Source organism: Gavia stellata, chromosome 3 (assembly GCF_030936135.1).
Source record: "Gavia stellata isolate bGavSte3 chromosome 3, bGavSte3.hap2, whole genome shotgun sequence".
NCBI lineage: Eukaryota > Metazoa > Chordata > Aves > Gaviiformes > Gaviidae > Gavia > Gavia stellata.
The window spans coordinates 41,336,942-41,409,030 of record NC_082596.1 but is presented as its reverse complement, the minus strand read 5'-3'; the positions used below and the strand labels follow the sequence as shown (position 1 = coordinate 41,409,030).

The following is a 72,089-nucleotide window of genomic DNA, read 5'->3' as shown; positions in this document are numbered from 1 at the left end:
TACTGCACTATTTTTGACTCTAACAGCGAAGGGATATTAGTTACTACCTAATCAGCCGCTTGCTTTCCAAGACACATTGACAAGGCCCATGAAAGTAAGCTGTGCAGACTTCTCAGTCCTGGAGAGTAGACTGTGCTGAGGGTGAATTTCTGTCCTCGGGGTGATCCCCAAGAGGGAGGCAGAGAGGACGGGAAAGAGGGGCATCAGGAACCACCGGGAGGTGGTGCCAGGCGGGATCGGCAGCATCCAGTCGTCACTTGCACTGCAGTCCTCAGGTGGGGTGGTGGCTTCTCTGCACCACCGAGATTACAGACGAAACAAAACAAGGAAAAGTGCCTGGTGCAGAAAATAGGGGAGGTGGGCGCCAGGCTTTCTTCAGAGGAGAGGACTGTTGGCGGGTGAGATCACAGCCTTGAGGTGGGTGACAGGCTTAGGAACAGGACAAAGTTCAGGGTCTCTGCCTGAGGCCGCTGCCAGGCCCGTCCCTGCCCCGAGGGAGGTGCCTGATGCCTGGAGAGGCCCTGCCCTGGTGCCGCTGGCTGCTCCCAGCTGAGGTGATGGGAGAGGACAGGCTGCCAGGCCCTGCCCCGCCGCCCCAGGGAGCCCCCAGTCCTCATGGTGCCCTGCTGCACTACCATGTCCACACCCTGAAGGACCCAGGAGGGATGGGGGCAAGGTAGGGAGAATGGTCGGTGAAGCTGGGTGTGGTTAGCCCAGAGGAAAAGCTTTCTAAGGAGACAGGGAAGGCTCACAGGGGAGGCTCTCTAAAGCAGGCTGTTACAAATACCCATCAGCCTCCCCTTGCTGGGATAGGACTAGACAGTGCAGCTCAGCATCCCAGCAACAGGCTCATGTACAGCAACGGGAGACCTCCTCCGGGAGCAAATGCTCCTGTCAAGCCTGCTTGAAGGTGCCCCATTGGACTTCACCCAGGTAAGGCCTATAGAGGGGAGGATGAACTATTGTTCTGGCTACCCCTTTACAGCTCTCCTTCAGTGATCCAGGACGGATCAAGCACTGTCATTAAGTCCTTGCAGGTCAAGACACGAGCACCTGGTTCTATGTTAAGAGAGAGGTCCTGAACGGAGTTGTGAAGAGGTGAAGCATTTGGACCATCCCTACTGATTCTCCAGTACCTGGAAAACAGAAAATAAAGAGATATTCCTTGTTTAAAAACACATATCCCGGAGATATGTGAGTCAGAAAAAGAGAACATTTGTCCTGTAGCCTGAGCTGAAGGACTAACAGGAGTGAGAAAGAGTGGAAACTTATTTCTGTCAGATGATGCCTGAATGGGCACAGAGGTAGACTATTTACTAGATTACAAAGGTGACTCAGTCACTTCCAGGAAAAAGTGTTACACTTTGGCCAAATCCAATCCTTATACCACCAGATCAAGTGTCTTATGCACTGAAGTGGGTAGAAAGGGATAAACATTTTTCCCAAGAAATGCATAAATTCTTTTATATGTCATTAATCCCTCATTTTATCATTTTATTAGAAACATCTACAAGCAAAAAGATCGTTGTCACTCCCAGTGCATCCACAAAGAGTGGATGTGTTGTGTTGGAAGTGGTCAACACCCTCTTTTGGCTCTTCACCTAAGACCCATCACCTGATTGCAGTGACAGCAAAGTTTCTGGATTTGTTTTGATTGATTTGTGTCCCTTCTGTTTTACTCTTCATCTTCTCACTCAACTGCCCCCCTAATTGTATACCTAATCTGCAGGTATACAAATGAGCAGGGACCACTTGTATCTCATAAAGTTCAGAGTTCAGCGTCAGTTCTGGCTTTCTCCTGGCAGGGCTGGAGGAGCTTTTCCTTAGGGAAAAAAAAGCAGTCTCTGGGGCCAGTGGTGCTCTTTTAGACTGCATCTCCATCTTGTGCCTGGCTGAGACATAAGCCCTGGATGTGCCAAGCCTGCTAACCCCTTGCAAGAGTGGTCTGCCTCCAATGGCCAAATGCAGATCTCAGCAGGCAAGCAGCAGGCGATGGAGTTACCCAGTGTGGCAACCATCAGCCACAGCTGTCTCTTATCCATGGCTGCTGCCTTGCCCTAAGTTACAGACACCAGCCAGATGTGGGAGGTAGCACTGGCAGCCCCCATCTCCCAGCCAGGCTGACGCTGGCAGCCACACTGCTCAGCTTGTAGCACGGCAATGGCAGAGGAGTGCTCTTGCAGACAGGTTAAGCACGGGCAGCTGCTGATGCCTGCCTCTCTGTGATAAGACCAGTGCTTGCCTAAGCTCCTCTTTCTATTCTGCTGGTGGCTATTTGGCTGCCAGCATCAGGGGAGCGGAGGGCTGCTGAGCCGAGACAAGCAGCACACTCGCTCTCTGCCCCATCTCTGCTGGCAGAAGGGAACAGGCAGTACTGTCTCCTGGCAAGGTCCAAATGAGTGACTTCTCCTCCTCAGTCCATTGGAGAGTATCTGCACTCCTGTCTCCTTGAAAGCGGTTTCGCAGAAGGGAAAGAGCAGCAGAGCCCTCTCGCACCATGCTCCAAGGGTGAGTTGCAAGTAGCAACTGAAAGGCAGCTGGGAGCAACCTCCTAGGGCAAGTGTGTCTCACCAGCCTCTCCCTACAGCACAGTATGGATCAGTGTGGTGGGCTAAATATCCTCTGAAAGGAGGGGGCTCAGGGAGTGCCAAGACTCAGGTTGAGGATGACTGTTTCTAAGCTAAGAGGTTTGCCAAGGTGCAGAGTGAAAGACCAACTCGAAGTACAAATCCCAGCCACGTGCTGCCTAAATGATGTGTTGACTATTGGCCAAACAAGATTGATTACTGGATGTTTCACGTGTTTTCTATCATGGGGCCTTGATATTAAGGAACGATGGGAGGTTATTGAACACAACGTGGATTAATGAAGGAAATTCTACTGTCTGGGTCATGCAGGGATCAGGTGAAATTACCAGAAGGACTCTTTCTGGTCTTACTTTGCTGACGTTGGTGTTATTGAGACTGTAGTTAGACAAGATGATAAACCTGTTTTAAGATGCTTATTACAAGATCAAAAACCCTGTGGCCATATGACACAAAACACTAAAACAACTTCAGTCTGTCAGTTCAAATTTGTTCCAAATATTTTGAATTCTTAGTACAACTTCAATCTGTCTTGACAGATCAGTTTTTAGCTCATCCTGCCCACTCTAATTTTATGCCGAATACACATCATCTGTTTACCCATAGTTGGGAAAAAGCCTGGCATATATCCATACCCTGTACTCTGGCTAATTCATCGGAAATATGCCCATGCCTCATTCAGATCACATTTGTACCACGGGATGATCCAGGAGCACACAGATCTTATGCTGTGGAAGCACAGCCCACGTGAGCCCTGTTGACAGAAATGGTAAGTGACAGAAAGAATCTAGGAAGAAAGTAAGAAGTATAAAAGCTGGAGGAAAGCTGATGAGCAAAAAAGAATGAGATCTGACTTAAAAAGAAAAAAAAAAAGAAGAAAAAAATCACGTGAAACAAAAGATGTGAAAACCACGCACAAAACTGCATGTAATGCAAATACAATTACACATAGTACCAGATGTAAAGCATTGAGAATACGGATTAAAGGTAATTCAAGACTAGGCTGAAGGTCAATGCAAGCTTCTTGATTTGATGAAGGAATTACTGGGTGAAAATCTGTGGTCTATTTTATGAAGACCAGGCCAAATAGAGTGAACCTTTCCGCTTTAATATTGGTTGCTCGCAAGTAATTGCAAGTCGCTTTGGTGAAGCGGTCTGGATTGCACATATGGACTTGAATATATTTTTACTACAGCTCTAAACGTAAGGCTGTACAGCTGGAACCAAACAGGAAGAATGCACCAATAAAATGGGAGGACTCTATCTGGAGGAGATGAAGAAAATGGCATTGAAATCCAATGAAAGAGAATTTAAGAGACTAAGGAGATAAAAAATACCACATGATCTCATTAAATTAGTAATTGAAAAACTCTTGAGAGTAGATTTAGGCTTGACAGATTTCTAACTCCTTTCCTTCCTTTAGCCAAATGTCCTCCTCTTACAGGTACAACTGCTTTGTTTCGGTTGACAACAGCTCAACCCCTGCATGTAGATGTCCATCACAGCTAAAATGTCAGCTGGAATTCGTTGCTGGGAAGGAGACCATGTTTTGATTTTTTTCTCTCCTTCTTCTGGCTGCTAAGGAAAGGGACAGGCATAAGGAAATTGAGGGGAACAGGAGTATCTGATCACGTGGTCTCCTGTTGCCTAACAAGCTTTCCAAAATTAGGAGATATTTGGGTTCTTCCGTCTTAGAAATTGGTGGGAAAGCAGCATCAGTTTAAAAAATGTAAAAGCAATCTCATTTATGCATAGATAGATGTGTTTCTGTATTAAAAGATTACCAAAGTAATACTTTTCTAACTGGCTAATTAGCAAGAGGAGGTGTGTATTTGAGATCACAAAGTCTCTCCTGTTTAGACACAGTAATGTAACCACACATTATCACTCTCTGCTTTTACAGGACAACTGCCAGATACTTTCTCGAAGAGCATTTCTTTTTTTTCTCTCTCTCTTTGAGAAATAAAAACAATTACTTAACAAAACAAAGGTAGAATGCAGGTTGGTCTAGAAAGGAGCTGGAGGCTAAATGAAAAGAGAAATTTAGCTGATATAACAGAAGTACTACAGAGTGTGACTAAAACTGGTTGAAATTTGAAATCTCGATAATTTAGAGTATTCTGACATAATTAAAATTTCATTCTGGTTCAGAAAAATACTAGAAATGTCAAAAAGAGCACTTTCTTTCCTTGCAGGTGATACAAAGATGCATCTTCCTAGGGCTTCACTGTCTCCTTAATTTGAGACCCCAAGATTATGCACACTGTAGGCTCTTGTCTCAAGACAAATCATCTGCCAAAAATAATTTCAGGTTTTTTGTGAATTAAAAAAAAAGACGTTACTGTGCAGAAATGCAGAGAACGACACAGTTTAACACTGATAAATGGACATGGGATTCTGCTCTAATTCAAAAACAAGTGGCAATGGCAACCTACTGGTTGCACGTCCACTTCTTAAAAATGGAAAAACGTCCTCGTCACTCTGTCCCTCAGCTTCACGAATTTGACACTTACTGTTATGGACAGTGAAAGAAAGTTTCTGCAGCTCATAACTGCAAGACACCAATCGTATCTTCCTCTGCATTTACCAAATGAAAAGGGTGTGAAATGAGCTTGTTAGCCTTTTAGTGATTAAAATCAAAGTTAATTGTAATGGAACACTAACCACAATTATGGTAATCAACTCTAAAATGAGAACGAATCCTTAATATTAGATTCAATTTTGTTAATGAGAAACTGGATTTAGGAACTGTTACTTGATTAACTAACCAAGAGATGTAAAGAAGCAGGGAAAGCCTGACCATAATACAGCACTCCAATCCTTCTGGCAAAGGTTAAGCACTATAATATCAAGTAGCACACAAAAAACAGCTCTGCTCTGCAGCCACCCACTACTAAACGCATTTGGGAAAGAACCCACACTGGCAAGGGAAGGTGTCCGATCACGAGAAGCAAGAGGGGGTTGTATCTTGGAGTAAGCAAACAAAAGCAACATGATACAGGTTTCAAGAGGCCTTGGAGGGAGGAGTCAGAGTTCAAATTGAAGGGTTCTAGGACATGGTAAATGACCCATTAATCTGCCTCTATAGCGATGCTCATTTGAAATACTGCAGGTACTGCCTTTGCATAAACCGGTAATTTTCACAAATCTTCACAAACTTCACTTATTCCCACACTGTGAACATACATAACAGGGGCCTCTAAAGCTGGGTGTCTGAACTCAAGCAATACTCGCTTTCCAGGTAACACCAAAGGCCCTGGAAGCAGGGGATTTTTTTTCCCCATCCCATTCTTGGCATTTCAGTACAGCGAGCACCTAGGAAGGCACAATCACTGTGCCTTGGGGAAATCCTGTGAGAAAAGTGTTTGTGCCAAACAGGTATGTAGACATCTGCCCATGCAGCGCACACTTAGGCTGGGCTGTCCTATTGTTCAGGAAAGATGTGTGCGTTGCTTTAACGTAATAAATTATTACCTTATCTTTATTATTACAAAGGAAGTCCTTGGGGACTATACCTGGGCTCACAGTGCTCGCAGCTCTCAGCTTTGTGTTTCCTAACAGCATCAATTGTGTTAAAATCAAAAAGATGAGCTCCATTTTGCAAGTAAGAAGCAGCAAAAACCAGTCAGACTCCCTGAAGAATTGGAGGCAAACCAGCACTGGACTCATGGTGCTCTTCAAAGCCACTGGTCGCTCTGCGGCCAGCAGTTCTAACACCACAAAGACCTCGGTTGCAACTGCAATGATGCGGGAAGAGTGGTGCCCTGAGCCATGGATGGGCCAAGCACCTGCTTGGGCCATAGGATTGACTTCATAGCCACCCTTACTTACGGGGACATCGCTACCACAGCCTAACTTGCCACTGTCTTTGTTGAGGTTACTGCTGCTTCGTGGCATCATATGAACCGCTTAACTGGAATTCGTGCCGACTCAGGTAGTGGCAATTTGGATTTGATTTCCGGAATCTATTTGTGAATTTTATCTGAGTAGATGTGATCTCGACAAATGGCTTAATCTACAGTTTTCTCTCCATTTTTAACAGAAACCAGCCTCAATTTTCAGACATGTAATTTTTCTTGCAGAATATATCTTTGCCCACAGATCCCTCCTTGAACAAGGGGCACAGGTCAGAAAAAACAGATGTCAAATTATGATACAGCGAGAGACACACGCAGATATGAATTTTCTTTGTTTGCCTTTTATGCTGGAGAGCAAACCCTGCCTGAAGCTCTATAGTATGCAGACATCTAGTGGCTGGATAATATAGTGCAATTAAACATCTTTACAGGACACCTGTAAAAATTTTGCACAGTCACATCATCATCTGAAGGCCAGATACCTTGGGTCCTGTTGAAAACAGATTCTTTGACTCTGCAAGCCCATTTGTCATTTATTACAGCCCTAGTCATAGGTATTTTGAGATGCTCTGGCCTTGTGTGTTTCCAGGATTTAATTTTAAATTGTGTGGAACTGGGGTGGTCAAAACATAAAATGCCAAGAAATCAGGAAGGTTCAAAATGCTGCAGCACACCTGCTAAATCACAGCCTGTAATTTCACACTGAGACTCATGCACTTCATAATCATTACTGGCTTCCCTGCCAAGAGCGCACAGCTCTCAGGTTTTTTTGTGTTTGTTTTTGATTTGTCTCTTGAGTAAACATCTCCTTATCTATGTGAATTACTACATGTTTCTAAGCCATGAATAAATCTTTCCACTACCTGTGGTTTGCTTTTTTTTTTCTGTTTGCTCAGCCACACATACAATTATCCAACTAAAAAGACCAAGCCTTTTTCTAATTATGATTCAAGATAATGAAATTCACATCCAACTGACCTACAGTGCATAAAGAAAAAACCCTCATATCTTCACAACATGAGGTTGAACACACATTTTCCAGAAATGCTTTATATCTGCTATTTAAAATACGGCTGACATGGTGTATCATATGCAGTTGTATGTATTTCACTGACTTATCATAGCTTTCATCTGTTTCATGCTCACTGCTGTCAGATGTTTACATGGGAGGCACTTCAGAAAGCACTGTTTGTAGTGTATATTTCTATTAAAGCCTAAGGGAGGCAAAGAGTTTATGTCTACGTACGATCAAGATGCTTTTGTCTCCACTTCAGACACAAACATCACCATAAATAATAAGCACAAGAGTTGCTTATGCGCTTGAAGCTTCAGCATTCTCAAGTGCTTCACTTTTTAAAAGAATGGAGTTTGTGTTATGACCTTATTTCTTTATTGTCTTCTGGGGGTGACGGAGGGTGAGGGGCGGGGGGGGGCGGTGGTGAAGGTAACCCAACATGGGGAACGTGGTGAACAGTCAGGGTTTGAGATAACAACTAGTGCCTAAGGATGAGCAGCCAATTCCCTTGGTGGGAGAAGGGCAGGAGAGCAGCAGACTCAGGGAACAAAGCTTGCTAGACATGGTTTCTAATCACTGATTTGGGAGCTGGCTCTGAGTTAGGCAGCTGGTTTTACCCAACCCAGAATGGACCACTTCCAACACACCGGATTTGAGATGGAAATAGAGAAGAAATATTTCCAGCCACATCCCTGCTAGAGAAAAGAACTCTTAAGGAAGTTTCTTTATGCTGTTTTTGCTTTATGCTATCTTTATACTTTCTTTTTTTTTTAGATAGTTGAGGCTTAAGTAGCTCATTGTGTACTTTATAGGGCAAGTTCTTTTCAAGTTTATCTGATATTTCCCCTTCTGATACCACATCTTCAGTTGTTTGCCTGATATTTGGGGAGGAGAAGGGCCTCTTTGGATCGAGATGGGGTCAGGCTCTGTGGAAGATCAAGCAGAAATGAAGAGCTCCCAGTGCCTCTGTACACAGCTTGGTAAGAGCACCGGTAAGAAGGATGTGAAGATACTGGACAGAAGGGCCACAAAAAATGACCCAGCACTGAAAAACAAACCTTGCAATAGAAGTCATCATCTCAGCCAATTCATCAGGGAGAAGACTGAAGAGGTGACCTGACTACTGTGTCAATGCTGGGTTTTTAAGTTTGCGGATAAGGTCATAACAAGTTCTCCTGGACAAGGACCACATGTGTTGTCAGTCAATACGAAGAGTCTCTCTCTAACATGGCTGACTGCTGAGACTTTTTCTTATGCCTGGCATCATACGGATAGCCAGTCTGTGATCAGAGAGGAATATCCCCCAGGTGATACAGGGCAGAAGGCATTTGCAAAGTGAGTGTAAAGATAAGTTCATTAATACATCTGAAGCATTCAGACAAATACTGTAAGAGAGAAGGCCCCATGAGAAAATGAATGATTATGTCTTCAGAGCAAGTCTCAAACAGCATTCAGTATAAAGGACCTGAGACTGAATAATGAATAATAGGGGAAAAGAGAAGGGACTTTGACACATGTTCACTAAGCAAAGGGAAAAATATCTGATCATACAAATACCAACAGTATAGGTTCAGTGCTGGTGAACTGATGCTAGGCACACAGTCTTCCTACTGGAATTTCTTAGCTTTAATTAGAAGTTCTAAAATGCATTTTAAATTGTCCTTGTTTTAAAAATATTTCATTTATGTATAGCATTCTAAAGATACGAATATACACACAGATGTGTGCTTACAACGACAGTTACGGTTTCATAAATAAATGTGCACATACACACTTCCAAACACATCCTGCATGGTCCAGCCTCAGGGGATGTGGTGGATGGTTCTCCAGCTGCCTGATATTTCAGCAGGAAGCATTGCTGTATAAAGGAAGAACACATCTCAAAGTTTGACTCCATGGCTGATGATGCCACCGTGAAACCCAGCCAAGGAGGAAAAGGCAGGCCAAACTTCTCCTCTTGCCAGTCCTCAACCCTAAGAGAGAGTTTTCCCCTTTTCCTCTGCAGCCATCATTAACTATGGCGTTCCCCCTTTTTCTACAAGGAAGGAAGCTTCTGCACTTTAGGAGCTGGAAGCCATCGTGCGGCGGGGCAGCTATGACGTGGTCGCCATCACAGAAACATGGTGGGACGACTCGCATAGCTGGAGTGCTGCGATGGAGGGCTATAAGCTCTTCAGGAGGGACAGGCAAGGAAGGAGAGGCGGTGGGGTGGCTCTGTACGTCAAGGAGTGCTTTGATTGTATAGAGCTGGATGATTGTCACGACGGGGTTGAATGCTTATGGGCAAGGATGAGGGGGAAGGCCAACAAGCCGGATATCCTGCTGGGGGTCTGTTATAGACCACCCGACCAGGGCGTAGAAGCTGATGAAGCGTTCTACAAGCGACTGGCAGAAGTCTCACAGTCGCAAGCCCTTGTTCTTGTGGGGGACTTCAACTTACCGGATGTCTGCTGGAAGTACAACACAGCTAAGAGGAAACAGTCCCGGAGGTTCCTCGAGTGTGTGGAAGATAACTTCCTGACGCAGCTGGTAAGCGAGCCTACAAGGGAAGGTGCCCTGCTTGACCTGCTGTTTACGAACAGAGAGGGTCTGGTGGGAGAAGTGAAGGTCGGAGGCCGTCTTGGGCTTAGCGACCATGAAATGATAGAGTTTTCAATATTTAGCCAAGTAAGGAGGCGGGTGAGCAATACTGCTACCATGGACTTCCGGAGGGCAGACTTTGCCCTGTTCAGGACACTGGTCGGGAGCGTCCCTTGGGAGACGGTCCTGAAGGGCAAAGGGGCCCAGGAAGGCTGGACCCTCTTCAAGAAGGAAATCTTGAAGGCGCAGGAGCAGGCAGTGCCCATGTGCCGTAAGAAGAGCCGGCGGGGAAGACGGCCGGCCTGGCTGAACAAGGAGCTTATGCTGAGGCTTGGGGAAAAAAAGAGAACTTACCACCTCTGGAAAAAGGGGCAGGCAAGTGAAGAAGAATACAAGGACCTCGTTAGGTCATGCAGGGAGGGAATTAGGAAGGCGAAAGCCCAGCTAGAAGTCAACCTGGCCACGGTCGTGAGGGACAACAAAAAAAGCTTCTATAAATACATTAACAACAAAAAGAGGGCCAAGGAGGATCTCCATCCTCTACTGGATGCAGCGGGGAACATTGTCACGAAGGATGAGGAAAAGGCTGAGGTACTTAATGCCTTCTTTGCCTCAGTCTTTAACAGCCACACCAGGTATCCTCAGGGTACCCGTCTCCCTGAGCTGGATGACAGGGATGGAGGGCAAAATAGGCTCCCCATGATCCAGGAGGAAGCAGTTAACGACCTGCTATGCCACCTGGACACTCATAAGTCTATGGGGCCTGATAGCATCCACCCAAGGGTGCTGAGGGAGCTGGCGGAGGAGCTTGCCAAGCCGCTCTCCATCATTTATCAACCGTCCTGGTCAACGGGGGAGGTCCCGGATGACTGGAGGCTTGCCAACGTGACGCCCATCTACAAGAAGGGTCGGAAGGAGGATCCGGGGAACTACAGGCCTGTCAGCTTGACCTCGGTGCCGGGGAAGGTTATGGAGAGGCTCATCTCGAGGGCGCTCACGGGACACGTGCAGGATACTCAAGGGATCAGGCCAAGCCAGCACGGGTTCATGAAAGGCAGGTCCTGCTTGACCAACCTGATCTCCTTCTATGACCAGGTGACCCGCCTAGTGGATGAGGGGAAGGCTGTTGATGTTGTCTACCTGGACTTCAGCAAAGCCTTTGACACTGTTCCCCACAGTATTCTCCTAGAGAAGCTGGCGGCCCGTGGTTTAGACAGGTACACTCTTCGCTGGGTAAAAAACTGGCTGGATGGCCGAGCCCAGAGAGTTGTAGTGAATGGGGTGAAATCCAGCTGGCGGCCGGTCACAAGCGGAGTCCCCCAGGGCTCAGTTTTGGGGCCGGTCTTGTTTAATGTCTTTATTGATGATCTGGATGAGGGGATAGAGTGCACCCTCAGCAAGTTTGCAGACGACACCAAGTTGGGCGGGAGTGTTGATCTGCTTGAGGGTAGGAAGGCTCTGCAGAGGGATCTGGACAGGCTGGATCGATGGGCTGAGGCCAACTGGATGAAGTTCAATAAGGCCAAGTGCCGGGTTCTACACTTTGGCCACAACAACCCCAGGCAACGCTACAGGCTTGGGGACGAGTGGCTGGAAAGCTCCCCCGCAGAAAAGGACCTGGGGGTGTTGATCGACACCCGGCTGAATATGAGCCAGCAGTGTGCCCAGGTGGCCAAGAAGGCCAACGGCATCCTGGCTTGTATCAGAAATGGTGTGGCCAGCAGGAGCAGGGAGGTGATCATGCCTCTGTACTCGGCTCTGGTGAGGCCGCACCTCGAATACTGTGTTCAGTTTTGGGCCCCTCACTACAAGAAAGACATTGAGGTGCTGGACCGTGTCCAGAGAAGGGCGACAAAGCTGGTGAGGGGTCTGGAGCACAAGTCTTATGAGGAGCAGCTGAGGGAGCTGGGGTTGTTTAGCCTGGAGAAGAGGAGGCTGAGGGGAGACCTTATCGCTCTCTACAACTACCTGAAGGGGGGTTGCACAGAGGTGGGTGTTGGTCTCTTCTCCCAAGTGACTAGCGACAGGACTAGAGGAAATGGCCTCAGGTTGCGCCAGGGGAGGTTCAGGCTGGATATTAGGAAAAAGTTCTTTACTGAGAGAGTAGTGAAACATTGGAATAGGCTGCCCAGGGAGGTAGTGGAGTCACCCTCCCTGGAGCTATTCAAGGAGCGTGTGGATGTGGCATTGTGGGATGTAGCTTGATGGACATGGTGCTGTGTGGTGTTGGGTGGGTTGTGGCTTGTTGTTGTTGTGTGGCGTGGGTTTTGTGTTTTTTTTGGTTTGTTTTGGTTTGTTTGTTGTTTTTTTTTTCCCCATGTTGGACTTGATGATCTTACAGGTCTTTTCCAACCGTACTGATTCTGTGATTCTGTGATTCTCTTCATTCTCACTGGAGTTGATGTGACAGCCATGAAAGGATTAATTTGCACAAGGCCATTACTGCACCAGTGCTGTGCCTACCAGTCAAACACAATGAAGGCGAGTCTGAGCTTACGGCAGCTGCACCCTGGCAGGTTCTGGAGAACACTGATGGGTATGACTTCTTGTGAAACTGCCTGTGAGTGGATCTCCCCCTCCTCATTGCTTCTGCAGTCTCAGCAAAATTCCACTGAAATTTCTCAGTAAAATTATTTTTTCTTCTTATTGCCCTGTTGTTAAGCACTTCTAACTCTTCAGCAACAGTAGCCTTCAATTACCCTCTGGGATTCAGGAACACCAATGAATCGACCTTTAGCAGACAGACAGGGATGCTGGCCAGGAACCACCCTTATTTCTTCTTAGACTCAGTGTCCTAGTTCACACCTATTTCTATATACAGCTACCATATTGTGCTTGTCACTGTAATGTCTGGGATCAAGCCTATCTTTTAACCCCAATTTATGCCTGATCACCTCCCAGGTGTATTTTGGGGACAGGCCTAGTATTCATTATTGCTCCACCTATGCCTTGATTTTCACACAAAGGCAACCTGGGAGCCAGGGCAGAAGGCAGCCATAGGGAGGCATGGTGCTCTCTAACAGGCTCCTCTGATCTGAACAGGCAGGAGCTCAGGATCACAGTCCTGTGATGCACAGGGTGCAAAGTGCATCGCACCACAGTCTGAAGTCAAGCTAAGAGCTTAACGCCTCTAAGTTTTCCTGGGAGCTCCAGAAAACTACGGAGGAACCCAAAGAACATATCACGTGCAGAGGGAAGGTCATTGACAGCAGTCATCCTGCACCAACTCACCTGCCTTCTCCCAAAAGCTGGATTTCTTCTCATTCCCAATACCTTCCCAAAGTTTACCAGAAGGCTGCAGAGCCAGCTTATGCCTCATGAGGCACATAGCTGCTTTTAAGTATTTGTCATTGATTTCTTGATCAACAAGTGTGTAACTGCTCAAGACCTCTTGGAAACTTATAATTCACATTTCTAATATATCATTAAAATTATGTGGGGCATCACACACATTAATACTTACATTTAAAAAAACTTCCAGTGCAGATAGCAATCTGATTCAGAAGAATTTTCACAGCTGTAGGCTTGAAGAGGAAATTATTAATTTAGGGCCTCACACTGCCCTCAGAACACCTTTATCAGTTTTTATGTTTTCTTAAAAATGTTAATACAAAGGCAGGTATGTGGGACTCTAATTGGAGAGTAGCAGCGCCTTGCCACACTCAATAAAAACTCTCACGGGTGCAGTGTAACTGAAGTAATACACAGAGAGCCCTTCCTTCAAATTCCTCCCTGTGGATTCCTACCAAAACCAGAAAGACTAATTTAACTTTTCCCAACATACCACAAATGTGGGTTGACCAATCTGTAATTAGAATGGGTGTGTTTTCTGAATGAATTAGTTACTATAATCAGATCTGGTTCTAAAGACAAAATACAGTTATAAGGTATTTTACCGGGGGGAGGGGGTTCTCTTTCAAAGCCAAGCCTAGGAAAAAACTGTCTGACAAACGTTGAGAAAAATTTGCTGACCTCGATTCCTCAGTAATAGTACTTACATGACTAGAAGTTCAGTGCACAAGGCAATGCAGGAAAGAACAGCAAACACAGGAAGGGAGCACAGGAAAGAGAAATAATGGACTTCAGTTTTTTGGTGGAGACATTACATCATTTGCTTTGCAATGTATCTGTATTTCACAGACAGAATAATATCAGTCAGCTCCAAGATAAGGAACACATTTATTTAGAGAATAAATCTAGTTCAGATTTCATCACAATGTCAATATTTGCCGTATTAATATTACAGTTCCTCTGTTAATACTAAGTAGTTAATAATATGCCATGTGCAAAGGCAACCGATCTTCTGCATGAGCTGTGCATATAACCTGGGAATTGCCAGGTTCAGAACAGGGTTCACTCTGCTTTTGGAGGGTTCCTTCATTGCTGGGTGCAAGGAGATAGGAATAGGTCTTCAGCTGGCAGAAACCAGTTGACTTCCACCTTGTGGGGCTTTGTTTTGAGGTGTTTTTTTCAAGATTTTAGTGCCAAACCTGACCACTAGGACAAATTATCAGGCTCCTGTCAAAAACTGCAGACAGTCCAGCCTAGCCATTGCAGGCCACTGCAGCAGACTTCATGCAGCAACTCCTCCCTGCCCTATAGCACGACATGGGCTGGTGGGAGGCCAGGCTCTGGTGACCAGCGTGTTGGGGTTGTGGTCTGGCTGCAGCTGCTTGAGGAGTCATTGCTGAAGGTAGAGGGGCAGCAGCCAGTGAAGCTGCTACATGGACATCATGCAGGTGCTGGAGACATCACAGATGGAAAGTGTGGTTTTGGCCAGCACTGAAATCTTGAACCCCTTGACTAGATAATGGGGTTATACTTCATGAAATTTGGGCAGAAGGTGGAGAGGGACTTCCTTAAACATAACCCTAAGAAAAACAAGTTTCTATAAGCCCAAGGAGCAATTTGCCAATTGCTACTCTGCTAAGCCCAAAATAAAAATTACTTCATTGTGGGCTGCTTGCTGTACATTTTCTATGCATTTATTGCAATACATGCTGTCGAGGGCAGCTGTGTGTCTCTCCAAAGGAAGCACGTGTTTCTGCAGTACACACAGTTATGAACACATTAAGTGGTCAGCAGTATCCACTCCCCCTCACCCAGCGCAGGTGTGGTGTTTGGGTTTGTCCTATTGTTTCTGCTGTCCCTAACATACACATAAATGACTTGGAGAATTCGTAACTCGTCATTCAGCAGCAGCTCTGCCAATAGCCCTCGAAGAGGTGGATGAAGCATGCCTTCTAAAACTGCATTTACCATTGCCTGGTGATGACTCTGTGATTGATGACTCACAGATCTGCTCCACGGGAGTAACCTCCCCTTTGTGAACCCTCGGTTTGCATCTCCATTGTGCTCTGGCCTGGAACTTGCCATCTGTGCCTTCGGCGTTCTTTCACTCACATAGGTCTCTGCATAAGCCTGCCCTCCTCATGCTAGTAAAGTGGCCCTCACTGATAGCTATGGTGATCAAAGCTACTGCCCACCACATTATTGATTCTGTCCTTCAGATCTTGGTGTTTTGCAGGAATCGGAAGCTATGACTAGCTGGCTTGGACAACAGTTCCCTTATCTGTTCTGTCAGATGTGTCATGTGTGGCCCAGGGTGGCAATCCCCACGCTGTGCAGTGAGCTCAGGACATGCAAGTCCCCAGACCACCATCCTCAGCAATGTACAGAACTGTCATAATTCACAGGAGAACAAAGGCCGATCATTTTCTGCCTGAATTGAGTATTTCTCTGCAAAGTTCCATGACTCACCAAATGGAAAATAATCCAGATGATTTTGTTTATTATTATACCGGTTAATTTCCCTTATTTCAAAATTGTTCTTTATTTCAGTAGGGTTCCTAGTAACGTAAATGTCATTCAGCTTTATTCACATAAACCATGTTAAGTGCATAGGTTTGGCAGAAAAGTGTGCCTTTCTGCCCAAAAATTAATTCTGAATTTGTGTAATACTCTCTGTGAACAAACAATTTTTTTATTAGCTTTATAGAATGCACACACACACCCCCCCATAGAAAAGATAGTCACTGACAGCACAAGAGACGATATGGAATAAAATTAAATCTAACGTTCAAAACAGTAATGAGTATTTCTACATATTAACATTCATACCAAGCTTAAAATTAGTACTATTTGGATCAGAGACCACTATTGAATGCTATGGCAATGAAACTATATAAGCAATGACAATTAACATTTTAAAATAGTTAACAGTGTGAATTGGAAGATTTAATGTGTTTTCTTCTTTTAACGTACAGCCCCATTCCCAGAATTTCACTGGACTGTGTGGACAGACCAACTGTCACAGCTGTCTATCAAGGCTGAATTAGATGAAGACAAACAATACAGGCTTTGTGGTTCAACTGAAGCAGCAGCCTCAAAAGTTTCCATTTCTCATCTGAGTGCACTGTGGGAGCATTGTCTTCCCCCTCTCTGAAAAGAGAATGGAACAATTATGTTACTGAAATTCCTCCGCAGTGGATCTGAAAGACTGTTTACGTCCAGCCAGGGAGACAGGGAAAACTAAAAGCCGGGATTTCATGACAGCAGGTGGGGGCAGTTTCAGGGTATATACTTTAGTGACATAATGGTCCTGATTCTTCTCTTTTAGGGTAAAGCCAGTGCTGGAAAATTTACTAGCAATGGAGGAAATGGCAATAAAAATGCAAGTTAAATGCAGTGGTAAAAGTATTACCTTGAAACCAAGCTTTACAATAGGCTTTCTGAATCAGTCAGGTAATTGATTCTAATGTGGAGAGCATGGTGGTAAACTAGAGAGAAAAATATGCTAGTCACAGAGAATTTTTTACCATTTACTATTTTAGGGGCCCTACCAAGTGAATTGCTGAGTTTGTAGCTCTCATGGGAGTCAAGTGGGCTCAGGAAATAGAAAGCAATCACCCAATTTGTCCCTCCTAATAGCAGTAATATTCTTATTCGTTAGCAGAGATAAATCAATACTTGGTTTCATGCAAACACATATTCAAGTGCTTCAGCATAACCTTAGGAAATCAGCTGCTCAGGTTGCCCCAGTGCTCTCAGTTCAGAAGCAGTAGGTATGAGAGTGCCAAACCATTTCATTCTGTTGCACTAATAATCTCATTTTTTCCTGAGGTTATTTTAGTGCTAACTATAGCTCAGTACGTACACACAGAAAATCTGTAAGTGCTTGGGTGCAAATGGTCACCCGGGGCTACAATTGCTTACAGGAAGAGTCAACACATTCTAAAGAGTTCCCACTCTTTTTCTTGAAGAGGAAGGGAGTGTACAGGCTGTCAGTCACCAGCAGTGCTGTTAAGAAGTCAGTGTCTACCCACGAGCGATCTGTGCCATGATTTCCATGTGCTCCCTGGTTACCATCCAATACCCCCAAAAGTCATGGTGTCAGGCAGCAGGACTATTTGATGGTCAACTTGAAGAACTTTCTACCAGCTGCCTTCTAAGGGAGGCTGTAAGCCCTTCACAGAGCAGCCGGTTTTAGCCACAGTTACACTCTATGTAAAAGCACAGAGTCTGGATTCCCAGTTCTTCCTGGGGTTTGCTATAAGGGTGTAACATAAAAAAAAATGTAATAATAACAAGTTATTCTCCATCTCTGGAAAAACTCTTGGCATGTTTTTCAGCGGGCTACTGATACAAGGGTGCAGGGACCGACCCCCTCCCTGAAGTGAACATAAAGGTTCCTCTTGCGTGGACAGAAGATACTGGATCAGGGAATTAGACTGAAAAATCTGAGAGAAGAAGCTCAAAAGAAGCCAAAAACTTTGTGTTCTTAAGGTTCCGTGTAGGCAAACTAATGCTCTGACACACTGACACTTTCTCAATCTCAATTAGTGCTAAACTAATTAAGAAAACGGTTTTATACACTGCAGTGAAAAGTATCTCTCTTCTTTCTTGGATAATCCCTAGTGTGATGTAAGGGTGATTGAGTATCTAATTATTCCTTAATTGAACGCACATTTTGTACATTTTTCACTAGTTCAAGCTTAATGCTTTTAGTCCAAAAACCAAAGTCAGTGAAATTAAGTTGAACTGGGATTTGGGCAGCTATTGTATTAATGGATTACTTTTGGAAAGGAGCCTAATTATGAGCCAGTCTGAAGATTTCAGTTGTGTTTGTTATAGAAATACTTAACGTATTGTCTGATAAAAGACTGATTGCATATATTGGTAGTGTTGTTATTCATGTTTACCTTTTTTTCTTGTTTAAGAGTAATTTTTCTGCCACACTAAATTAATAGCACTGTTCCATAATATATGTGGACAAGTAATACACTATTCAGGCTAAAGGTTTATGTAGATATGAAGATACCTGCTTCTCTTACTCTTCTGAAAAGTTTTTGGAAATGTAATATTTGAGCTAAAATTGGACAAATGGCCATGTGTATTATAATCAGAAAATTACCTAGATATATCTATGTTTATAGATTATATTTCTGCCTCTGAAATTTCCTTTGTTTGGGTTGAGTCACATATATTAAACACAGTCCCATTGCTTCTGGTGGAGTCCTCTACAGATCAGACAACCATCCCCAAAGAAAAGCTTTCAGGATCAGTGCCATAAAGTATAAAAACCGGGGACCTACTATCACAATACCCCTGGTTTTAATAAAAAGAAATATTAACACGGTCAATCAAAATTCAGAAATCATCCTCAGAATGTAAAAAAAAACCATAATGTTTCCAATAATATTTATTTCTAATTCTTTCATATAATAATTTTATGTACTTAGATTCCTCACAGAGAATAAGTTTTCTTGTACAAAACTGGGATAAATGCAAGACTGTAACTTTATCTCAGAAACAAGGAGCAGCAGCAGGAGCAAAGATAGGGCCAAGCTGGTATATTTTTAAGAACCAAAGGTCCCAATGTTCCCAAAGTAATAGGCAGAACACATTTAAAAGAGAAGATATAAGAAAACTTCAGTGAAAAGGATTATTTTTCAAAGTCTTCCAAAAGTGTTGAGACAGTGCAAATAAGCGGACTATGGAGAAATGAAATAGGATGGCCATGATAATATGCCTTTCCATCTGATCGGGAGGAAATAAGATGCCCCACTGCAGCAGCCTTACGTCAAGATCACTACACAGGATAAAAAACTTTCTTCTGCTACTTAAAAGTAGTCAATCTGCTTTCTGGAGAGCTTTTCCACCTCTTTTGTCCTACCATATTCCTTACCTTTATTGTCTCACACAATGTCTCTATTTATTCCTTATAGAAGCACCTTGCCTTCTCCTCCTTAACACCAGGTTAAACCAAAAAGTTTAAAGAGTTTTGAAAAAATCAAAGGACATGGGTGGCAAAACCAGTTTAACTACCAGTGACTACACACTACCATTAACCTATACCTTCCTAAAAACAGCACCTGAAAGTATGGTCAGGCACAGATTCAGAGTGTCTCAGAAAAGAGAACTGACTACCTTACGCATCCTGATCTTTCCTGAAATACTTTGCATTCCTTCCACGAGAAGGTCACAATTTATTGAGTCTACACCTAGTTCTGTGGGCATTTAACAATATCTAGCTAACTAAAGTGTACCTTTGTTTCTCTTGAGCTCTGGGGAAACACAAAAATCTTTTAAAAATTGCAGTAAGTTCTGCTTTGTAGCACTGCTCTGTCATAAACTGTGATGTTAGTCATAAAACGTTGCTAAGAACAGTCACTGCTGGTATTCTCTTCCTTGAGTGACAATTATCAGTTGCAAAAACATTTTCAGTAACCCAAACAACTTGGTCAGTTTTGTTTGCTATTTATTTTCAAAACATTGCTGTCTGCTTAGCAAGAGTTTGTTTGCATACTTTCATTGCATTGTTTTAATCCATATGAAATAATTAGAATTACAAATTCCAGTAAGAGTAAGGACCTGTGACTACCTGGATCTTCAGTTTCAATGGAGTAATAATGTTCTGCTTAAAACTCCCTATGTGATTTCATTTAGGTAAAACAGAGTGCACTCCCACTGCCTAACGTATAACATTGCTGAAGGAGGAATGCATATTGCAGCCTTTCTTCTCTGTCTGTGGTCAGACACATGTACCTGTATGTCCTTCTAATATCCTTGACATTTGAGAGCTGTTACATTACTATATTTCACATGTACTAATCTGGAGTCTCTATATTTTAAAAAACAGGTATAGTTTTACCAAAGATGATTTAAGCTTCCTACCATTTTGCCTCACCACTAATTTGCAGTATTTTCCCCATAAGTGAATGTAACATGGTAGAGTTTCAATGTGTGTTCAGACTCTAACTTTTGTGTTGAAACTGCCAATAAACATGCTGTGAGGGTGTTTTTTATGACAGGCACTCCTGGCTACATTATCACTTCCCAAGTAGCAGTGTACAAACCGTACATGGTTTATGGTAAGCAGCTGGAAATTATACTCTCAAAATGCTTTTCATAAAAAAGCTAATGGTAACAGTGAATTGTGGATAGCAAAGAATGTATGATGCTGACAGAGAGTCACAGGTCACAAGGAAGCCCTTGTCAGCATGAAGTATCTTATTTAAAGCATAAGCAGGGGTCTGATTCCTAGGCTACCTTATGATTTTTTTAGCTTTGAAAAAGAACAGTATTTTGTTTCTTCTTTGCTGCTTCTTTGCGTGCTAAGGGATTTCGACTGTTTTCCATTTCTCCACGAGTATTTGTTTATTTCTAAGAAGAGCTCAGTAAAGGATTGAACAAGGACAATTCCAATATGGTACTAATTCTGGAAACAGCTACAACTCAAAATGTTTTTCTTCTTCATTTAGAGCTTGATCGCTCCCTGTACTGATGCTCTGGCCTGGACACAGCATAAATTCCTACTACAGCAGTGACCAGTCTATGACTCTTGGGCTGCCTGTGGCTGCCAAATCCCTAAATTGTGGCTCCTGTGTTAGAGGTATGTCACACAAACAACAAAAGTGCTTTGCTGCTCACTAATTTGAATCCTCAGCAGTGAGAAAACAAGTTAGGGTGATAATACAGGGTTCACTTACAATCTCAGCGTACACCCCGTTCCCTACTGTTACAATGAAGTAGTGGAAAGCAACCTGAAACGGCACCATCTTTCAGCCATTCCTGAAGCTCTTGGTCCCCTGAATGCTCCAAAAGTTTGGGTATGTTTCCAGTAGGTGCCCAATTGTTGTGTGTGACTCACAAGCCAAAGGTATTTGGCCCTCTGTGCTATAGTCACACACTCAAATGTAAGCACATTCTCAAGTACTCTGAAGTGGCAGCGGAGTGTTGAGCACTATACATAAGCTCTTAAAAACAGGATAACAATAGTCAGTTTTGTTGATAACATGAAGTTTAGTTTCTTTCAAAGACTGAAACTTAACAATTAAACCAACCACCTTCTAAGCACAAAAGCTAAACTCATGGAGACAAACAATGACCAAAGAAAAATCACTTGCTGAGAAGCAGCATAAATACTCATATTTCATCAAATCTAGGAAATTGGTGTTTGTATTTCTAAAGAACTAGTGTTGATAATCTTTGTGTTGTTTTTTTTTAAGCCAGGAAAAAGAGAAGAATGGTCATAGTAGCCTAATGATGCATGGCTGCTGAAAGCTCACTCCAGCTCTGGATCTGCACAACAGGAAAGCATAAAATCCCCAAGTGTTGGAACTTAGGCAGAGCAACTTGTTTGTGAACTTCAGGAACTACAAATGCTACTAGTAAACTGCAAGTAAAGACACATATTGATTGGTAATGTAAATGTCCATTCAAATGCAAAGTTCACCGAGATCTGCTTAGGCAAAGAAACGCAGACCACAGCATCATGCCACTCTTACCTCCATTTCTCAAAGGCAAGGCACAGCTTCATAGCTCACTCTGGATTTGAATGTCCCTTCATATTCTACAATCTAATTACCATACAATGTGCAACGCCACAAAGAGGGGAGCGCACCACTACCTGTTGAGTACTAGCTCATTCCCACTGGCAACACTGATCCCCTGTTCAATGTCTGATGGAAAGGGCAGCATAGTTTTGCTGCCACAAGAGCAGCTCAGCAGCTTCAAAAGGAAGTAATTTGCACTATCCACTCACTAAACGCACCGGAAACAGTCACCACATTGCCCTCTCTCCTTACAGCAAAACTAATGCTGTGCCAATTTCTGCTTGTCTGCTCAGACCTCTCAATATCATGCAGACAGTTTCTGTAGTAGCAGGCATGCAGTCTCTGTTCCTCCCACTGTAAATCACTCCTCCCTGTTCTCAGGCCTAGCACAACCTTGGTATTTTAATGATGTCTTTTTTTTTTTTTTTCCTCTAACCTTGAATGTACAACTAGGAAAATGGTAATTATATTAAGAATGGTTTTTAATCCAAATTAATTTCTGCTATCACAATTCACAGGACATTGGATAAACTTGCAGCTACTTACAATCTGAGGTCTACCAAAGATGTATGTGTATATATGAACGTGTACATGCATTTGTGCATATAAAAATTGATGCTTTTTCAGGACTTTCTGAATCAGTCACAAAAAAAAATGTTCAAGAGAATTGGAGTAATGTACATAGGCAGATGGAGTAGGTATAAGCCATCACCACACTTGGTGGACAATTATTTATGGATACAAAATAAAGTTGTGTCTGGGATGTGCACTTGTGAGACAACACATTGGAGGTCAAATACTTTATTTTATTAATTATGCTCAACAGAAAGTAAATAAAAGTTTATCACTTTCAAAATAAAATATTCTTTTAATATTATTTTAGCAAGTTATTTTTTATAACTAGGTCTTACTGCTTTCTATTGAAAGAATCTCACTGATTTGAATGACTTCTGTAGCAAGCACTTATTTGACCTCCTCTTAGTAAATGGGAGCAATGCCATTTAACTATCCTGTGGATGGAATCGTGCTTATACACCCTGATTTATAAAGGGATGAAGACATGTAGGCATGCCATACTGAATTCAGCATCATTATCAATTCAAGTTGATATTCAAGTGTTTGAAATCAGACATCTTGCTCATTCACAGATAAAGCTGTTCCACTGATGTAATAGAGGAGAAAGACATATCTATGAAATCAGTTAACATGTAAAGCAACAAGGATTAAAGAGAGGGTAATAAATCCATTGGAAACCACAAATGATCCTGTCTTCAGCAAATAATACACTACTGAAAAAGTACTTATCCATTAGGTAAGGTGGCAAGCCCCAAAATAAAATAGCCTGCTGGAATACTCACAATTCATATGCTTAACAATAGTGAGTCAGGACTCAAATTGCCAAAACACTAGCCTTTAGTAAAATGGAAGATTTAAGGCTTTTCTTATTTGATTTCTAGGAGTGGTTAAGCTTTGCTGTATAATGGTAAGAATTACAAAGAATCTTCCAAGATCACCTGAGATTATCAAGAAATAGCCTCATGCTCATAGCAATGGCTCTGAGTCAAGTACGAAGTATCAAAAAAACTAGTGATAACACTGAGGATGTCACAATGCTATCCTTTCTCTCTTCTCTTTCAGAAAAGGATCTGAGTCCTGGTAAACAAGTTGAACATCAGTCAGTAATGCACCCATGCAACAAAGAAGGCCAACAGCCTCCTGGGCTGTACTAGGAAGACCATTGCCAGCAGGTGGGGGAGATGATCCTTCACTTCTGCTCAGCACTGATGAAACATCTGGAGTACAGGGTCCAGTTCTGGGTTCCCCAATCCAAAAGAAACATGCACATACTGGAGTGAGACCAGCAACGGGCCACAAAGATGATTAAGGAATTGGAGCACCTGTCATAGCAGGATAGGCTGAGAGAGCTGGGACTGTTTAGACTCAAAAAGAGATATTTCAAGAGGGATCTTATCAATGTGTATAAATACTTCATGAGAACAAGTATAGAAGTGTTATCCAGTGAAGGGAGAAGAGGCAATGGGTACAAACTGAAATACAGGAAATTTCATTTAAAATCAAGAAAAATCTTTTTTCCTGCAAGGGTGGTCAAACACAGGTACAGGTTGCTCAAAGCAGTTGTGGAGTCTTCATCCTGACGATATTCAGAACCCAGCTGGACATGGCCCTGAGCAACCTGCTGGAATTAACGCTGCTTTGAGCAGAGGATTGGACCTCCAGAGGCACCTCCATTGGATCTCCAGAGGCACCTTCCAGCTTTTTTTCACCTTCCATGTCTAAAAGCAAATCTGTACTGAGCTTTCCCTCCAAATTCCTTAACACCTGCCTGGTTCTATCACTACTCGATATGATTTAAAGAGGTTAGAAATAAGAAAAAAAAATGGCTTTTTTGAAAGAAACATGTGAAAACTTCGGCAACTGCAGAAGAGAAAGGATGTAAAGGCTGTTATATAAGGGATGTATTTCAAAAACGCCCACACATCAGAGTCCAAAGACTCATTAACCCCAAGCTATAGGCGAGAGATGCATTTTAGCAGAAAAGTAGAGCCAAAAGAGGCCAACTAGATAGCAACAAACTTATTCTAAAGCCCACTGGGTTAAAAAGAGCAGTGAAGCTATGAAGTTCTACTTGTTTTGTCCTCCTGAAGGGTCCTTTTACAGCCTGGCCAAACTTTGTTCTAGAACTGGAGGGGGATATTTTGAGATCTGGGCTTTCACATGATAGAGGAACATTTAAAAAAAAAATCAGTTTTTTACCCAAGATTACAACACCATGTTATATCATGTTTGTGTCAACTCTGCCTTCAATTTGACAAACTAGCACAAATTGCATCAAAGATCAACGTATGCCATTTGATCATAAACCACAAAGGGTTCAGTTCTGTCAAGGTTTAAATCAAGGCTGAAGAGCAAATGTTCTGAAGATTTGTGAGTGTGGCATGCATAGAGCCTGCATTCTGATTCAGTCAAAACTAATTAGACCTTTCAAGCAACCTCCTTCTACTCCTGTGTATACAACACTTACGGAAACACTTGTCTCCTTCTTTCCCTGACAGAGTGACAAGGTCACGGAAAACTCATGTTCCTCGAGGTTCTTCAAGCAGCTGTACCACAGTGGCTTGGAATAAAAGAAAATATTGAAAACTTTACTGACAGGAGTTCCAGCAGGCTTGGCAGAGGGGCATCATGTCAGAAAAGAAGTCCATCAGTGTGTTTGTAATTGTAATAGTCAAGACATACCAAAGCTTTAAAATAAAAGGTAATCCCCGCTTTGAAAAGAAGAAATGCTCCCTCTTGGATCACTATGTAGATGCCACCCTGCAAACTATTACCTCTCCATCTGCTACTGAGTCTTCATAGCAATATTCAGCCGATGTCAGTGTCTTTTCTGAGGATGTCTGAGGTCTGTGTGAGGAGCTACTGTTCCTCAACACCTTCCTCCTGTAGAGAACTATGTAAGGAAATCACTACAAAGTAGGTAGGATTGTTTTCTTCCCTTTCTCCCTCTTTGCATAGAAGAAAGGTGATCAAGGCCACATGATTTCTTTTCACACTTCATTTTTCGAGCTCCCCAGAGACAAACTCAATAGCAAGGATATATTGTGAACCCTTGATTGGTTCAGTGCTATTTGGACTGATGCATTCAAAAATAAAAAGAAGACATAGCCAAATGAATTTCTGATAAATAATTCAATCAGGTGTAGAAAGCCAGGTGCTATTTCTTCTGTGGGCTACACAATGCCAGGAGTCACACTTCTTTCTCAGTGCTTGAAAGTCCATAATTAGCATAGCCCTGCAGTGAGGACTATCACTTTACATTAAAAATTCCATCATTTGGGAATTAAAACTGCAGATTATTTTGTGAAGCATGGCCAAGATAAATCTTATTATTTAAAACAAATCTGTATAAGTATTGACAAATGTAATAAAATTTCAAACATGAAAGCAAAAGGGAAATTCTTACATTTCAATTCCAGCATTGTAAAGGAAACTCTTTCATGCTTAAAATTCAAACTCAGTGTGTCAAGTAATTTCACTGTTACAGACTTGAATTACCTGCACTGGCCTGAGGGCATTATTCACTCTCTGAGAAAAATTGTACTTTAATATTGCTATGATTTTCCCAAGTAATTTTTATGCAGAAGCCAGGATGAATTTGAAACATCCATTTCAAGATTAAAGTGAGGACATTTGGTGACTGCAGAGAACCATGTAATTGAGAATTGGGCTTAGGGATGTGCCCAAAATTAAATATGGGAAGGAGAAAACAATATTAATAAAAGGACTGATGTTTTGCTTTCTTTGCTTAACTTCTGGGATGCAGATATTAAATAGGGTTATAAAATACAAATAAACCCTTACTTCAAAAATGTTCAGATGCATACACTATATTGAATGCTTACTCTCTATGGAAAGACCATGAAATTTTTGGCCACTGTCCCAGCCCATTTAATAATTTCTGTCACATGCAGGAGGAAAGATAATCTTCCCACTCGGTTTTAATGGATCCATTTCTGGAAGCACTGAATTATCAATCTCTTTTAGGGGTTATCTGCTGCCTGATCATTTGTTAGCTTCATATGAAGTTGGGGCTGGACCCAGAACATGCTCTGAAGGGGCTTAACTCCACAATAGAGCCTGACATGAACTAAGGAGTTCCACCATTGACCTAGACAGGGCAAGAATTTAATGTACAAATAAATGCCCTTACCCAAAAATGTTTGTCAAAAACCTTTCAGCAGCATGCTTCCAGGTGAAACTCTGGATGAATTGGTTCTCTTGTGAGCATCTGGCTTTGAAGAAATGTGCAGATAGAAAAACTGATGCTTTTATATAATGGATTCTACCAGTAAAACAGGGTAATGGGGAGTACCCAATGTTTTTATTATTTAAATAAAGTTTATTGTAGGATAGTAGATGAAAAATTTTACTATGTTAAAAAGTAGTAGGACTTATTAAAGAAAGCAAGTGAACAGATTCATTCTTTTCTTGAAGACTTCCCAGATTAGCTGTCTTACTATTTGTATCAAGGTGGGGCCACTTCATTACAAAATCATCCATAAATGTTGGTGTCTTGACTCACTACTCTCAAGGTAACTAGTTGTCTTGATAGCAAATTTTCATTAACTGTCTAAGAATCTCATTACCAGGTTTTTCATTATAGAAAAACATTGACTAAGTAAGTATAATGAGGTTTTGGAGTAACTGTTGAGCATTGAGGGAATTTATCTTGTAACCGATAGAGGCTAGGGGAACACGAATGACATGGGAGGTTTTAATAACTAAAGCAGGGATAATGCAGGTTCACATGTGTATTAGGTCTTATGCATTGAATCCAACGTCATTCTTAAATTCTTGCTCTGTGAGCCAATGAAGGCTGAAAACATCACTGAGGACAAAAAGCAGCAACTACTTTGATGAATGAAATATGAAAAATTAGCCATGACAGAAGTTAATTAGTTTCCTCTTATATCTGCATTGGGTTTGCCCAAGATTCAGTCTTGTTGGGAAAGAACGGCATTGTAAAGCAGGGAGAAGGGATAAATAAAAATGGCCTCCTTTGAAATTAAAGGCCTCCTTCTAGAACTACTGCCCTGGTTTTTAACAGATAACATTAGAGAGATTCACCAATGATGGTTATTTTAAAAACATGGTAAGAAATCAAACAGTGAACCTCAGTAACTGAGGAAATCTAACACATAACCTAGGCAATACTGCGCTGTTGCTCACTGAAGTAGGAGAAATTTAAGGCTACAAAAAGTGACTGTGATCTAACTGTGTGTGATCCACTGCCTACTGAAGTCAATACAAATATTTCAATTCACTAAATCACATATTAGATCCAGCCACTGAAGAACCAATAGTAACCAAACTATTATACCACAGGATAAAATAAAACAGTACAGTGTCAAAATTTACAATTGTGACAATATATCATAACATTAGCTGAAATTAACTCAGTGTGTTTTCTCCTTTAGCTAAATCTCCCCTATGAAAATTATTCCAATGTTTTGATTTTTCTGCTAGGCTTTTACTTACCTGAATAAAGATTTATTTTTGTGGTTCTTCCTCTTCTGCTACTGAAATGCAGCCCTGATGATTCTATCGCTAAGTGGCTGAGTTGGTCTGAAGTTATCTCCTAGGATTCCATCACAGCCCTCTAAAAGTTCAGCACCTTTAACATGTGTCCTCAGTCTACGAAATTCCTCTATCTGAAAGGCAAAAAAACAGATATGAAGAAGCTGAGATACATTCTTCACTATGGGACTAATGATCAAAATCAGCCTTGTCCAGCCACTTCTGCAGCTTTGAAACTTGGGAGTGTTCAGGTACCACATGCTAAGGTCAATATACATCGTTAATAACATTTTAAAATCGTTGTCAGCACTGTCAAAACATTTAAAATATAGAGAAAAATAAGAACTTTTATACACATGGTTTGGCAGACTTATCATTTGCTTTTTCATAACTTCTTTTGGGATCTATAACCTTCTTAGCCATTGTAGATTACATCCTATGAATCAACCTCACAGTTGTGACATGAGAGTAATCATTCTGGTCTTCTTCAAAGAAGTGCATTTCAGGAATAACTTGGTCGACTATAAATTGTTTTGAATTTCCTCCAGTGATTTATTTATTGCCTGAAATTGTTGCTTCATTTAAATAAAAATTATTTTCTAAACCAGGAGAATTCTGAACAGACTCTCAGCTTTAGAGGAAGTCTGTTGATATTTTATATGGAAAAATATGGTATTTCCAACCAAAATAAAAAAATACCACTTCAAAAGTTCTGTAGATGTAGGTGCTGTGTACTTAGAGTGTACTTAGAAAATCAAATACAGTCAAAAATCAATATAAAACATTTCAATTGGTCCAAAAAAAAAAAATGTTTCTGGTTTATAGGCTCTTTTTAGATTTTTCTAAATCTCATCTGCTGTAGGGAAGAATGTGAGCAGGTTCCATCTCCATCCCTGGTATCAGCATCAAGCTCTGTGTGATAAAACCTAAGGCAATCAATGCCTATCTCAGCAATATTATACCTTATTGCTCAACACTGCTGTTTTTAGAAGTCTGGTATTTTAAATAAGTAGTTACAACTACTAAAAAAATTGTGTTTGTTTTTACTTTGGCATATTGACAAGCTATCTTAGCTCGATACAGCAAACCTACTTGAAGGCTGACTCCCCTAGCCTGAGCCTTTGTACTTGTACTGACCCTGTGATGCCCCACTATCCAGCTCAGCTGTAACTTGAAACTGAAGCTACACAGAAAGCAAAATGGAGCCTGAAGTATTTAATCATTTTATCATCTAAGAGATTATACAGAGTTAATTTCTCCATGAAAAACACCCTATGAAGGATTACAGGGAGAATGCAAGTGAGATTCCAGAATTAAAAGTAATGAGGTACTAAACAGCAGGTAAAGGCATTTTTATTTTTATACTGCCTGCAGAGAATACTTTCTTACTGTAACCTGGAAGACAACTGCCTTCATTGTTTTCCACTCTACAGCAGAACTGATACAGACTTATTTACTTGATTTAGAGGCTAGCTCTGCTCTGCTTTATTTTCCTCAAAAAACAGTGTGCTTAGAAATCAATACTCAGCTTCTTGCAGCTGAGATACACGGCAACAGCTTAGACTCAAAAGATGAAAAGCAGAATGAACTGTACAGCTCCTTGAAGGTGCTTTTAGAGGCAGAACCCTGTTTTGGAAGATTTTTTTGTTTGTTTATTTAAAGCAAACTGAAAACAAACCCACTACAGGCTTGGAACTGAAAAAGTCTTAGGAGTCAAGTGCTGGTGAATCACTGAATGGGTTTTGTAAAGGTAGCCTCTTTCACCATCTGAATCAACTCTGGAAAGTCTGAAATAAGTGTAGTTTAGGAAGGAGCATTTTACAAGAACGTGGCTTTTGTTTGATCTTTTGAGAATGAGAGACTTCAAACAAACACAGATGAGGGAGAGGGAAGAGCAGACTCTCTGCAAAGCTGGCGTTTGTGAGCTTCTATAACTACAAATGCTCTGCCCCAATCCCCACAGCAAAATCTTTCACTGGGAGGTACTCCTCACAAAGCAGCTTCCAGTTTCTTCAGTCAGGAAAGTAGGACTGACCTGATCCCCATGCCTGCTCTTTAGCCTTCAGAAAAGTCAAGAATTTAACACTGCTCGAAGGGGGAATTGCTTCTGGGATCACCAGCCTCCTTGTTTAGTCCTTTATCATGGTTCAGACCCCCATGACAGAGACCCTCTATACACATAGTGGTCTGCTTCACTCTTGAGAAGTGGTTCTGTCAGAAAAGGACACTAGCTGTGCTGACACTACTTTCCCTATTAAATTTCCATGTGATAATGCAATATGTGTGCCCCACTCATCCTGCTTCATCTCGTATGGAACCACTTACTATCTCCTCCCAACCCCTCACAAGTCAATGCTGTGAAGTACACCCTGGAGGACTGCTGAGGAAATAGACATTTTAGAGGCACACAGCTAAGCACCCTTGGATATTCACATATTTTCAACAGAAATAGCCATTTATAAAAGTTTTTCTTGTGCCCAGAAGACACTAAGGGTGACCTAGGCCTGTTCACACTGAAATTCAGGATCAAATTCTAACCAGTGAAGGGGTAAATCCACAATGTTAACAGTCACATTTCTACTGAGTAAAAGCATTTAAGTTTACATTTTGTAGAATTTTGCAAGAATGTTTTTACCACTTCCCTGTATTCAGATCCTGAACACTGCTTTCTTCTGTTTCACTTAAATATTTGCTGAAGAATAGAACACATAAAACAAAGAATTTGCATGTTTTCTCTACAAACATTTCTTCTATATGAGGAATAGAAGTATCATCCTTCTGCTTGAAAATTTCACATGCCTCCATGACACCTTCCAAGAACACAGACCTGCTTCCCAGTGAACAGAATACCATGAACCTGTCAGACTGCTTTATTTCACAGACTACATAAATTTTGCACAATTCCCATTCCAGCTCCAGATGTTAGTTACTGTTTCTGGCCTTCAGGAGGTCTTGATTTTGAATGATGTGGACAAAAGGACTAGAGACCTCGCCATTCAATACAAAACCAGTTAACTAACAATGAGTATAGAAGAATGACAGCTCCTTGCTGCATCATCATTTAAAATCCCTACTCTGAGTGGCTTAGACAATGTACTTGTTCTGGGCTTCAGTGAACCACAAAGCACATCATTCACAAATGTCCTTTTTTAAAAAAATATAGTGGAGAGAAGCACGAGCAAGTCTTTTCCAATTATTTCCTGCTCTTTACTAGCCTAGTAGAAGGGAGTTTTCTATTTTCTCGCATTGCGTTTCAGCAGTGTACATGCATGGGTAAGGTGTCTCACAAAAGCAGTCAACACAGTTCTTTCTGGGCTGTATATTTCAACATAAGACAAATGAGGATGATAAAAACCACAAAAGGAGGGCAGGAATATGCAAAAAGAGCACTGCAGGGTGCAGCTTTCCAGACAAGCTCCTTTCCAATGAAGTCAGTAATAAAACTCCAACCAGATTTGAAAAGTCCTTATTCTCCAGGGGAGAAGAGTTGCCTGCACACGTTATCCAGACCTCACAGAAAGACCTGTGAAGGAAACGGCTCTCTGATGGAAGTGAAGCCTCATGTCAAAGATAATGAATTCCAGTGAGGAAACAGCACTGGACTCCAGGAAAGCACATCCTGACACTGCAGTTCTAGCTTGCGCTTTTTCCACTCATATAACCAACACACTCAAGACCCCAGCTGCATATGGAGATGAATCTCCTTTCACTTAACAATGACTTAGATCAGTAGCAAATCAACTCATCACGTGCTCTTTACTATCTATAAATATCTTCAGGAGAAACAGAAAAAGGTTCTGTACTTTGCAATGGTCAGCCTATTATGCCTATGCCAAAACAGTTACTTCTCCACTGTTTCAAAATAAGCAAATGTGACAATATAAAGATGTGACCATGAACTAGATTGCAATTTTATTCATTTTTTCCCCTTATGACCCACAGTTTGTTAAGCTAATCAATATTGCTATGTTAATTACAGAAAATGAGAATGTGAATGAGTATCTTGTCTCCAATATATTAACTAGCTTCATCAGAGGAAGGCAGTAAAACCTGTTCCATATCAGACTGTGTCATTCTTTATTGTTACTTGTTATTGACACTCAGAAGTTGATTATTTTATGTCCTGAAAAATGAATATAGAAAGCCTTGAATTTGTCTCTTACCGGCTATAACCACAGATGCTACTGGTATTTATATAAATTGCTTGAAGTTTCATAAGCTGTGTTCGTTAGTATCCCACAGAAGAAAGTTCTACAAGTTAATGACACATGTAAAAATAATGCATTTAAATCCATTAGAAATGCATTTGCACTGAAATCTATGCTTTAATACTACAAGCAGGCTTAATAAAATTAAATGCCTTTACCAGCCTTCCATGGATGATTCAGAATGGTATATGCTATACTACATCCTCTTATTTTCCACAGACAAAAGCCCTTGCATTTCTAATCTCTCCTTAAATGGAATCTCTCATAGGCATTCATGCCCACATGCACAAAAGAGGCCAGATACTTAACTGCAGCCAAAACGCTAATTACAAGTTAACATCCTGGATGTCTAGGCTATAGCAAAATATTCTGGCACCCCCAAATTCTCTCAGTCCCTTCTGACTTTAGAATCCCAGAATCACCGTCTCTCACTTACTTGTCCCCATATTTATTTGCAATTGACATCTGAAAGTGGTATCTGATGCAAGTAAAATTTTTATCCCACCTTGGCAAAAGTCCTTCATGTTCTTAATAAGTTTTCTGCACAATCTTGACTTTAATGCTGGTACACTCATAACTAGCGGTGAGGATTTTTTTTCTAATTGATGCTGATCTATGACAAGTACAAAGTATTGTGGATCATATTGGCGTAAGTCCGCACCAACCTCTCACTCTGCTCCAGTGCGACGTCTCACCTGCATAGTGTGTCAGTGGCAGGGAAAAAGCTCCTCCATGACTTGTGCGCCCTTCATCACTGCAATGTTGGATTGGGTTTATACCAATCAAAGTAATGCCGCCACACAAACCAGCTACCCCTCAGCTACAGAAGGCCATGGTTATGAATCACACTCTTTTCCCCAGGCACAATATTCTCTTCTGGAGACTTATGCCCTTCACACCACGTTCCAACATCTTGTCTTCTTGTGATCAATAAGAACATAATAATATTAAGTAAAGTTGCATTTCTCTGCTTAATTCCTCTCTGGAATGGCTTGAACTGTGCCCTGCTCTATGCATTGACTGGATTAAAAGGAGTAGAGACTACAAAATCTGCAACTAGCATGAAATAAAATATCATATAATGTCTCAGTGTAATAGCTATGGTCTTTATACTTCTGATTAAGTCCTCTTATTTATCTGTATCATATCTGGACAATTAGCTGCCAAGTTACAAAATGCACTCTGACTTTAAAAGTTATTCTGAATCTCATAATGCCAACAGAGTTCTACTTCCATTTACTCAGTAGTAAGCAGCCATAAGACTTACCCCTTCATAAGCAAATAAATACCAGATTCATGATGGGATACATTTAAGTTGCAGCTACCATACAAATAAGCTTATTGGGAGCTATTGCTTTTATCCTATGATTAGAACTAGAATTCAGTTTTCATATGAAAAGAAACACTGCCAATTTTGAACTGTTAAAATTGTTAAAATTTTGCACCTGGATTACTAGCAAAATTTTAGATTATTAAAGCTGAAATAATTTAAATCACCTTTTATACTTTTTTCCTTTCTGTTTGCACATGCTTCAGAGCAGGCGATGAAAATGAACGCATTCAGCTTCAGGGATTCTAGATAGTTTCACTGACATTAAACCCACATTCCTCCAGCTGGGATTCACAGACTGTGGGATAATATTCATCAGGAGTTTTCACTGTTTTTACTGGCATTATTTGTAGACAGATGTTTTCTATAGAAATGTTTTCTATAGAAAGACTCACATGACTGTCAGATATAATTTAAAAAAAAACCAAACACTTTAAAATACATAAGTGTGAAATCAAATTTAAATAGGTAGTTTCCATTTGACATTTATTATAAAACAGAATTTAAAAAGAGCACGATAAGTTAAATACAGTTCAATGCAATATAGCTAGCCTGTACTATGTTAACATTTTTCAGTCTCCAGGACATAGTGTGTCCCTGTGCTTTTTTGTTCCTTTAACATCAAAAAGCAGTGATATTTGAAAGCTTACAATTACAAAGAATTGAATTTCTTTTATCCATTGACTTCTTTCTTTCTTTTTCTTTCACTTAAATAAAGAATTATTTTAAATGCAGATGATAAATGATAACAAGGTTTTTCATCTCTGACCTTTGCATTGCTTTCAGTGACTCAAAAGGCTTAACCTTTACTTGAAAAGCCATGTACTGATCTAATGGGATCTTCAAGGAGAACAGATATAATGTCCTTATACATATATTTGCACGCTATAACCTTTAGCTCATAACCATATTCCGAGGTCACTTTAAGAACAGCTGTTACCTGCACTTGGGACACAGTCAAAGGATAGCGAAATAATATCCAGGTGACACCTTCACTGCAGGGTGGAATGGTTAGAGAGCCCTCATACACCCAGTAGTCACGCAGAAGAGGATCTGAAATTAAAAGAAATGTGGAATTTTAATGACATTAGGGAAGATAATTGTGTCTTTCAATTATGACAGTTTATGATAGCCATGGGCTTGCTCATATGATGAAGTTAGTATGCAGTAAGCTAAGGTATGAATTTATAAACTGCCAAGCACTGTCCAGTACTTTCCCATATGAATGTACATGAGCTTGTGGTCATTATATTACAGTAAGTTCCCGCTGCAGATGAATATTTTAGAGATGAAAATGTGACTTTATAGATGTGAAAAATAACATCTGCACAACTCCTTAAACCAACACAGCAAATAAATAATACGGTGGGAAAGAACAACTGTTAGTGCCAAAAGCTACAAGAGACATCCCATTTTGAAGGCAGAGGGGCTGTGGTGATCAAATTTTAACGGACTTCTGCATTTAGGATATGTCTCAAGGATTAATTTATTTAATTTTTTAGAAAAACTCAGTGAAAACAGCTCAAGTCAATCTTTTCAGTTTGCAATTCTAGTGACATATTTTTTGAGATGCGCTGGTGCCTCCTAGCTTTGGAAAAGTGAGTTGAATTTCACAGGGGAAAAAAATCAAGGTTTATTTAAGAATAAACTTATTCTAATCAGTTTATAAACTTATTAATAGATTTATAAATAACTGTTAGAATAAACAGTTGTCTCTGAGGAAAACATACAATGGTTTGTCCAAGCAGAGTTTTAACTCTACATACATGTTTGATTTCAATTATTTTAATTCCACAAAAATTCCAGTCATACCGCGCTTCGTAAGTGAGACTACACAGGGCTTTCCTTTGCTGCTGTAGGCCACACTCACAAATGACTCCCTGACACAGCTTAAGAAGTATGGAGAGGAAACTGCCTGACTGTAAAAGAGAGGACAAGAAACAAACCTAGAGAGGAACTGGAGACAACGGGTGGTTAATCAAGGCATGGAGAGCTAGAGGGAAGGTTGTAACTAGCTTGACAAGGACAGAATGGGAGATCGGAAACTAATAAGCTTGCTTGGTTGACCTAACCTGTTACTGCCATTTCACTACTAGCTCAGAGGAATATCAGTAGAATGAAATCTTGCTAATGAAGTCTGTGATTGTCAGTGAATGCATTCTGTTTTATTGGTGTAATTTTCTTTCTCAGTTATGGAATTACATAGCAAATCCATTGAAAGCAAGTTGCATTATCAAACACTCAAAAGTTAAGAACTGCAAGAATTAATTCAGACCATCCTGTGCATGCATTGTGACACTGTCTTGTTACATGATCACGTATGTCTTTTCTAGAGAACCTTTCATGATTTACTTGTAAAGATGGATGATTTTCTTTTGAAAAGCACCTAATACCATTTGGATTTCTCAGTACAATATGTGGTCCTTGGTTTTCTTTTTCCCGTGCTATTTAAATCCTGCTTGTTAGAAGGACCCACATTTTCTCATTTTTCATATCTCTAATGCACTCATTTCTTCACTGTCTGAGTGCTTCACAAACATGAATTAATTTATCCTTCCAACATCCCAGTGTGGTGAGGAAGGACAGATTACCCTCACATTTTACAGCTGAGGCACAGAGAAGTTAATGTCAAAGGCATCTATTCATTTGAGGTGTTCAATGTGAGATGCTTAGAACCTGATTTCTCAGAGTAGTTAACTTTCTATAGCACTTAATGCAGTCAGAGCACTGCTCCCATTGACATCAGCTGGAGGTGTAAGCACTCAGCACTTCTGCAAATCAGACCCCATGATCTCAAGTCGGGCACCTAGAAAATGAGGAACACATAGTTAGAGATGACTTGAAAAAGGCTGAGGTACTTAATGCCTTCTTTGCCTCAGTCTTCAATAGTAAGTCCAGTTGTTCTCTGGGTACCCAGACCCCTGAGCTGGAAGACAGGGACAGGGACCACAATGAAGCCCCCACAATCTAAGGGGAAATGGTTAGCAACCTGCTACACCACTCAGACACCCACAAGTCTATGGGACTGGATGGGATCCACCCAAGGGTACTGAGGGAGCTGGTGGAAGTGCTCACCAAGCCACTTTCCATCATCTACCAGCAGTCCTGGCTAACCGGGGAGGTCCCAGCGGACTGGAGGTTAGCAAATGTGACACCCATCTTCAAGAACAGGTGGAAGGAGTATCCAGGGAACTACAGGCCTGTCAGCCTGACCTCAGTGCCAGCAAAGATTATGGAGCAGATCATCTCGAGTGCCATCACGTGGCACATACAGGAAAACCAGGTGATCAGGCTCAGTCAGCATGGGTTTATGAAAGGCAGGTCCCACTTAGTGGGTGATGGAAAGGCTGTGAATGTTGTCTACCTACACTTTAGTAAAGCCTTTGACACCGTTTGCCACAGTATTCTCCTGAAGAAACTGACTGCTCATGGCTTGGACAGGTGCACTCTTCGCTGGGTAAAAAACTGGCTGGATGGCCGGGTCAAAAGGGTTGTGGTGAATGGAGTTAAATCCAGTTGGCGGCCGGTCACAAGTGGTGTTCCCCAGGGCTCAGTATTGGGGGCAGTCTTCATCAATGATCTGGATGAGGGGATTGAACGCACCCTCAGTAAGTTTGCAGATGACACCAAGTTGGGCGGGAGCGTTGATCTGCTTGAGGGTAGGCAGGTTCTACAGAGGGATCTGGACAGACTGGATCGATGGGCCGAGGCCAGTTGGAGGACGTTCAACAAGGCCAAGTGCCGACTCCTACACGTGGGTCACAACAACCCCATGCAATGCTACAGGCTTGGGGATGAGTGGCTGGAAAGCTGCCCGGCGGGAAAGGACTTGGGGGTGTTGATGGACAGCCAGCTGAATATGAGCCAGCAGTGTGCCCAGGTGGCCAAGAATGCCAATGGCATCCTGGCTTGTATCAGAAACAGTGCGGCCAGCAGGATGAGGGAAATGATTGTACCCTTGTACTTGGCACTGGTGAGGCCACACCTCAACTACTGTGTTCAGTTTTGGGCCCCTCGCTACAAGAAAGACATTGAGGTGCTGGAACGTGTCCAGAGAAGGGCGACGAAGCTGGTGAGGGGTCTGGAGCACAAGCCTTATGAGGAGCGGTTGAGAGAACTGGGGTTGTTTAGCCTGGAGAAGAGGAGGCTCAGGGGAGACCTTGCTCTCTACAACTACCTGAAGGGAGGTTGCAGAGGGGTGGGTGTTGGTCTGTTCTCCCAAGCGACAAGTGATAGGACAAGAGGAAATGGCCTCAAGTTGCGCCAGGGGAGGTTTAGATTGGATATTAGGAAAAATTTCTTCACTGAAGGGGTTGTCAGGCATTAGAACAGGCTTCCCAGGGAGGTGGTTGAGTCCTCATCCCTGGAGGTATTTAAAAGACATGTGGATAAGGCGCTTAGGGACATGGTTTAGTGATGGACTTAGCAGTGTTAGGTTAACGGTTGGACGCGAAGATCTTAAAGGTCTTTTCCAACCTAAATGATTCTATGATTCTATGACTTATGAAAATTTAGTTTTATGTGACCTGATCAGCATCAAACAGGAACTGTGAGGCTGGCATCCTGTAAAAAATAACTTATGGTGGTGCAATTGAAAGATGTTTTATAATGCATATGCATGAAAGGGCACAGGTAGCCTTAATTCCTGCAATTCCTAATTGCTGAGCACTTGACTTTGCAACCTAAACAATATTCTTTTGATATAATTAATATAGTTTAATGTAGACCTGGATTACTTTGGAAAATTAAAGATCTTGCCACTATGACACGGAATATAGCTCAGAAGGATTCCTTGCAGAAACATTTATCTTACAGAAAGGCATTTTTTAAAAAGTCACATTTTTTTTAAGACAATGTAGAGGAAGTGGTTGCTTCTTACTGTTACTCTTTAACTTTTAGCTATATGAATTTGAATTTGCCTTCCATTGCTACTACTCCGTGTATGCTATGCAACTGTCATTGCGTTATGGCATTGTCATTTGATGCTGCCAAAAAGCTACCTTGGTAAGAGGGTAACCTTACGCTTCCTATTTTATGCTGAAGTAGTGAAAGGAGTACACACAGCTCCCCCTCTAGGTGGGATGATAAACGATCAAGAAAGCTAGCCACAGTGTTCCCAGCAGCGCATGGACTACAGTATCACATCCCACTCACATGACAAAGGTGCAAATTTATCACTAAGTTCCGAAGGGACTTCATCCCTATCCCTGTTAGCACCACTAGGTGCAAAATGCATTACCACCTTATGGAACACTCTCTCAGGCTTTCAATTAGGCTATGCTTTCGATGAAGATTGTCTCAGCCTCTGCAATTAGCTAGTAATACACACACACAAAAGGAAGCAAAGGCACCTACCTGGCAATAAAGAGTTGGGATTAAAACAGGGTATTGTTTTGGACTTTCCCTGAAAAAACGAATACAAATCAATTTCATGTTTCTATTAAAATGATGATAAATGGAGAGGTAAAACACACTGTGTGTTCTTATAACATTAAGCCTTAAATTCCTGTGCAAAGAAACCTCATTAATAGCCACCATTTAATCATCACTGCATGTGTCCTTGCAGCTACACAAACACGTTTTTTAATTCTATTTTATGTTTTACTTCTAAGGTTATCTCAGCAACTTGTTAACTTTCTTCCTTCAGTACCTGGGCTCCTTCCAGGTCCCAGCCTTGAAATTCTCTGCATGAAATTCAGGGGTTCCATGCAAAATGAGTTTAAAAAACAAGGGCCAAAGTGAGCTTTTCCTTGATCAATGTGGATAACAATTAATAAAATAAAGCTGGTTCCGCATATTTAATGCAAGAAAATTTTATGTCAAAAGTGTGTTTGATGCTGACCCTCTGTAAGTTGTTAGTGTAACATGCTCACAATGATGAGGCCTTTCATGATCGTCCTCTATGTGGCTGTCCTTTCAGTAATGAAACGAGAGAGTTCCATACACTATTGTTTTCTCTGACAACTTCATAAACAATGAGTTTGTAATATTAAACATCATGACTGAAGTTTACCGTATATTATTTGACTAAAAGAAGATTGTCAATTCCCTTCTAATAACAGCTTCTAATTTTTCTACACTTTAGCATCCACTGAAATGAATGGCTAATCTCTCCAGACCAATACAGAACGTCTCATTAATACATCTCAAAATCCTTTAAAATCAAAGGTAAGTATGATTATTTCTATGTTACAGAGACCATGAAGCAGAGAGATGGAAGTAACTTGCCCAAGGTCATTTAAGATAGCATCAACATTCTGGAGAGCACTCATATCTCAGTCCTGCTAGGCTTATTATCTGTCCTTAAGGATCCTCACACATAATCCACCTGACAAGACGGCACCGTGTTTTTGCTTATTTCCCACTGCAAGTTAATATGGCTGCTCCGTTCATCTATTATTTTCCTCTACAAATTAAAACCAAGTAAGTTTGGAGATACTGCTGCTGGTGTTCACTAACCATGTTGCGGTGATTGCATTCACACTGACTCCATGATAATCACTGAAAAGGTAGTATTTGCAGTCAGTTACGGGTATAGGAGATCAAACTTTCTGGCCACCAGAAAAGGAAGTAACTACAAAGACTGTATATTATCTGAATACTGTAAAATGCTGAGGTTCTGATACAGGCCACCAAATGATGACTTTCACACGTGGTTTTACTACTGACACATTTGAAACCCTTCTCTTGGCTTCATATAGACCCTTTGCTCACTTTCTCTGGTCAGTGAAGGAAGCATTTCTTCACACAATGCCTTACCTTGTACTGGATGTCCTGGAGAATTTCAGTTACAGCCTTTAGGCCTACATGCTCTTTTCCTATCTGAAATACATCAAGCAAAGATGAGTTTCAGTATTTTGCTGTTTCAGAAACTGTAAGGCAAAACAGAGGTCAACCAGAACAGCAAGTTCTGTAGTTGTTTTTAGTTAAGCTACACCACCTTGTGTTAACCAAATACACCCATACATGGCAACTCCAAACAATTAAATTACTATAAAGCCACCAGTCAAAAGTAAACAAGGTGCAAAAAACTTTAAAGCAGAGACAGAAACTCACAGAACAAGAAAAAGAGTCACAGTTAAGTCTGGTAAGTTTTGACTAACCCTATTTTGCAGCATATACTGCATGTGGAGTTAAAACCATGCAGCATTATGGCATATAAATGCCAAGGATACAGTTTGTTCTTACCAGTTTTTGTCAGAAAAGTACACAGAAAGGAACAGAGTGAACAAGCACAACAGACACTTCTTGAATTTGTTCCCTCAGCGTTGCAGATCTGGCCCAAGGTATCTCTGAAGCTTGCAGGAGTTTTTTCCTGCCTGCAGAGTGCGGAATGGCAGATCCTCTCCCTCACCGCATCTCTGGGATCCTGCTGGTGAAAGCCGGGCTCCTGGCAGCCTGCAGCGCTGCCTTTACCGAACGCCTTTAAGGCATGGGGTTTAAGAACTTTAAGATGGGGCTTTCAAAAGAAACCCATTGTTGAAATAAGAGATTCTTATTTTCCATGAACATTGTTCACTCTGTACACTGATTTCAGCTGCTTCTGATCTATACCACCTATTCCAGGACCCTAGCTTTTACCTTCAGAACAACATTGTCAAGATAGGAAGACTCAGAATGGCCTTCCACTTGATTTCTTTGCCAACGTGTACACGTATGAGGTGAGGAATGAAGTGGGCATGAGTGAGAACGGGAGAGCTAGATCCTGAAAAAATTGTTTGCTTTTTGTTTCTCTTGGAAAAAAATGGCACAGTAGTCACTGGAAGGAAACAACTGAATGCCAACAAAAGGTACTTTACTATTTCTAGGATTTTAAGAGGATTTTCTTTTGTTTCAGATTGCGATTTCAATTTAAAACCTTCGAAGTGCGTAAAAGATATTGAGATCACTTCAAAGACACTGTTTCTAAATTAATAATCACCAAAGGCTGTCACTTAAATTAGTGAAAATATTTTCACTGACCTTAAAATGATGTGTTTGAGAACTGTGGTGCAAAACTATTATATTTCCATGCCTTTAACAGGAAAAAATGGTCACCGAATTTCCTCTCCCTGTTCCTTTAACAAACAGCATAAATACTGTTTTTCCTTGGACAATTGTAATTATATTATGCCTTTCTTGGCTAATGAAAAAGCCCTTTGGAATGCTCAAGAACTCTGATGAAAGTGAGAGACCAGAAATGGAAAATGTATCAATCATTGAAGTTTCAGATTTATTTAAGAACTTACATATAACTTTCTAACTAGCTAACTCAAAGGTTACCTCTGCTGGAATTAGAAGGTGACTTACATAAGCAATTATCACACAGCCCTCTAGGATACAAAACTGAAGACTTTCTAACTTCCATTTTTAGATGTTCTATCTGAGCGTTGGAGCTGTAACCAATGTACCTAAATTCAAACGGAGGTAAAGCTCAAAGGCACTCATAAACTTGTTATGAAATATGACAAATTAATAATACCACGGTGAAAGAAAATCCATTTGATCTAAGCACAAACTCTAAACCTCTTCCTCCAAACCCATTTAAGTAAAACAGTTTGCCATTTCTCATGAAGAGGATGAGAATCTGGTGTTTGAGGACTAACGCTAAAAATCTTTATAGAGTGCAGCCCTTGAAAAACTTTCAACAGCAATTAGATTATGGGGCTAACTTCCCAGCTTGCATTACACCTTTTCCCCAGGGAGCTTTAAGCCTCCTCGTTGCAGGCTTTTCTCATGGTCTGTGGCAAGACTCGTTACACTCTCAGTCTGGCATCTCTGAAGAAGTAATATGACCCCACCTCACATTTGTCCTGTGTGAAGAAACACACTTGTCCCTGTATTCAGAAAAGCACAATCCCACTACCAGTTTTCGGTTGTGCCAATGGGTCAGTAGGCTTTTTTTCCGTCTTTCCTCCTCTCCTCTGTGTATTTCCTCAATCCCCAAACAGCAGGCCTGGCCAGGAATGGAGAAAAACACATTACAGAGGTAGTGAAGCACTTGTACCTCCTGACACCCCTCACTCAGAGGAATGGAGATTGGATGTCTGCTTACAGCCGGACTCAGAGAGAGAGATGGCTGACTACGTACTATTATCCCTTCTTTGATTAATGTAGTTCCAATATCTTGTTTAAACAAGAATTACTTATTTAGCATACACATAGAAGACACAACTGAGAAGTATCTTTTGAATAGAATACCAGCAGTCATACGTTGTTTTATTTTATAAAATCATTAAAAATGAAAGAAAATTGAAAGGAACTCATTTTCCTCAGACAAATCATAGTGCATGGTAACAAGTGCAACACAGGAAACTTACCTGCACAAACAAAGCAATAATAGCTATGCCGTGCTTCTTCCCTACTGCCTCATCAATGCTGCTGTACAGTGTGGAGTTCCAGTGCATTAGATGAAGCTAAAACAAAGCAGTGCAAAAATAGACCAATAGAGAAATATGTTTTGTAATAAAAAAACACCAGCAATTAACGTCAATTAACAAATCCTCAGCACATGTGTGTGTGTGCATGCATGAGTATACGTATGTGCATGCTATGGCTGTGCATGTATGTGTATATAAGTGGATTCCTATTATAAACATCAGGAATCCCAAGAAAAAAAAGGTCAGCTGCAGAGAAAGTGATGTATAGCCAGTTACCAAATATCTACAACAAAGGTGTGAATAACTACGCTAATGATGCTAACGGTGATTTACCAACTCCCTCACTCTGAATACTGAAATAACGTCAGCTAATGAAACCCACCAAAGTTGCCTCTCAGCCAGTCAGCTCTCTTCCAAGGCAGGAGTATGATTATGGGCATAGGCTGTCCAAACACACGTTTGACTGGCTGACTGTACTATCTTAATGTCACTTGTCTCACATATCAACTCCCAAGATGAGTCACTCAAATGTCAGTAGTAAGAGTAGGAGAAGTGATTTCAAGAAAGGCTAAACACAGAGAAAGTTAAGCAGAGAAAAATGGCTGGAGGACCACCTTAGGGACAGCAGTGAAAGGGATGCTAAAGAGTAAAATATGAGCCCTCCAGCTGCCTTCTTCCACAAGGTAGCAGTTAATGCATGAATACATGTCAGGCAGCAGACAACGGATGGTAAACACAAAGTCTGTTCTGGTGAGGTGTGACAGCATGACTTGGGAAGTGGTGTTTGAGAAAAGTGCTGGAAGACAGCCTAGCAGGCGGTTGGAAAGGCAGGAAGAAAGGGAGGAAGGAAGGGAGGGGAAGGGAGAGGGAGGAGAGGGTGGGAAGGGAGATAGGGGGAAGAAGGGAAAGAGAAAAGTGCTAGAAAACAGACTGACAGTTGGAAAGAGAGAAAGAAAGAGTGAGAAAGGGAGGGAGGGAAGAGGGAAGGAAGGCCAGAAGAAAGGAAGGGTGGAAGGAAGGGCAGAAAGGCGGGAAGGAGGGAGGGGGAGAGGGAGGGAGGGAAGGAGAGAGGAAGGGAGGGAGGGAGGGAGGGAGGGAGGGAGGGAGGAAGGAAGGAAGGAAGGAAGGAAGGAAGGAAGGAAGGACGGAGGGAGGGAGGGGACAGCACTATCTACTGAGAGGTAATATGCATTTCAAACACTAATGCTAAAATGTAATCTCTGTGGCTGGGTCTGATAACATTGCAGAGATTCAACATCCTAAGCACAGTTGCTTTGAAGTTTATCTGCCAACAACTTTTGCACATTCCACATAGATAAAACAGCTAAAAAATACAAACTCTTAGATTTAATTCCTGTTGTAAAATCGTGATCAAAGTTTTGCTCAGTCATGTGTCTAAGAAGTTAAAATGTCACCCTGTTATCTAACATTGTTTCTGTCTTCAGCAAAATTAGTTTTTAAAAGAGATAGTGTGTCTTCCTATTTTGTGTTTCATTTCTGCCCAGTAACGGCCTCTGTGAAATGCTTCTTGCATTTACACAGCAGGAGTTCACTCAGGCATCTCAGCATTTCAGAAAACCAGTTCCTCAAGCGATCACTCTCCCCTTACTTAATCTTTGATGAGAATTTTGGGCACTCCTCTTGATGACTGTCATTTCAAAAGCCAATACAAAATTTTAAATGAACATATTGTAAATCACATTAAATTCCCAATTATTATACAAATAATTCTATTCATGCTAATCAAAGGCAACTGCTGCAGTAAAACATGAAACCTTTTTCTTAAAAAATATAATAATTCATTTGCATATGAGAACACTAACACAAATGTACTTGCCCACGGCTACAAAACTTCTAGACATACAAATGCTCCCTCTTAGAACTAAGCTGTCTCACTATCGCCGATGGATTTACTTGGTGCCATGTATTTTATCATCTATAAAAAGCTTTGTTACACATTTGATTTGCCTTTGGCTTTTAAAGTAACAAAACCACAGGATCAAATAATGAGATTTCAGTCTCCAAACGCCCACTTTAGCAGACACGGAACTACCACCACTCAAGAAGATAAAGTCAAAGCATTGCATTTTCCAAGACGAGCCTGGAGTTTGCATCAGCTATCCACTAGAGGGGGATCGTGGAGTCCCACAAGCCTCACCAAAATCCTGACGTTAAGAAGCAATCGCTAAAGAATGAGGTTGGGGTGACTGCAGTCGGGATGGCAATGTCCTTGCTGCGGCGAGAATAGCACTGCATGGCACCGCGACTCGGTTGGTTGGAAATGTCAAAGCAAGCTTGTCCTTTGGTGGCTGGAACAATAGCGCTGAGGGCGGTCGCCAAATGTAGAGACCATGACTTTGACTATGTCAACAGGCGGGTCTTGGCTAAAGCTGCTGTGGCATTCAACAGCGTGTTACGCTCCTTTGGAGGTGAAGTCTAATCTGACATTTGTCTGCATTCTGACAACAGTGGGTTTTTCCCGAAGATTTGAAAGGAAAATGCTGAGCCCCATCCAGAGGAAAATGAGCAAGTGCTTCAGTCCATACCAGCAATGACCCCAGTTTATCCAGAAACAGATTGTTGTCCTGTCTTAGGCCCTCATCAGGGCAGAGACTCTCCTATGATAAGGCTATATATATCAGCTAGAAAAATGACACCAAAACCTCTGTGTAATACTATAAAACATTAAGAGGTCTAGAATTAGTCTGTGCAGCAGCATAAACAGCCTGATAGGAAGATATGCTGCAAAATACACTTAGTTGCTGCATGAAAGGCAGACCACAGCACGAAAAGCCCTGCAGCTGGAACTGCCTTCCAGGGAACATACCTACTGGCCAGCACCTCTTCCCACATCTCCAGGGGACATGGGGAGAGTAAGTTAAGTATTAGCTGTGCATTTTAAGAGTATCTTTAGGTGTCTGCATCCCGTCCAGGTCTCCTTCCTTTCCACCAGCTCAGTATTGCTCAGGATGGCCTACTAAAAAAAAAACATAACACAAAGACAAAAAAGGGATGTACTTAAGGCTAATGTAGACACGCCTAGACTAGGTTCAGGTTTAGTAATCAACATTACTAAAGGTACTGAAATAGGCAGTCAGCACTTTCTGGTGCAAAGGTTTCTGTAACTTTGAGGTTCTGATCAAGGATGCTTAAAATACATAGTAGGCTCCTTGGAACAAGAACCATAATTTTGTACTGGGTTGCTAAAGCCCAAGGTAGAATGGTCTTCTGGTCTGTGTTTAAGATGCTATTGTGTTACTTCCTTAGAGGTGGCAATAATTACAGTGGATCAGTGATCTATTTTTTACATGGCAGGTTGTAAACTTGCTGTCATAAACACTGTGGTGCCAAATAGTATCAGCAGGTTCATAAATGGATTAGACAAATTATGGACAAGTCCAAAAACAGACACTAAAGAGAAAAGGTAGAGATGCTGGCTCTAACACTCCCAGTCCTATGACAGTAGATGACTGGGGAGTACAACAAGAAGTGGTCAGGCTCACCTGTTCTCCCTATAGAACATCCCTGACTGACACTGCTAAAGACAGCATACTGGATGGACCGCTGGCCTGATCCAGCAGCGTATTTATTATGTTCCCATGTTCTGAATCAGGGTGATATTCAGAATAGCTATTCACAGAAAAGGTTCTGTCATTAGGGATTTACAAACTGAAATTAGACAGGCAACCTAATGGGTAAATAGTAATTAATACCATAATACTTCCTAACAACAGCCCAACAGGCCTCACATCTTTTGCTCTAACTCTGATAAGCCCATGCATGCACACTGAAATAAATAAACAGATGTCAACATGCACTTAAATAAATAGAAGACAAATCAAATTAATTCTTCTACAGAGCAGTAAATATGTAGCTCAGATGGGGCTGGGTAAGTACACAAAAAAGTGATTCAGAAAGGGAAATATTAGCAAGGAAGTAGTAAGGCCTGAATGTTTGTAGCAAAGTGTTGCTTTCAAATCATCGTTTATCCTGTGTATTTATGTGCTTCTCTGAAGCTGTTCTGCCCTTTGTTTACTCTTTTTTTATTTGTAATATGACATCAGATGAAGATGTCAGATAACAGTAAAAAAAAAAGATGGCAAAAAGTCTACAAACATTACAAAATTTGAACTCTAGAGAGTACAGTCCACAAACAACATGGCATGTAACTCTTGTTAATATTTATGGGAATCAGATGTGCTTAGAGGAAAGACCCCAGTGCTTTTATAAATCTTGAAACTGTCAATATAATATAATGCCCATGCACATTGACAACTTCATACCCATGCATCTGTATCTTACAAGTAGCAATAGCCAGAGAGGCTTATTAGATTAACGCTCTGTATTTTTTCAGTTTTACGTCGATTTGAGACAGCTATATAAAAAGTGCATACTCACAAGGGGTGCCAGTCTCCAATATGAACATAACCATGCAGTGTTTTTTTAAATAATGAGCTGCAGTGTATTGGCAGTTTACCATTGTGTGGTTTTCATTCAGAGTACAAACAAGCTGCACATGTCAGTATGGCAGGAGAGGCTCTGCTCAACTTGTTAGCTAATGTTTTGATACTCGGTAGTTATGATGGTTCTATACAACCAAAATGAGTCGGCTATGCTGTTACCGATTATCGTTGGCTGGCTCGGCATGCCAGATAGTATATTTTTACAAAATAATCTGAAACCTGTGAGAAACTCCTTAGCACTCAAAAACTACATTTTTCTTGGATAAAAACATAATTTGGAGCCTTCTAACATTCCAGCTGTAAATCAAAGAATTGTAGCAGTGACTTCCTTAAAATCAGATAAACTGAAAACTCATGAAGGCAAATGATAATAAAGTGCTGGTAAAGTTGATTTGTTCTGTGAATAGCTGCAGAGACTCTCCTTCACAGGAAAAACTAAGAAATTATTCCAGGTAGCAGAGCAAACCCCACAGAAGGATTATTCTGTATGGAACAAATTCTGAGAATCTTCTCAATTTTCATCCAGTCCCCACTCAACCAAAAGACTACTGATCCCAGTCCTAATGTCCTTGCTTAGGAAAAGCTGACACTGGCATTAACAAAGGGCCTGTCTCAAATCAAGACTTTCTCAAAACTGAGTAAGGACCTGAGATTCTGGCTTTAAAATCCAGAAACAAATAAAAACCCTACACCCTATATCCATTCCTTTCTCCACCACAGAAATATCTTTTGCGTCCATATGAAAAGAAAAGGCCTGGGGTAGTAGTTTTTTACACAGGATCAGAGTCCCTGGGAAGACGGATTCTGGCAGGAATCAGAGTCACTGTATATGACCTAGCACTTTTATCAGTTCTGGAAGCCAGTTTCTCTCAATAAAAAGCAGAGTTACAAAACCACGTACATTTTTCCCCTGTCTGTGGGACTGGCTACTTTGTGGAAATCTGCAGGGTCCTAAGCTCACTAAGAACAAAAATGATCTTTCAAGCTCTGTTGCTAACCTTACTTTATTCCCAGCTCACACATAAAAACATATAATGACAGGATAATTTATGTTGGAAGTGGTCTCTGAAGTTCAACTGCCTCCTTCCCCCATTCACAGCAGCACCAACTTCAAAGTTAGCTACTAATTCAAAGTCAGATCAGGTTGCTCAGGGCCTTGCCCAACTAAGTTTTGCATATCTCCAACGATGGAGATCCCACAACCTCTCTGGGTAACATGTTCTGTGCTTGACCTCCCCCATATTGAAGAATTTTTTCTCCTTCTACCTAATCAGAATCTCTCTTGTTGCAAGTTGTGTCCCTTGCCTTTCACCCTTTCACATTCCCCAGGAGTCTCTGCTCAGGACCCCAGGCTCAAATTTCCCAGGACCGCCAGAGTGACGCCTCTTGATTGACTCCTGAATGACGCCTCTTTCTCAGACCCTTTCAGTCATCCACCTATGTGAATGACCATGTTTCACATAAGCTTACTTTCATGTAAGTTTACCCGACTCTTGCAATGTCAGGAAAGTTGCTACTAGCTCTGTCCCTTACCGCAACACGCTAGTGTGCATCTGTCACCCAAGTGCCAGACCAAATATGAGACAGGCTCCTTCCTTATAGGAAAATACACTCTAAAATAAATTACAGCTCATCTTTTGTTATGACATATCTGATTAATGGTAAGAGGAGAAGAAAGACTCTGCTCCAACACTTCTGCACTCTTACATGATCTTCATGCTACAAATTTGCTGTGAACCTGCACAGTCTGGAATGACTTGCTACCATAAAAAGGAGTCCATATAACTGCTTTCTTTATGAATACTTATTGCTAAACTACTGAAACCCTGATTTGTTATTGGGATCCCTATAAAACACTGTTCAATGTGCAGCATTTCCACTGGCTAAGCCAGGCAGTTTGGAACAAAGCACCAAGCCCGCACCCCATTAGAGTCAAGGGGAAATGTGCCAACAGCAAAACTCTTCCTGACCTCCCCGGCACCAGAACCAGGCCCTATAGGGGACTTATGCCTGATAAAACCACCGGCAGCTGAGGCAGCAGGAGGCAAGATGAAACACCTGCCCAGCCTGGCTGTGGATCCTGCCTCAACCTAATTGGCAACCATAGCCCATATTGCAAGAGATCGTGACATGAGGGATCCTTCTGTTCAACAGGCTCCTGTTAGTGCTCTACACACAGTAGAAGACTGTCATTTTTAAGTAACTGCTCTTCAGATCTGCATGTTAAACTATTAGAACATCAGATTGTGACGCTATCGTCACTAGGCTTGCTTGAATCTATGCTGCTGTTGCAATTGCCTATCATACTTTTTCCACTCTCTACACTCTCTTTACTAAGGAGCTAATTATTACAAAAGCTTCTTTCTTCAATGCGTGCTGCATCATGTGTAAATTAATCTTCTGGAAAGCTTTGTTCCTTGGTCAGAACTAGGTTACACAGCTATTTCTTGTTAGCTGTGCAAAGAGCAATTACAAGCTCCAGAAAAGTCTGCTTAGTCTAGTAATATTAGAGGACAAGAAGGCATCTAAGGATGAGAGATATGTTGCCGCTCTCATATCTTCCCAACTCTTATTTCAATTCATATAGGCTGTACGTCAAAAGACTAATAGTTAGGTGAATACTGCATCACCACATCTTAACCAGAGTTGCATCTAGAACATGTTAGTCTAGAAATTTTGAGCATATTGCTTTTTGTCGTATTACTGTCACTGCTGAGAAAGACAGTGGAGCTGAAACTCTGTTTTGATTCCACATAAACGCTATCTCAGAGATGAATCTATAACCCTAAGGTAAATTAAAGCAGCTTCAGAGCTGCTCTGCTAAAGGTTGTAGAGCTAAGAACTGTTGACCTGGACTCACACAAGTTTGTTAGAGATTGGTATATTCCAGTTTCATTCACAACATGCCATAAAAGCTGAGCAGGGAACCCTACAAACGGGAAACTCTGGCTACCTAACTAGGGCCAGCATAAAGTCTTTTCCCTGATTTGAGAGGGCTGAAATGAAGCTGAGGATTTCAGCTAGTAACAATGGAAAGCAACACAGCCTAGTCGTACAATAATGATGTGTAATTTCAACAATGCAAATATTCCGTAAACAACATCACAGGAGGACAAAATGTGGAAAAATTGTGTCTTGCTATTATACATGTGCACAAGAATTTATGAGTTGATACTTGACTTGGCACTGAATTGTTTCAGGAAGCAATTGACTAAGCTGTTGGCAGTGACCATAACATACAGTAATTAAGTTCCAAATCCTCACAAGGGGACTGAACCAAGGATATGACCAGGGCACACAGCTTCAAGAAAAGTGATTAAAAAAATAGAAAGTTAGTTATTAACAGCCTGAAGGAGAGGTTTAGGAAATTAAAGTTAATGGAATTGATACAGAGGCTGTTTGAAAATATCTTAGGAGAAGCAGGAGTACGTGTACATACTCCATGCCACAAAAAAAGAAACAAAAACCCATAAAGTAACAAAGCCTGCATGGTTAAACATTACACTTCAGGCAAGGTAAATACGCTTCCTTTGAAAATGTAAATGAAAATAAAAGCAAATTACTAGATCATGAACTCTGGGCAAAATCAAGAAGACGACGACGACAAGGAAGTAGCCAAGGGAGTTAGGTTATTAATCAGCGTACTTGGTTCACGCTTGTAGACTTGAATTTTTCAAGGCTTCTATTGTGGATAGGTGCCAAAATGCCACTGAATTTCAGCAGACATTAAATCTTCTTTAAAATTTCATACATAGATCATTGTTATAAAAAAATGACATAAAGGGAACTCTGTGCCTAACTTTGAAAGCAACGCTAATTTCAGCTCTAAGAGACACAAGCTGAAAGCAGTGCCAAGAAACACAGATGACAACACTGTTAGCGTTAAAAACCTCCTGATTAATATAACGTGGGAGAAGGGAAAGCACAGCTTCTGCTGAACTTCTGCTTGTTACAATTTCTTGAAAGTGTTAAAGATCTAGCAGGTCTAGTCTGTGGGTTAACCGTCAGGCTCCAAGTATGTACAGAACAAGATGACATTCCCTTAACAAAGAAGTCTGTAATCTAAAATCAGAGAAATTAGGTGCAAACAAATCAAGTTGGAGCAGAGTACAAGCTGTCCTGGAGATACTGTTTAAACAACTTCATAGTCACAGTGTGAGATACTATATGTCTCAGGTCAAAAGCTAAATTCACAGATAAAACATGCAGAACAAATGCTTGACTGGGACATCAGGGTGGTCCAGAACCCTTGCTGACTGGTGCTCTCCTCTCCACGAACACCTTTGAAAGAGGGCAGAACTCTAACATGGCTGTAAATTAAATCATTTTAGTTGGATCATAAAAGGAAGGGTTGCAAAGACACCTTCCAAAATCTATTCTCTTTCCAAGCAACAGCAGAAGTAGTGTAGGCAATTGTGTGGCATACCTTCACGTGTGCCACTGAAAAGGTAGGGAACAGTGGGACTACTGAATTATTTGCAGCATCTCAGGAAACACTCTTGCTTCTGCTAAACAAGTATCTACATTGGTAAGCCATACTGAAAAAGAGTAATAAAAACATTGCAACATCTAGTATTAAAACAGGAATCTGTGTTCCCTTTGAACAGTCTCATCACATGCAGTAGCCTCATTTCATATAAGACAAAGAACTACTGGTCCATTGAAAAAATTACATTAACAGCAGGAAGCAGTGACGTACATGGAAAGACACAAAAGACTACAGCTATGAACAGTGAGCTAAAAAGAAAAGTAATGGGAACCATAAAAAATCCAGCTGAGTGCTCTTCTTTCTGTTCTGGCAAAAGAAGCCAAAAGGTGAGGGGAAAAATAAAAAAATAATTAGTTGATTTAAACTTAACAAAAAAGGAAAATCAGGTCAAATATTGTGTCCCTCTTCTAACCAGATATGGACTAACTCTTCAGAGAGAGGCTTCGTTTCCATTGTATACAAGGTTAGGAAACAGGAAAGGGACACAAAGAGGATGACACAAAGCCAAACACCACAGCAGTTCTCTCAGCACTCACAGGGAGCCAAGACACCAGCATAAACTATCTTCACAGTTAATGCAACCACAACGCCAATGTCTTTACCTATCTTAAGTCTCTGTGAAGGACGCCAATCTGCAGAAAGCTTTGCAAACCCCACCTAGACCCCCTTCATTCAGGCCTTGAACAGAAGATCAAAGTATCTCCTCATTTGCCCACAGAAGCTGCTGACATGTAACATTAGCTTGCCTGTTTCTTAGGAAAATCATTGGCAAAGCATTGAAGGGTATAGGGGAAACTGAGAATGCTGTAATTTGTAATTTTTATGTATTTATTTTTTCTTCCCATTTTGAAAGCACAAGCACTGCTTATTTCTACTGGCATGCACAGGAAATGAAAAGAAAACAGGAATTAATCAAAAATTAACATTTTTCCAACTGTAATAAAAATATAAATGCTAAGAAAAGGAACGAAACAGGCAAAATACCTTTGTTTCTAGATTGCTGACTTTTGGTATCAACCTTATCAGTAAGGAAATGAAAAGCTATACAGCTATTACTGTCAGGTAATTCATAGGTCAGGCTCCCCACTGTGACAAGTTTCTGCTCAGTGTGTGAAGCAAGGAGCACCACAGAGCAGTTATTGTTCCCTGATACAACATCTGGCCCCAGCAAACACGTAGGCGAAGCTTGGAAAAAGGACTGGCCCTCGATGAATAGTTGATGATATTACAGACTAGCAATGCCATCAAGAAGACAGAAAACACAAAGTGCTATGGGTTAAGTATTAAATTCTGGAAGTGTTATTTATATGACTAAGCATTTAATATAAGCATGTCCAATTCCACAAAGTGTTGGCTGCAATCTGTTGTCTGGATTTAAAACCAGACTGTTCATATGTAGAAGGATTTAAACCACTGATTTAATTTTCAGCAATAAATTCCCTAATGAAGGCAGAATAAAAAACACTCCTTCCCTGCTAATTTACTAAGTTTTTTTAATAACTGATTTGAATCCCACAGTTCTCTGTGTTTCAAAGCTAAGAGTCTCTCTAAAGAGATGATAATCTGCAGCTGCATATTGTCTTCTTAAGCCATAATCTTGACTGTTCTCCAGCGAGCAGCTGCTCTTCCATACTACACTCGTCTAGGAAACTCAGGTTTTTTTCTGTAATGTTGGCTAAGCTTCCATTGAAATAATAAACTTCGTTAAGCATCTCTAACAGTTTTCTCTTGAATTGCAAGTCTGCAGATTGCATAATGGTGTTACACTTTTCTCCTCTGCCATAGTTCCATAAACTCCCCAAATTTGGTTAAACTTTAACTGTTCCCCAGTCCAGTTCATTACACGGCTTAATGCTGGCACAGCGAGAAGGCAGGAATGACCAGTGAGACTATCTCATCGGCAACAGTGTGATCTATGGACTAGGGCATCAGATAGTCCTGTGGTTAAATTGCTGAACTGGGATTTACAACCTAAGTTAGGTATTTTGGTACTACAGTGTCGGAAAGTCTTGCTAGAATTCAAGCATCTAGGAATCATGAGTCAGTTCTCTCTCAGTTCTGAAAAAGGCATCATGTGTGACCATGGCCAAACAATTTAATCCCTTTGAACTTGTCTTCTACCAGTTCATTGGCAATAGCAGAACTTGTCTCCCTTGCACTGATGTTTTAAGGATTATATTATTTGTGCTTGTGAAGCACTCAGGCATGACAGCAAATACTTGTGGAAGCCTTCAAAGGTTTTCAGCTGTTTCAGGTTTCATCCTTTACCTCTTAAGAGCCATGCATGCACCATTAGCACAAATAACACAAAATTTGGGGGTTAGCATCAGAAAGCTATCTTCTCTCTCTTAGAATATTCACTTATGCACTGGGTCCAACCTAGGAACTGGTCCTGATTCAAGCATGTGGCATGGAAAACAACAAAATAAGGAATCTCCTTTCTCAGCTTCTCCCACAGTGACAGGTCTTAGAAAAGCAGTTAGGCCTAGTGGTTAGGGTGAAGTGCCAAGGAAAACCAAACAGGAAAACCAAGGCACCAGGAAACTGAAGCAAGACATGAGCAGAGTGCCAGCAATGATCATGGCAGAAATTAGAAAATTATGTACAACTGAAGCAAATCACGTTAAGGGCACACAGCCAAGAAAATGGCAAGGAAGAGACTTGAGCAGCCATTTTGTTGCACTCAAACCTGGGTTTAAATCCTCTTCAGAAGTCCCATCTTCTAAGTGACCACAAAAGCTCTTCTCCCACAGCAGAGAGAAAACATAAGTAGCCATCTTACTAGAGTTGGGAATGGGGTTTGCAATAAGGGATGTCATGATAGCAGCCTCTATATCCATGAGTACAAGCACTGTCACCAAGACACTCTTGTGAGAAAACAGAGTAAGGAGAAGGCAAAGCTGTAATTCTGCTCAAGGAGTGGAAAAGGTTCACGTCTTTTTTAAAAGTATCAGAGGCTATATTGTTTCCATCTCAGACAGGGATTGCTAAGAGCTATTTTGTTCAAGGTTATTTGCCTCCCTCCACGAGGACGCAGCACCAACAAAACTGTTACTACAGGCTGCAACTGAACATTGCATCTTAGCCCAGCACGACTGCAAGAAAATTTGGTGCAAAATGCCTATTACAGGCAAAGCGCAAAGACCGTCTGCAACTTCTGGCAGAACTAAACCAATAACCTGAGGTAAGATAGAACAGTGAGCCCAGAGAAGGGCTCCCCTCTTGTGTCACTCCTCATTTTCTTCTGATTCTCATTTCCTTCACCCAACTTCTCTCCACCTGCGGCATTTCTCCTTAGAAGAATTTTTCCTATTCTGCTCAGTCATTTGTAGTTTGGACCATTTATTTCTTAAAAGAATACTGAAATTCTCCATCCTAGTAGAATTTACAAATCACAGACTATTGCAACTGCTACCTCAAAAGAGTTTCAGGTGCATGTGAGCCACGAAGCTTCTCCACACACAACTGGCTGTAAATAAAATACATAGCTCTTAAAAGAGAGACAAAAGGATAAAGAAGCTTCAGGATAGGCTGCTAATGCCACTCTTCTTTGACCTGGTGTCTGGCAGCTTGTACGCCTTCCACAATCCAATAAATGAACTGCAGATTTTACACAGAAGGGAAATCACATCTGCTACCTCTGAAGATGTGTACAGTTCTTCAACAGAGCTTAACTGAGCATTTCTCAGGCATCAGCCAAGCTAAAAGCATGTTTGTGCTAGCACATCAGCCCATTTTTGCACCTGCTTTTTTCATGGATCCACAAAACAAAGCACACAGATGTATTCCCTGAAAAACTCAAACTATATGTGACTGAGCAAAACAAGGGCCAATCCAAGCTCATATTGACAAATTACCTAGAAACAAAGTATACTTCAGAGACTCCACGTGCCTATTTAGGCGATATTAACCCTCAAACACAATAAAAATATAATACTGAAAAGAGCTTAGCAACTAGCAATCATCTCGAGAGTCATAAGCTGCTCATGTGTGCTTTTACAATGATGGTTATTTTGTTTCTATCTTGTTGCTAGTTTTCCGTTTCCCAGTATACTGGGAGAGGACGGAGACCTCCCAGCTTTGTACCACTACAAAAAAACCAAACAGAAGTCACATCAAATAAGGGACTGCAGACTGTACGGTACATAGAAAAATGCAGAAAAATACTTGAACACCTGCACATATGGGGCTAGGATCCCACATAATACAGTCCACTGGCAGCCCTGGAATTGGTGCTAGGACCGATTTTGCCCATGGAGTGCTGTGTAAAGCTAAGTATTACTGTTACGTTCGTAAATGGCATCTACATAATGCATAAAAAATTGTTTCTGTATAAATCATTGCAGATTGGTAAAACTGAAAACATCTGCTTAGATATTGGCCTGATTTTCCTGTTTTTTTCCACAATTCTGTCCTCGAAAACTAGATAATGTCCAATGGGCATATCTACTTTAAACTATTATTAATCTGTTATTCATAATCTGTCAAGGATATAGCTATTACATGAATGTCATCATTTTCTTACAAGACGCACTGTTTTAATCACAGCTCAAAGTATTCTTCTGCAATGATTCCAAAATTTAGAAAATCATCCAAGCCTTTGAGTAACAAGTTAATTTTCCACCAGAAAACTTGGATAATTTCTGAGCAGAGTTCCAGACCTCAGCACAAAGCTACATAAACCCTTCTGGAATCTGTTCCTTTTGCCTCCTGTTAAATTCATGACTGCCTAAGCAAGATATTCTTCATTCATAGGTCTTGTGCTGCCAAAGTGAGAGGAATGAATTAATTTTTTTTCACAAGCGGGTAATCAATGTAATCAGCTAAGGCAACAGGATTTACTCCTTGGTTTAAAACGTTTTCTTTTAGGGTTTATGACTGGGATCATAGTCCCATTAAAGCTACCGGCAAAAATCCACAGATATCAGAACTGAGCTCACATATTAGAAACTACTCTCATTACAGATTAAATCCTGCTTGCCATTCACACCTACCCAGTCCCACTGCAGTTTGTAAGTCTCTGCGTACAGAGGGAGAGACATGCTTGCACGCACACTACGTTCCAGGACTTCTATTACAATTACAAATACTCTGTTGTATTTTTTAACTCAAATAATTTGCTAACAAGCTAATAAGAAACTGATTAAAACAGATCGCAAGATTAAATAACATTGGCAAAGAATATTGAAAGTTGGCAAAGAATAAATTTCCATGTTGAAAGCATGACACCTCCTCTCAAGAAATGCCAGAAAGGGGATGCACAGTGTGCCGGTATCTGATTTCAGAGCTGAGCACAGAGAAATCCCCACATCAAAGACTGTAAAGACTTGAGTAGATAAGCGTAATGTTAACAGCCTAACTTGAAGACCTAAAGCTGTAACTTCTGTTTGATGAGATTTAGGCAGGAACCATTTCACATGAACAAAGGAAAACTTAATGATTTAAATCAGATCAAGGGTAGGATGTTTTTTGCATTATATTTAACTTCATTGCAGCAGGTATTTCAGTAACTCTGAAAGAGTCTACAGAATGAATTAGTCTGCTCTTCATTACAGAACAGAAAGGAATGTCTTTTTTTCCTGTACAGAGCTGATTCTGGTCCTTCAGGCAATTGGATTTTCTTCTGTTCTACTCAAAAACTGTAGAACAGACAATAATACAGTTTTTAATCTTCCCGCACATCTTGGAAACATTTTTAAAATGTTTTTCTGCCAATCCTTTTCTACCGAGAGCTTTCACATAGTTCACAGATAATATAAACCTACATTTTAAAGAGGATGGACTACAGAGAATTATCTACCTGGTTGTATTTCAAGTGTTGAATATTTCTCAGATACAATTTTATTTCAGAGCAGCAGCGTGGAAACAACTGTTCCCTTATGGTCAGGTTGTGTCTTTGGTCACACCATCACTTGAGTAACTAAGAGACACCTTTAAGGCATAATTTTCCCTGTTTCTCTTCACTTCAGAAACAATGAAAACTCTTTTTTTTTTTTTTTTTTCATATAACAGCATTGATGCCATCATATGGTTCACTTTCTCCTGCTGTCCTTCCTGTCTTTTTTGACTGTAAGTTGATTTGGCCTGGCACTATAGTATGCTGTGTTTATACAGAGATCGGGTACAATGGGACTCTATTTTTAGCTGCCCCTCTTTTACCTTTGCTAACAACAAAAATAAATAGCAGTGATTGGCTATTCCTGTCCCACTCTATCTCCCTGTTATACATAAAAAGTAAGGGTGACAGTCAGAGTTTCATTAGATCTTCATTTATTCTTCTTCCTTCTCCAATCCATACTCTTGGCACGAAGGAGAGGAATAAAGATATCAAATAGTTCCTCTCTTTCTTATACCTAAATCAGGTTCAGGTAAGTCACGTGTGTAAGTGTGGATTTTACTGCTCTGTGGAAATGTGTACTGTAAAGCACAATCTAATCTTTGGTACCCTGCTTCATTTGCTGGCAAGAAACAGTCTCTCCATGTTAAGACCATTACAAAATATTTAGCACAAGCAGTGGCCAAAGTAACTTTGGCCAAAAGGCAAAGTAACACTGTTTACATGCAGTAGAAGTACTTGCTGAGAAAGATTTCTGGAGAAGGTTGCACAAATGTCTCCTTCCAATTTCTGGCCAAAAGGCAAGAAAGCGCCTTTCATGCTCTTGTTTTCAGGGAACAGAAAGAGGAGTATTGTACCTCCGGTCACAAGCGGAGTCCCCCAGGGCTCAGTTCTGGGACCGGTCTTGTTTAATATATTTATCAATGATCTGGATGAGGGGATCGAGTGCACCCTCAGCAAGTTTGCAGACGACACCAAGTTGGGCGGGAGTGTTGATCTGCTTGAGGGTAGCAAGGCTCTGCAGAGGGATCTGGACAGGCTGGATCAATGGGCTGAGGCCAATTGTATGAGGTTCAACAAGGCCAAGTGCCAGATCCTGCACTTGGGTCACAACAACCCCATGCAATGTTACAGGCTTGGGGATGAGTGGCTGGAAAGCTCCCCCGCAGAAAAGGACCTGGGGGTGTTGATTGACAGCCGGCTGAAGATGAGCCAGCAGTGTGCCCAGGTGGCCAAGAAGGCCAACGGCATCCTGGTCTGTATCAGAAATGGTGTGGCCAGCAGGAGTAGGGAGGTGATCGTGCCCCTGTACTCGGCTCTGGTGAGGCCGCACCTCGAATACTGTGTTCAGTGTTGGGCCCCTCACTACAAGAAGGACATTGAGGTGCTGGAGCGTGTCCAGAGAAGGGCGACGAAGCTGGTGAGGCGTCTGGAGCACAAGTCTTATGAGGAGCGGCTGAGGGAACTGGGGTTGTTTAGTCTGCAGAAGAGGAGGCTGAAGGGAGACCTCATCGCTCTCTACAATTACCTGAAAGGGGGTTGCAGAGAGGTGGGTGTTGGTCTCTTCTCCCAAGGGACTAGTGACAGGACAAGAGGAAATGGCCTCAAGTTGCGCCAGGGGAGGTTCAGGCTGGATATTAGGAAAAATTTCTTTACTGAGAGCATGGTGAGACACTGGAATAAACTGGCCAGGAAAGTGGTGGAGTCACCATCCCTGGAGGTGTTCAAGGAACGTGTGGACGAGGCATTGTGGGACATGGTTTAATGGGCATGGTGGTGTTTGTTGGTTGATGGTTGGACTTGATGATCTTACAGGTCTTTTCCAACCTTAGTGATTCTGTGATTCTGTGATATGTACAGCCCTCTGCTTTTCCTTTGCTTAAAAAGATGTGTTACAGTATTTACCTTTGACAACTATTTATTGTTTCGTCCTGTTTTACTGAATGATTGCAAACACAGATGTTTCAGTGAAAATGGTACCACTGGTGTAATGCTGTCAACATTCTGGTTTCTTCAGTCAAGGAAGGTGGAAAACATATCTTTGTTGAACTTCATATAGTAATAAAAATAACAATGAACTCAGCCTCTGAGCCACATGAACAATGTTTTTTGACACTATGAATTATTTCAAGAAGCTGTTCCAAAGGTTACATAACCTTAGTAGTCTAATCTATTTCACCATGAACCTATATATCCTAACCATGCGCAAAGACCCCAGCTGTCTAGTAAGAAATAATAGATTTTTGCACTGAGAGACTGGGTATTACCCAAATAATACAGGATATTGCCTAATTTCTATAAAAGCAGTTATGGTATCAAAGGTGAAGAGACTAAGGAAGTAACTGAAGAGTGCTCTTCCAAACTTTGAAAAATAACACACTTTTTTCAAGTCATACTTTACAAAGATCATTACACTGATAATCTGAAGCTGTTCTACAACTATTTGGTCCAATGTAATAAAATAAAGCCTTACAGTCTTCAGTCCTAAAAAAACAGACTGCTGCTCCAGTCAATAAATAGTCTTAGATAGTCATCTCATGTAGTTCTCTTCAAACTTGAAGTTGATTTCTGTAGAACTGCTCGGTATTTATAATAGCGTAATGGAGGATATAATCTAGGCCTAGTTTGTTGTGTTGTTAATGTACCCACCCAAACCAAGCACTTACATTTTTGTACTACTGTTTATCCCCTTGACTTTAAGAGAATTTAAAAGAGAGGAGAATTTAAAATCCTTTTCATTTGCTTTGTAAATTGTTTCTAGTTTCTTAGAAAAACGTCCTACTAGATTTGCTCCACTGGCAGAAGATCCAAACTTACGCACTTGGTGCTCAACATATTTCTAGGCATGCATTTGTGCTGACAGCTTATTTGACATTTAGTAGAGGAGGAAAGCATAAACTACATTAGACTGCTTGTACATAGCCAAAATAGGCACCCATCACTGTTTGTGTACAGTAACTAACAAACCCAGTGAAAATCAAGCCCAATATGCGTTCAGAATATGGTGATTTCCAGCAACTGTATAAACTGATGCTAATGCTAAAAGTCAAGAAAATAGATTTCCTGGTCCCTTGATCAAAATGATTGTTCTCCACAAAAAAAAAAATTAGGTGGGGCAATCCCTGCAATGGAAACAGAAAATCTTCCATTCTGGAGTCTCAGATGTACTACTTCATAAACAGTTATAGCGGTCACAAGCACCTGTTTTATTATTGCTCAAATATAATATTTGATTTGGACAATTTGAAATGGATTTAATATAGCAGCTCTTTGTGCATATAGCAGAAGGAAATGCAGCTCATCTGTCGAACAAACTGTCCTACACTTTCTTGCGACTTGGGGCAGAAGATGATGAACTGGCTCAGTCAATACACCTGTGTGCAACTGACCTTGGATACAACAAGCAATGCTGTCATTTTCTGCCAGAAGAATTAATCTGCATAAGGATCTGTACACAAAATTAAACATTCTCACTGTATTTAAAGTGTATTATAAGTCAATTTCTTTCTGCTACAGAATTTTTGCATCAGTAGTTATTTCATGGAGATCAGTCTAGCTGAAAGCTGCTTAGATACTAGAGACAGGGTAACACCGGCTTGCTCACCTCCAGGTCATGTTCTTCAACTGTGCTGAATTCTGTTTGTGCAGCTGCCATGCTGCTTTTAAAGTAGGTGAAGAATGAAATCCCTTCATGACTGATTAAGTTTGTTGTTTTGCATCTCTGGGTCAAGTATATTTTTCTCCAGATTGATTTAGAGTAGAGAATTCTGGAGTTTCTGCAGATTGTCAATAGACTCTTCCCACATACAGCCAAGAATGTTTGCGAAGTGATCCTTAATAAACAAGGAGACGGGAGACCCTGACAGGCTCCCAAGAACAGTTCTTGACATAGTTCATGTCAATATTTCTTGATCACTACATGCTGGATCAGCCTTGAGGAAAAGCACTAAGCAGAGCTGTTTCATAACGAACCAGCTACTTCCTGCCTCAGGGGAACACTGCAGTATCCTGAAGGTCCTACTGCCCAAATAAAACATATTGTATATATTATGCCAGGTAACCAGGATGCAGAGGTGATTCCTCTGCATTCCCTTTGGTTGATGAGTCTTCCTCATTCAAGTAATTCTCCTGCATTGCCAGGATCTGCCTGAAATCATCCTGCAAGGAGGATCCGCCTCAAATCAACCAGCAAAGCCTCCACGAGTGACTTATATATAAGGTTTTTTTGATGGACCAGTGCAAAATAGCAAACAGCAGAGACCAAGACCTGACCCACAACTCAAAGAAAGTACCTGAATAACACTAAGAATTAGATTGATGGTGTAAGTCCACAAGCTTTTTACACTTAGCTCTGCAGTAGTTGCTCTAATACTTTTCATATCCTTTTCCGTAAAGCAGTTCTATTCCAGTAGTCTGACACTCATGAATATAACACTACAATAATAAATTTCCTAGCACTGAAAAACACAGAAAAAAAAGGAACAGAGTTTCAAGCTCGTAAGGGATTATGATAGATAAATCAGGCAAAAATGACTGAAAGAACTCTGAACAAATCTTGACAGTTTCTTTAAAACCAATACAGTGCACAACAAATTAAATAAAAGATGCAAAACTGAAGTCACCAAACTTGGTGACTATCTGTTGGTATCCGTTAAAGCTAGTCTTGCAGCCCAGGGTCTAAGGGATACTCCAAGCCACTCCTTGACAAGAGTAAGCAATGGGACAGTGGAAAGTGAAGTAAATATGATGAACAGCTGCTGGAGGGCAGGAGAAATAGGTCCCAGCATTTGGGTTGCCTAGGAGCCCAAACTGACACCCCGTGAACAGCTGAGTTTTTTCAGACTGTGTTATCACTTTGCTTGTGTTTCAGAATTTAGTAATTCATTGAGATACTACATAACATACCCAAGAGTGTCACATAATCTTCAGTTTTCAGATATGTAATCTATTTCATGAACCAATTGCTACACACTTACTCCAAATTTACCTAAGTTGTTATTATTCACCACGGAAATATTTCCAGTGGCTAGTTCTCCCCACCTATAGCTATTAATCAAGGTGACATAGGAAGTGCTGAAACAGCAGATCTTGTTAGAACACTAATATTATTAAGACAGAAGTTAATAATTCTGCAAGTTAACTTTATGACCAATCAATCATACAATGTGATGAGTGCTGGAGGCATTCTATTCCAGATGCATATCCTAATTTACCTGCACTAAAGCACACCTCAGCAAGATAGCTTTGTGGTTGAAATACACAGCAATAAAATGCTGATCTAAAAGAAACTCTTTTGAACTACCAGGAATTCAGGCTATGAAATAAAATCTTTTGCATTTAGTGGGTGTTATGCAATGCAGTGTCACTCTTACCTCCATGGGAAAGGCCTTAAAATTAACCGTGTGTTCAGAACCACGCTGGTTTTCTCTCCCCCAGTGAAATCGAACATCGTGTAGTTCAAACTCATGTCCTCGAGGTAATGGCCCCCCTATTAACACTGGAAAAGAAGACAAATGGTAAGGAACTTGGCCTTCCAAGCAGACAAACCACTGAATATATTCTCCAAATACAATGGGGAGATTGTTGCAAGCTTCTTTATTATCAGCAGTACTAAAGAGGAGAAAAGTGAAGTTGACAGACTTGACATCTTTACTTTTGAAGTACTGTGTAAGTACAGAACGTGAATTCAGGAAGTTGTGAACAACAGTGAAATTACTGTCATGCTGCACTCTTTGTTTTATGAGGCAGAACGGCTGGTCATAACACAAAATAAAAACATTGTACCTTTATCAGTCAGAAGAGTGAATATGTTTATTGCTTTTATCAAGACAGTAGCTGTGTGCTCTAAACAGATGGCGGGGATTCTGAATTGAACTGGTAACTACCTCCAACTTGTCCAAATGCTTAATCTCCACCACCTATATTTGCTATGAGTCACAGAAACTGATAGAAAACTTTTGTTTGCCAATATTTTGCTAGGTAAAGTTGTTCAGCCATACACCACCTGTCAGGCTTCTGAGATACAGAATGCCTCCATATTCAGATACAATCAAACCTACACACAGGAGCAACAACATACCCCATTTACTTAAAAACAGCTTCTAGGCAGCCATGGCTTTTTTTTTACTTCAGTTTTTTAAACATCTGGAATTTCTTAAAAGCATCTGTCCACAATTGCAACACACACAAAAGAAATTTGTATACTAGCTCGATACTTTTGCATTAATAGAGACTTCCACCAGAAGTAGTAAAAGCAAGCAATTGTACCTGTGAGGCCCAGTCTTCTTCGGAATTAATCAATGGAAACATTTTGCCTAGGGATTTCTGAATCTGCTTCAGAACAAATATTACTCCACAAGCTGTAGGCAACTTCCCACTGAAATCACTGAATATTGGCTATTCTAGGCAGGGCTGGGTTTTACTTAAGGGCATTCACAGTCTTCCCCGGAATCCATTAAATTCTAGCTTACGTTTCATAGACTTTGAATTAATCTTTTACAACCTCTGATAATTGATAAGGATTATTTAATTGCATAACCTACAGCGTTAGGGAATTAAAGTTCCATAATACAAAGTTATTTTGACACACAAACTAAACGGCCTTAGTTTGGAGCACAAGACATAGTGTAATACTAAAACATAATTTAGCAATTGAATCATATTGCAATCGTACAAACACAAAAACAAAAGAACTATAAAAAACCTGAAAGAAAACAGATCAGTTATGGCTTTCATAAGCAATTACATTGGAGAAAAAAGCAAAATATTCCAATTAATCCTCCTTTAATAATTCTTCCTAACTAATCTAACAGCCATTAGGGTTTCTAAAATGAGATGTCCTAAATATAGTTATAGATTCAGATTTGCTTCTTAAACTTGCTTTATCTATATTCTATCTATACCTACATCCTATAGGGAAAATCTACAAATCTGGTGAACATTGGGGGAAACAATCAACTGAAGTGTTTACAGAAATCTGGACAAATAAAAAGAAACATGATACTCAATTAGTGCTATTTCTTAGGAAAATGGAGCATTTTCTCTGTTTTAAAATATTGCTCCTAGAGAAAGTGTAACTAGAACAAATGTTCTCCATATGATGTAGTTCTGGATCTCCAGGAGCTTCAAAGAGTTTATTTCTGTTCTAACACTGATCCCGTGATAAAAGTGCTTCAATGCATGAAGCATGTTTATCCTTCCTTTGCCTTTCATCAAATCTTGATCCTTGTCAATGCATGAAACATATTTAACTTCACTTTGCTTTGCCTTTCAGCAATTTTTGATACTCATTAGAAAATTATTCTGAAACTATCACCCACTGTGCAATCCACTGCTGGCTTAAGAGAACTCTCTCTGTTAGCAGGATATCCTCTAAAGCATTTTTCAGTATACAATTCCATTACACAGTTGGTCATGCTTCTTTCACCTAATGCATAACACATATACGATGATCAAACTGGAAGCAGCCAGTGAAAATATTTGCAATTAAATAATGAGAAGGATTTGGGAATTCCAGATGGACTGCATGTCTTGAATTAAAGGATAAAATCAATCAGCAGTTATGACAAATTGATTTTTAATATGTTTCTTAATCAGTTTACTTTTTTCCACAAAGAAGTCTTTCTTTGACTGTTAACATTACAGTAGATGAGGATCTCTCGCACATTAATTGGACAGAGTTTCAAAAGCATTTAGTGCTCAACAGTTCCCATTAAAATAATCTGGCTAAATGGATTTGTCGTCAGAGATCCCCTGTGAGGAAAAGAAGCTGCAGGAGTTCCCGCAATCCCTGAAAATTGGCCAGAATACTAGGTCAAACATGGCTTATTAACTCTTTTCATCTCTTGATAGGGATAGCAAACGTTGTCTTCCCCCTCCTAAAAATGGAAAAATCATCCCCAGTTTACAAATGGAGAATGGGAAATTATGTAACATGAAATCTATGGAAAAGCTGAAACTAAAACAAGATTTCCTAAATCATAATTTCATACCTCAGTCCTAAGCTTTTATTCTATTTCACATTTTCTCGTATTTCAAGACTCATCAGTGTGGCATCACACTGCCTTCAAGTTTAAAAAAAAGTCTTTCCTTCTCCTAAGTCTCCAATGGTTTTGCACATGCATTTAGGTGTGTTGGTCCCATCTTATTATCTATTGCTACTAAGTTACAAACTGCCCTTGGGAAAGGTAGGGTTGAAGGAGGTGAAAGGTAGGGTGGAATGCAAGTGATGCTGTCGTCTGTAGTCACTCACACTTCCTCCACAGAATTCAAGAACCTTCCTGATCCTGCAAAGAGAACCCTACTGCTTGGGAAAAGAGCTCTGCTTCTGATGAAGGCAGTAAAACTGACTGGAAGTACAAAATTTCTATTCTATTGCAAATCTGCAAAATTTTATGGAAAGAAATGTTCTGTGTTGCAGTAATACATCGAATTTATCATGGAAAGGAAATTATGAAGGAAAGCATCATTACTAAAATAACAAACCCTTCCTTTTTAAAAAATTCAGTGTAAAACTGAACTGACTCCCTCACTCTCAGCACAGCTGTAGCTCCCAGGACTACTGGGACCTCAGAAGGAAACAGAAGTTGGAATGTCTCATGGTTTGACAATGTTCAGCTGTTTAAATGCCCCCAAAAGGCTGTTACTAGCTAAGATTGGTTAGAATAACTTGGATGCTCTTCCAAACACATGATAAGAACTACCGCAGTGCTGGAAAGCACAATGGACTTTTTTCTCCCTACTTCCTTGACAGTTGTCTCCTTCATACAGAATAGTTTACCCAGATGAAAGGTCCGAATGAGATACTGCAATTTCACTTAAGCTGGAATTGTTTCTTTTATTATTTGCTTCTAATTCTTATTTGATGAATGACACCAAAAAACCCTTTAAGAAATGAGGACTGCTTTGCTACCTGCTCTTTATCAATATTGTAACCATGTATACCTGGAGTATCTATCTTAAGCTGCCTAATTCTGTAGTTAGTATTCAGAACCCACTCAAATTAATGGAAAAAGCTCTTTTAACTAACATGGTCTTCGGACCAAGGACAAATTTTGCCAGCTGTACAAAATAGTTTGGCATCACACTGTCTTAGTGATGGTCTGGACTGCTTCTGAATGCAGACAGCTGTTAATGCCAGTGAATCAGATGACACCACCACAAGAGGACATTCTGGACATGCAATCTGACTGACCATCCAGTTTGGCGCTGAAACTTGCAGCTCCGATTGCAAAGCTTGCTCCTTTTCCTACTGAAGTCAACAGCAACACTCTCACCGGCCGCAGTCCATGCCGAATGAGCACAATGAGCACAACTGCTCGCTGCTGGGAGCAGTTGCTGCTCCTATGCTCCGGGATACACGTAGAGAGTCTTAACACAAGCTTTAGCGCGGAAAGCAAAGGCCGTGTTTCAGCATACCTGATTTAGACTTGAGGGCGATCTGAATTGAATGCCCATCGTTGATCACTTCACAGTCACGACACACTACGTAGTTTGGCGACAAACGCACTTCCAGGAGCGAGGGGTCATATTTAGCTTCTCTCGAGTTCAGGTTAATGGGCGACTGGTACTCCCCGTTAGCGTCAGGAAAAATCAGCCCCCACTCCACTCCTGAGACACAAGGGAAAGCCGTCACGGGGAGATCCGCACCCCGCGCTGCACGGCGGCCCCCCGGGCCAGCCAGACCCTCCCCGCCCTCACCGACCGCCTCGCTGCTGCCCACCGGCGCGGGAAGGGGGGCTGCTCCGCGGCTCTTGGGCCCGCCGTCCCCGGCGACCGGTGCCGGGCGGCTCCGCGGCCGCCGCCGCCCCGCGCTGCCATCCAGCCGACGGTGACGGACCCGCCGCCCGCGGCGGGCCGGCGCTTCCCCGCGGCTCGAGGCGGCCGGGCGGCGATTTTCCCTCCGCTCCCTTACTTAAATCCTCCCGTTCCCATCTCCTGCTCCCCCCCCGGCCGCGGCGAAAGTTTCTCCCCGCCGGAGCCGCCGCCCGCTCCTCACCTTCCTCGTAGCCCCACTCCGGAGCCTCCTCCCGGCGCGGGAAGGGCTCGGCGCCCTCGATCAGGCTCCCGTCAGCCATGGGCAGGCGCCTCGCGAGCGGCCCCCGCTCCCGTCCGCCGGGCGGTGTGTGCGGGCGCGCGTGTGTGAGCCGGTGAGGGGCCGAGGCGGGCTGGCGGCGCTCCGCAGCGTGCCTCGGCCCTCCCTCCGGCCTCCCGCCCCCGCCGGCGGGTGTCGCCGTCTGGCGGGGCAGGGGCAGGGGGCGCGGCGGGGCGCGGCCGCCGGGCGGGCCCGGGAGCCCGTCGCTGTCCCAGGGGCGCGGCGGGGCGGGCGAGGGGTAAGGTGGCAGGTGGCGGAGGGGGCAGAGGCGATCGGGCGGCCGCGGGAGCCGCAGCCCAGGCCGGCGTCCCCGTGGGCCGCTGCTCCCCTATCCTCCCCGCGCCTTCCTCGCCGTCCCGTTGCCCTCGGTATCCCCGCTTTTCCCTGCAGGCTGCTCCCCTCGCCTGGGTGGGTGAGTGTCCCCGCAGCTCCCGCGGGCCCCCTGGGCGGGGCACAGGCGGTCTGCGAGCCCGGGGACACCCGGGGAGAGCAGCTTGAAGAGGGGAAGGGCCAAGCCCTGCCCCCGGAGGGGAACAACCCAGGCAGTGGTACAGGCTGGGGGACGACTGGCTGAAGAGCAGCTTGGTGGAAAAGACCTGTGGGTCCTGGTGGGACACGAGCCAGCAACGTGCCCTTGCTGCAAAGGTGAATATCTTCGGCTGTATTAGTCAAAGTATTGCCAGCAGGTCGAGGGAGGTGATCCTGCCCCTCTGCTTGGCACTGGTGGGAGGTGCTGGGTCCAGTTCTGGCCTCCCCAGTACAAGAGAGATGTAGAACTACTGGAGAGAGTCCAGCATAGGGCCGTGAAGATGGTTAAGGGACTGGAGCATGTCTTGCATGAGGAAAGGCTGAGAGAGCTGGGACTGTTCAGCTCACAGGGATCTTACCAATGTGTACAAATACCTGAAGGGAAGATGCAAAGCGAAGGGAGCCAGGCTCTTTTCAGTGGTGCCCGGTGACAGGACCAGAGGCAATGGGCACAAACTGAAACACAGGGGATTCCCTCTGAACATCAGGAAATACTTTTTCGCTGTGAGGGTGATGAAGCACTGGCACAGGTTGCCCAGGGAGGTTGTGGAGACTCCCTCCTTGGAGATACTCAAAAGCTGTCTGGGCACGGTCCTGGGGAAGCTGCTCTGGGCGGCCCTGCTTGAGCAGGGGGGTTGCACAAGGTGATCTCCAGAGTTCCCTTCCAATCTCAGCCATTCTGTGATTCTGTGGTTCCTCCTCACCCCACAGCACTGTGCCCCTTCTATGGAGGCATGGAGGCCCTCAGTGAGGATAAGGGAGCCACTGAAAAAGCAAGGGAGCCCACCTCTGTTCATTCAGTTCTGAAGGAGGGTTGAGTCCTACACACTCATTACAGTGACCCCTTCATTTAGGCCACATCCAGGAGTGTGGTTTCAACACCTCCTGCAGAATATACAGGATGTAGGGTTTGAGGAAAGTTTCTCCCCATCAAGAGGATGCCCCAGTTCAAGGATATGAAAGGACTCTTCCTTTTCCTTTGCCAACAGCCACGTATGGACCTAGAGAACATTCATTCTGTCAAGGGAAAAAAGGGCAGAAGGGACCTCTGTAGTAGGGGTCTCCCTAGGCAGTGACCCACACACGTGCATCAGCGACAGAAAAGGGTATGGGAATCCAGCACTGTCAGTCTGCAATCCCTGACAGCAACCAGGAAAGGTAACAGAGGTAGCCAAATAGAATTGCTACAATGGTAAGTGGAAGTGCCCTTTGCTTACCATCCTTTGCCACTTAAAGACAGTGACCAGAGCTCCCTGCATTCTGGTATCCCGAGAGGATAACATCCCGATCCTGTGCTGTTGATCCACAAGCTTTGATCTAGGTGTGGACATCATTGTGCTTCAGTGTTCCCCAACTCAGCAGTAGTACCTGTGATTCCTGTGCAGGGCTGACATAGGAGGAGAAATTATTATCAGTGTGAAACTCAGATGGAAGGAGAAGAAGGACTGAGCTGGAAGTTCATTAATGAAGCAAGAGAGCACTGGTTCATGAGGTGCGTGCAAGGTGGAAAGAAAATAGGACAAAAGAAGTAGAGTGTACTGGGTTGGGGTTTTTTGAAGATCAGAACAGAAACACAAGTTTCCTTCTGCAGGACCATTAGTTACTATCTTCACTATTGATGGTTGAAAGGAATATATAGTACCCAAACAAACTAAAACCATGGTGCAGCTTATTGAGGCAAAAAATCAAATAAACCTTTTTCCTCATATAGTGAGCACCTGACATCAGTACAAACAGAACACTTGGATTTTCTAACATGAATTTTAGTCATATGAGATATCATGTTGTATATGCATACCTGTCTCCCATACCTAACTGGCTTTATTTGTTGTTAAGTTTTTATCCCCTAATCACTTCTTAAACACACACTAGTTGTTTCTATTAATGTCAGTTCCTTTGAATCATTGCTCAGCCAGATGGGGAAAAAAAAAAACATTCCCCTCAATCATCACCGATTCTGGTCCGTCTGACTGGAAATTCATTTTCCTCTTCAAGCAGAGTCTCACATTTTGAAAAAAACAGTCCTAGGAGGCTGGGTTCGTTCCCTTGCTCCTTGAAGCACAGTACTTCATTCATGCCCTCTATTAAGTCCTTTCCTGCAGTAGCTTTCCTGTGGGACGTCTGTTCTAGAATTTCATACTTATGAGGGGCAACATAATCAGATCTGCAAGTTCCTGTTTTGCAATAAATACTTTTCATGGCTTTCCATAGTTTTCACAGCTTCCATTCATAACTGAACTTAAGAACTAAGCTACCTACATTTGTTGCCCTTCCTTTTAACCTTTCCATTATTTCCACATCTCTCTACAAAATTACGCATAGCAGGTAAAGCCTTACTGAATAGTTGGCATTTCTTTATTCCAATACGTCTGCTCAGTTGTTTTCTTTGCAAATATCCTATTTTATGCTGTCAGACATAACATGATCTAATCAGCAGATTAGATTTTGCTGAAGATTCTTACGATGCATTTGATGGTAAATTGTGTAAGTAATGAAGGAGTTCAAGCGTATGTCATCTTTCTTATAAGCCCCCTTTAAGTATTGAAAGGCTGCAATAAGGTGTCCCCAGAGCTTTCCCTTGTCCAGGCTGAACAACCCCAGCTGTCTCAAGCCTGTCCTCAGGACAGGTGTTCCATGCCTCTGATCATTTTTATGGCCCTCCTCTGGTCCATGTCTTTCCTGTGCTGGGGACCCCAGAGCTGGATGCAGTACTCCAGGTGGAGTCTCACCAGAGTGGAGTAGAGGGGCAGAATCACCTCCCTCAACCTGCTGGCCATGCTGCTTTTGATGCAGCCCAGAATACTGTTGGCTTTCAGGGCTGTGAGTGCACGTTGTCAGCTCATGTCCATCTTTTCATCCACCAGTACCCTCAAGTCCCTCTCGGCAGGGCTGCTCTCAATCCCTTTATCCTCCAGACTGTATTGATACCAGGGGTTCCCCTGACCCATGTGCATGACCTTGCACTTGGCCTTGTTGAACCTCATGAGTTTCATGTGGGCCCACTTCTTGAGCTTGTCCAGGTCCCTCTGGGTGGCATCCCGTCCCTCAGGGGTGTCAACCGCACCACTCAGCTTGGTGGTGCACCCGATCCCACTGTTTATGTCATTGATGAAGATATTAAACAGTACTGGTCCCAATACAGACCCCTGAGGGTCACCACTCATTACTGATCTCCATCTAGACATTGAGCTGTTGATCACTACACTCTGGATGCAACCATCCAACCAATTCCTCGTCCATCAAACAGTCCACCCATCAAATCCATCTCTCTCCAATTGAGAGAGAAGGATGTTGTGGGGGACCGTGTCAAAGGCCTTACGGAAATCTGGATGGGTGACATCCATAGCTCTTCCCTTGTCCACTGATGTAGTCACTCCATCATAGAAGGCCACTAGGTCGGTCAGGCAAGACTTGCCCTTGGTGAAGCCATGCTGGTTGTGTCGAATCACCTTCCTGTCGTCTGTGTGCCTTAGCATAAAAACACTCACTGTTGTAGCATTATCTTACCTGATACAGTTGCCCCAAGGCATCCACTTCCACTTTACAGTTCTTTCCTCTTTAATTAAGTGCGCTCTTTGTTGGGATTACATTATTTATGCCAGCCATCTGTGTTCTGTCTCTCGCTTAAACTGATCTTATATTGATCTTCAGAAACTTTATTATTACTAGACATTGAAAGTTTATATTTGTGCAGAAGCTCCCAATAGTTGACTTTACTATGAAAAGATGTTAAATATATAACTATAATGCACATAAATAGACTCTTTATTCTGTAAAAATGCATTGCTTGTGGTGTTTGCTACATTGGCTCAG

General features: G+C 41.8%; 1 protein-coding gene across 1 annotated transcript; it reads right to left on the bottom strand.

The window, feature by feature from the left end:
* Window positions 1–14,951: 14,951 nt before the first annotated feature.
* On the bottom strand, window positions 14,952–67,743 carry CA8 (carbonic anhydrase 8). Its single transcript, XM_059815248.1, has 9 exons — window positions 67,653–67,743; window positions 67,073–67,264; window positions 63,028–63,152; window positions 42,808–42,903; window positions 40,268–40,330; window positions 38,864–38,912; window positions 34,449–34,561; window positions 27,932–28,104; window positions 14,952–16,478 (listed from the first exon to the last, which is right to left on the bottom strand). Exons 1-8 carry the CDS (start codon window positions 67,729–67,731, stop codon window positions 27,970–27,972), a joined length of 852 nt encoding a protein of 283 aa, XP_059671231.1. The 5' UTR covers window positions 67,732–67,743; the 3' UTR covers window positions 14,952–16,478; window positions 27,932–27,969.
* Between the last annotated feature and the right edge of the window lie 4,346 nt (window positions 67,744–72,089).

Coding starts and splice junctions, on each gene's coding strand:
- CA8 (XM_059815248.1), bottom strand. CDS start 67,731: ATGGCTGACGGGAGCCTGATCGAGGGCGCCGAGCCCTTCCCGCGCCGG. Junction 63,153..67,072: donor CGCCCTCAAGTCTAAATCAG/GTATGCTGAAAC, acceptor CTTCTTTTCCAG/TGTTAATAGGGGGGCCATTA. Junction 42,904..63,027: donor TTAAGGCCTTTCCCATGGAG/GTAAGAGTGACA, acceptor GCTTTGTTTTAG/CTTCATCTAATGCACTGGAA.